Here is a 67,571-nt window from a genome sequence, read left to right as displayed (position 1 = left end):
CTATTCTTATGTCAGGGGCAAATAGTTTTCATTTCTGTCAGCTGAAGACCTCTGGTGAAAAGTGAAATATAATCATGAGAGGAGAGGAGTCTGTACAACCTTGATGCTTCTGTGACAGGGCGAGGTGGTGGGCATTTAAGGAACCCATGGGGAGCCAGGCTTGGGGCAGGGTAGGAGGAAGCTTCCTCTCAGGGCTGTGGATGTGTCAGGCCCCACTATAGGGATTCATGGCAGATAACACTTTGCACCATCACTGTTTTCAGCCTGTCTCCCTGCATGAGTTCACTTCCTTTTCACAGGAATCCTATGACGTTTCTCCCATTGGACACTTGAGGAGACTGACATACAGCAACATGTAGGATTTTGTGCAAGGTCACCCAGTAAGGTGGCAGAGCCTGGATCTTTTTGATTTCCAGATGTTCGTGTTGAGAGCTTTCAAAGAGGAGAGAAGAAAGAATAGTATTGTGGTCCATCACGTATTCACCAAAGTAGGCTCCACAATGATGACTATTTTATTATTGGTATGTGTTTACCTTCTGTTGATATTTTGCTGAACCATGTTCATGTTACCAACTCGGTGACCCTTTATCCCTATGTGGGTAAGACATTCACCTTGAGAAGATTTAACAATAATTCTTACATACCCATTGATACCAGTCCACATTCACTTTCCCCCTTGTCTCAGATAGTCTTATAGATGTGTCTAGAGTGCTCAATCCCATTTCCTATCTCACAATTGTTTTTTTACCCAGTAAGTTTGAAATATGAAGATACAGCAGATATCTCTCCTTCATGGGGTTGCCCATGTCATAGGAGAGGCTGCTAAAGTATACTGGCAAGGGAAATCCAGCTCCAATCATGTGCTTATACATCACCTGTGGTGAGGTTCAGCTACAACAGCAGATTCGAGTAGGTCCAACAGAGACCATTGGCCTGTAAAGGCAAAAAGTACTTATTACCTGTCTCTTTCACTGATGTTTACCAAGCCTTGAGTTTAACTGTCCCTTCTCTTGACCTAGCTCCGAGTTAGAGTTTGGGGATGTTTGGCATAGAGCATCTGCACATGGACATTGACTTAGAATTTTAAAAAAATTTTTATTTATTTATACATGAGAGATGCAGAGAGAGAGGCAGAGACATAGGCAGAGGGAGAGGCAGTTTCCAGGCAGGGAGCCTGATGCGGGACTCTATCCTGGGGCTCTGGGATCATGCCCTGAGCCAAAGGCAGATGCTTAACCACTAAGCCACCCAGGTGTCCCCTAGAATTTTTATTGATATTATTGATATGTAATGTTCACTTATTATTGTCATCAATTCCACTTTTTCTTCTACATTACAGAAGAAATTAAAGAAAACTGCACAGAATTAGTACCAATACAATGTGAATACTCAATAGAGTTAGTAATTCCTTTTTTTTTTTTTGATAAGGATATTGTTGATAGCATAAGAGTTATTTTGGTCAAATCATGGCAGATATCAAATTACGATCCATGGAGGAAACTGAAAGGAGAGTCCCCATTGTTCAACTTTCTTTTCCATAACAAACTCGCCATGAGGCCCCTCAGCATCTGAGGGCAAAAGGGCTAAGTAGACAGGGGTCTCTGCTCCTTCTTCTGGGCTTTTGATGCCTTTTGGTCCACCCATGTCTGTTCTCAGCCACCCAGGGCAGCAGGCATTCAGGAAGATCTTGTCACCTCTTCTCTGCTCACTCAGTTTCCTGGCATGGATTCTGGACAGAATGGTGATACCCATCTTTGATATTCCATAGGTGACTAGTTTCATATCAGGCCAGCCCTCCTTCTTGTGCACTCCATTCTTTACGTCTTCCACAAACTTGTTCATGAGCATCCCCAGCTCCTCCTCTGTGATGGCCTCACTTGTAAACTTCTGTTGCAGTTCTGGGCTGCACTGTTTAAGGGTTACGAAGCCCATTACGCTAGACACATTCACCACTCTGCCTAAAATACAACACAAAGAGTCACAAAGAATGGCATGCGTGAGAATGATGAATACCAATATTGCTAGTATTTTGTCCATTTGGGAGACAATTTCTAGTTTGCTATGAGGGTTAATGAAGACTGCCTCTGTGACTCAAAGACATGCTGCAGTCTTGAACCTTGTTTTACCCATAATGTCTCTGATGATGTGACAGAAATGATCTACAGGGACTGAGTAGTGCCCAGATGTTCCAAAAAGAAGAGAGAGTGCCTTATACAGGAACATGGTAAGTACAGTGTAAGAAGGCACTCCCTGCCATCATGGGTAGAGAGCCAGTTTTCCTCATGGTCCCCTCTGGGACTGCCTGGAGACCTTATAGTCACTTGCGCAATGCTCTATGAACAAGTGTTTAGTAGCTCACAATCAGCTTCTGAGTTTAAAGATGGCCTTTTGAAGGTGAACAGACTACATTGGGGTAAGTCGATTTTTACTGTGCTGTGGCCAGCTAAAAGCAAATCACCTCAGTGGGCTGAGTTGCATGATGTTTTCTCTAGGTTTGGGATATCATTCTCTCAGGAGCAGTGACAAAATGCCTGGCCATATGGTCATGGAAAGGGGCAGTGGAAAAGTGACGTGTTGTAAAGAGATGCTTAAAAAGAAATGAGGTCCATGCTACACCATGGATGAACCTTGATAACATCATTGAAATAAAGAAGCCAGTCACAGGAGACCACTCATTATATGGTTCTCCATATATGGGATGTCCAGGGGAAAAAAAAAGTAGGGACAGAAAGTAGATTGGTGGTTGCTTGGGACAGGGGGGCATGGGGAACAGAGGGCTCATAGATAAGGGTACAGGAACTGTTGGGGTGATGACAATGTGCTAATCTTGACTCAGTGATGGTTCCACAACACTGCCCAATTGCTAAAATCTACGGAGTTGGATTCCTGAAATGGGTGAAGTGTACGATAGGTGAATTGTATCTCAATAAAGCTGTTAGAAGTGTAAAGCACTGACACTTTTCTCACTAACTCTTTTTTGAAAGTATAGTTAGTATTTATAAGAATGAACTTACATTGACATGTATAAGTCATTAATCTCATATTTTTACATTTATTTATTTAAAATTTTATTTATTTTAGGAAGAGTGAGGGTGCATGAGCTGGCGTTAGCAAGTGAGAGATGGGCAGAGGGAGAGGAATAGAGAGAATCCTAAGTAGACTCCCCACAGCATGCAGAGCCTGACTCAGGGCTCCATCACATAATCCTGAGATCGTGACCTGAGTCAGGTGATACCAAGGGTCAGTAGCTTAACGGACTGAGCCACCCAGGCACCCCTATTTTGATATTTAATTGAGTCTTTTCAGCATTATAGAAAGGTCATGAGATCATACCTACAGTCGGAGATCAAGAAAATTAGGAAACTTTCCTTTTTTTAATGTAAATAAAATATCCAGGAATGAAAGTCATTGCCACTTAAATCTGAGTTTCCTCCCACTAAGGAATGGCTGTGCCAAAAAAGTTCAGTGGAAGAGATGATGCATGGATGGTACTCTGACTCTTATAAAGTGGTGTTGAGAGAAAATTAAAACAAATTGTAGAAACTATGTTCTTAATGTATCCGTTTTCTAAGAGGAACACCTTTAAGAAAGGGGTCTTTTACTCCAGTACTTTATTTCATCAATAACATGTTAAGTGTAACGTTAGTGGAACCTATTTGTCAAATGTTTTAGTGAGTACCACTGAAAACTAGACAATACTTACGGAAGAAATTAAAGAAGACAGAAAGAAATGGAAAAACTTTCATGCTCAGGTTTGGAAGAACATATATTGTTAAAATGTCTGCACTACCCAAGCAATCTACATATTCAATGATTTACCTATCAAAATAATACCAGGTTTTTCATAGAGCTAGAAGAAACAATTCTAATATTTGCATAGAACCAGAGAAGAGAATGGTCTGGTTTCATTCTTCTGCATGTGGCTGTCCAAATTTCCCAGCACCATTTATTGAAGAGACTGTCCTGTTCCCAGTGGATAGTCTTTCCTGCTTTGTCCAATATTAGTTGACCATAGAGTTGAGGGCCCACTTCTGGGTTCTCTATTCTGTTCCATTGATCTATGTGTCTGTTTTTGTGCTAGTACCACAGTGTCTTGATGATCACAGCTTTGTAATACAGCTTGAAATCCGGCATTGTGATGCCCCTGCCTCTGGTTTTCTTTTTCAATATTCCCCTGGCTATTCGGGGTCATTTCTGATTTCACACAAATCTTAAGATGATTTGTTCCAACTCTCTGAAGAAAGTCGATGGTATTTTGATAGGGATTGCATTGTATGTGTAAATTGCCTTGGGTAACATAGACATTTTCACAATATTAATTCTTCCAATCCATGAGGATGGAATATTTTTCCATCTCTATGTATCTTCCTCAATTTCCTTCAAGGGTGTTCTGTAGTTTTTAGGGTATAGATCCTTTACCTCTTTGGTTAGGTTTATTCATAGGTATCTTATGCTTTTGGGTGCAATTGTAAATGGGATTGATTCCTTAATTTCTCTTTCTTCAGTCTCATTGTTAGTGTATAGAAATGCCACTGATTTCTGGGCATTGATTTTGTATCCTGCCACATTGCTGTATTGCTGTATGAGTTCCAGAGATCTTGGGGTGGAGTCTTTTGGGTTTTCTATGTACAATATCATGTTGTCTGAGAAGAGGGAGAGTTTGACTTCTTCTTTGCCAATTTGAATGCCTTTTATTTCTTTTTGTTGCCTGATTGCTGAGGCTAGGACTTCTAGTACTATGTTGAATAGCAGTGGTGAGAGTGGACATCCTTGTCTTGTTCCTGATCTTAGGGGAAAGGCTCCCAGTGTTTCCCCATTGAGAATGATATTTGCTGTGGGCTTTTCATAGATAGCTTTTAAGATGCTGAGGAATGTTCCCTCTATCCCTACACTTGGAAGAGTTTTGATCAGGAATGGATGCTGTATTTTGTCAAATGCTTTCTCTGCATCTATGGAGAGGGGCATATGGTTCTTGCTTTTTCTCTTGTTGATATGATCTATCATGTTGATTGTTTTACAAGTGTTGAACCAGCCTTGCATCCTGGGGATAAGTCTCACTTGGTCATGGTGAATAATCTTCTTAATGTATTGTTGGATCCTATTGGCTAGTGTCTTGTTGAGAATTTTTGCATCTGTGCTCATCAGGGATATTGGTCTATAATTGGTGAATTATAGAAACCAGATCTTTGGAATTAAGGTGATGCTGGCCTCATAAAACGAGTTTGGAAGTATTCTGTCCCTTTCTATCTTTTGGAACAGCTTTAGTAGAATAGGTAGTGTTTCTTCTTTAAACATTTGATAGAATTCCCCTGGGAAGTCACCTGGCCCTGGACTTTTGTGCTTGGGAGGTTTTTGATGACTGCTGCAATTTCCTCCCTGGGTATTGGCCTGTTCATAGATATTTTTGTCGTCAAGTGCATTCATAGCTTTCAAGGGTCATTTTAGGGACTCTAAACTGGAATACACATGGCAGGCATATGGGCTAGGAAGTGTATGGGCCATCCCAAAGTCCTTGTGCTAAGGGTGTATGAGTGCATTTGAATGTGTGAGATGTGGGTGAGTGTGTGAGATAGAGACTGTATGTGAATGTGAGTGTGACTGCATGAGTGTGTGACACTGTGACGTAGTGTATAAAACGGTTGCCCTATTTCTTCCTATTCCAGTTTTAGTAGTTTGTGGTTTTCCAGAAGTGCGTCCATTTTTCCTAGATTGCCTAATTTATTGGCATATAGCTGCTCATAATATGGTTTTTTTAAAAAATATTTTATTTATTTATTTATTCATGAGAGCACACACACACACATACACAGAGAGAGAGAGAAAAAAGAGAGAGAAAGAGAGAGGCAGAGACACAGGCAGAGGGAGACACAGGCTCCAGGCAGGAAGCCAGATGCAGGACTCAATCCTGGGTCTCCAGGATCATGCCCTGAGCCGAAAGGGCCACCGGGGCTGCCCTCATAATAAATTTTTAAAAATCGTTTGTTATTTCCTTGGTATTGGTTATAATCTCTCCTTTTTCATTTGTGATTTTATTAATTTGAGTCTTTTTTCATTTTAATAAGGCTGGGTAATGGTTTATCTATCTTATTAATTCTTTCAAAGAACCAACATGCAGAAGAATGAAACTAGACCATTGTCTTACACCATACACAAAGATAAACTCAAAATGGATGAAAGATCTAAATGTGAGACAAGAATCCATCAAAATCAGAGGAGAACCCAGGGAACACCCTTTTTGAACTTGACCACAGCAACTTCTTGCAAGATACATCTATGAAGGCAAGGGAAACAAAAGCAAAGATGAACTATTGGGACTTAATCAAGATAAAAAGCTTCTGCACAGCAAAAGAAAGAGTCAGCAAAACTAAAAGACAACCTACAGAATGGGAGAAGATATTTGCAAATGACTTATCAGATAAAGGGCTAGTATCCAAGATCTATAAAGAACTTATTAAACTCAACAGCAAAGGAACAAACAGTCCAATCATGAAATGGGCAAAAGACATGAACAGAAATTTCACCAAAGAAGACATAGTCCGAGCAATTGCACTACTGGGGATTTACCCCAAAGATACAGATGCAGTGAAATGGCAGGGCACCTGCACTCCAATGTTCATAGCAGCAATGTCCACAATAGCAAAACTGTGGAAGGATCCTTGGTGTCCATTGAAAGATGAATGGATAAAGATGTGGAAAATATATATAATGGAATATTAGCCAATAGAATGGCAAATACCCACCATTGCTTCAATGTGGATAGAACTGGAGGGTATTATGCTGAGTCAAGTAAGTCAATTGGAGAAGGACAATCATTATATGGTTTCACTCATACGGGGAATATAAAAAATAGTGAAAAGGATTATAGTAGAAAGGAGAGAAAATGAGTGGGAAAAATTAGAGAGGGTGACAAACCATGAGAGACTCCTAACTCTGGGAAATAACTTAGGGGAAGGGCAGGTGGGTGAAGGGATGGGGTAACTAGGTGATGGGTACTGAAGGGGGCATTTGGAGGGATGAGCACTGGTTGTTATGCTGTATGTTGGCAAACTGAACTCCAATAAAAAAATACATACATAGACACACAAAAGAACCAGAAAAGACACGAATGGCCAAAGTGATGCTGAAAAAGAAAATCAGAGCAGGAGACATCACCATTCTGGACTTCAAGCTATATTGTAAAGCTGTAGTCGTCAAGCAGTATGGCACTGGCACAAAACCAGACACATAGATCAATGGAATAGAATACAGAACCCAGAAATGGACCCACAAGTGTATCTTGTGGACCCACAACTAATCTTCAACAAAGCAGGAAAGAATATCCAAATGGAAATAAGGGAGTTTTTTCAACAAATGGTGTTGGAAATCTGGACAGCTACATGCAGAAGAATGAAACTGGACCACTTTCCTACACCATACACAAAAATAAAGTAAAAAGGATGAAAGACCTAAATTTGAGATAGGAAATACTCCCAATCCTAGAGAAGAAAGTTGGCAGCAACCTTTTTAGCTTGAGCCATAGCAACTTCTTACTAGATATATCTCCTGAGGCAGGGGAAACAAAAGCAAACATGAACTATTAGGACTTCATTAAGATAAAAAGCTTCTGCACATCAAAGGAAGTAATCAAAAACTAAAAGGCAATGATGGAGCAGGGAAAGATATTTGCAAATGACATATCTGATAAACGGTTAGTATCTAAAATCTAGAGAGACCTTATTAAACTCCACACCCAAAAAATACATATGTTCATACAAATGGGCAGAGATGTGAAAAGATGATTTTCCAGAGAAGATATCCAAATGGCTAATAGATACACGAAAAGATGCTCAACATCACTCATCATCAGTGAAATATAAATCAAAACCACAATGAGATACCACCTCATATCTGTATGAAATTCTAAAATTAACCACTCATGAGACCACAGATGTTATCATTGATGGGGGGCGGAGGGCGAACTCTTTGGCACTGCTGCTGGGAATGCAAACTGGTGGACACTCTAGGAAACAGTATGGAGGTTCATTAAAATGTTAACAGTAGAGCTACCTTATGACCCAGCAATTGCACTAATGGTATTTATCCAAAGGATATAAGCATAGTGATTCAAAGGGGTACATGTATCCCAATGCTTAGAGTAGCACTATTAACAATAGCAAAATTATTGCTAAACAGCCCAAGTGTCAATCAATTGATGAATGGATAAAGAGAATGTGATATATATATATATATACATATATAATGGAATATTACTCAGTTATCAAAAGGAATGGAAACCTGCCATTTGCAACAACATGGATGGAGCTAGCAAATAATAAATAAATACATAAATAAATAAATAATAGCATGTATTATGCTAAGCAAAATGAGTCAGCCAGAGAAATGCAAATATCATATGATTTCACTTATGTGGAATTTAAGACACATATGAACATAGGGGAAGGAAAGGAAAAATAAATTAAGATGAAAAGAGAGAGGGAGGCAAAGCATAAGAGACAGTTTTAGAAACAAACTGAGGGTTGCTGGAGGGCAGGACGGTGGAAGGTGGGCTCAATGAGGGATGGGCATTAAGGAGGGCCACTGTTGGGATGAGCACTGAGTGTTATATGTAACTGATGAAACACTGAATCCTATTCCTGAAACCAATTCTACACTAACGTGAAATAAATTTTTAAAAAGTTTAGTGAGTACTTCTCAAATATATATTACTTACAACTAGTTGAATTTCCTTCAAGGGGCGTCTGGGTGGCTCAGTAGGTGTAGCTTCTGCCTTCAGCTCAGGTCATGATCCTGGGCTCCTGGGCTCAAGCCCTGCATGGGGCTCACTGTTTAGCAGGGAGTCTACTCCTCTCTCTCTATGCCCTTCCCCCTGCTCTTGCTCCTGTTCTCACTAATTCTTTCTTTCTTTCTTTCTTTCTTTCTTTCTTTCTTTCTTTCTTTCTTTCTTTCTTTCTTTCTTTCTTTCTTTTTTCTTTCTTTCTTTCTTCCTTCCTTCCTTCCTTCCTTCCTTCCTTCCTTCCTTCCTTCCTTCCTTCCTTCCTTCCTTTCTTTCTTTCTTTCTTTCTTTCTTTCTTTCTTTCTTTCTCTCTTTAACTCTCACATAGATAAAAGCCTCAAAAAATTTATTTAAAAAAATATTACCTGCCTTTTCCACAATAGAAATAATACATATTAGTGATTCAAAACTGCAAAACACAGAAGTGTGTGAAATAAAGGGCAGGACAAAGGGAAGACAAGGCCCAAGGAAGCCACATGGGGTAACTGGTATACCAAAAAGGCAGCCGTCTTTACTCACAGGGGCTCAGGACCATTTTCTTACATACCTGTAGCATTGACAGCAGAAGGAGAAACTACTAAATTTCCGTAGGCTGTTTGTAATGAAGTGATGACATCTTTTCTATTCTGTGTTGTCTGTCTCAGGGGGTCTAGGATTAGCTATGAAAATACTGATCTATGTAATGAAGGAGGTCTGACGGGCAGTAGAATGTTTTTGAAGGTAAATTGCTAGATGTGGGTGCCTCTGCTAGTCCCTGTTCCCCAGGCCTGTCCACTCACTGACCACATCCCCAAGGTGCAGGGTGGCCACTTGGGGGCTCCTCGTAGGAATGAGTGAGACTGTAGATCCTTGTGGTCTGACAGCTCAGGACAGGAAACACAGGTGCAGGAACTTGTGGAGCTTCCATAGCAAAGACTCTGATGTACACATTTTTGTCGTCAAGTGCATTCATAGCTTTCAAGGGTCATTTTAGGGACTCTAAACTGGAATACACATGGCAGGCATATGGGCTAGGAAGTGTATGGGCCATCCCAAAGTCCTTGTGCTAAGGGTGTATGAGTGCATTTGAATGTGTGAGATGTGGGTGAGTGTGTGAGATAGAGACTGTATGTGAATGTGAGTGTGACTGCATGAGTGTGTGACACTGTGATGTAGTGTGTAAAACGGTTGCCCTTTCATAGTCATTGTGAAAAGCAGTCCCTCAAGTAAGAAAGGACTCTTGCACTGGTGGGGCTGCGGCGTGTGTCAGGCTTCCAGTTCATCCAGACCATTACTCTGCAAGTGGCAAGGGATGTATTTTTAGGAAATCTCTGTCTCCAAATCTCAGTGTTCTTAAGCAGAGCCACAGTGAGCTGGATATTTTAGACATCCTCTCCTCTGAGGTTATAACTTCAAGTGCATTCCTTGATTGTCAAGCCTATTCAAGGGGTGCTAAGTCCACAGCCATTTCTCATGACTTTTTATGATTCAACATTCATCACTTTCTCTCGAAGATTCATCTTTTCTCATATCGAGGTTAATAGTGTTAAGCATCTGGAATGATAAGGGATTTTCACAGAGCACTTCAAGGTTTTAAATGTGCCTCCAGTTGTTTTCCCTGAGGTGCCTGAGGCCCTGCAGTGAGGAAGACATTGGTCCCAATCAGCAGAGTCCTTTGATTTTTCTGTTTATCTTGCTATTTATTGGGTAAGAAGAACAGAAAATTCATGTGAAGATGGGGCTCCAGTGGAAAATACTTGAGGTCCTGGAGTAGTGGGAAGGACCATTATTAGTTAGGATGCCACATGACCTCAGTCTGCAACCAGCTGTGCTTGTGACCTTGAGATCTATTAGTTTTCTGTGTTCTGAATGCGGATAATATCTAAAATGCCTCGCATATCACATCTAGCCACCTATCCATTCTAGAACCACAAGATGTCAATATGTGTTTGTGAGCAACCTTTTCTACTGTACCTTCTCAAATGAAGATTGAGAACATTTTCTTTAAGGTCCTTGGTTAAGTGTAGCCGTACAAGTCTATATTTCCTCCTAGTACTTTAGCTAATATCTGATGAAATTTTCAGATCTGAGTTTTCAGATTTCAAATGTTTGCTTAATTTCTTACCCATGAGTATACTTTAATATCTTTTAAAAATAAGTGCATAAATAATTTAAAAGAAAAAAACCAGCAGTTTATCATTTTATGGAGAGTATCCTTCAAATAAGGGAATATGAATTTGGAGGAATGAGAGGGAAAAGCCATGGAATGTGGGAAGGGATGTTCATGGCCTTGATACAGATTGCCTAGTTAGGGTTGGTGGTGGTTGGGTAGATACTTATCTTTCTGTGGCTAAATTATTTTAGTAGAGCTCTTTGAAGAAAAGATTAAAAAATATGAAGAATCAACATTAACTATTTCTCAATGTTCTTCAGGTCACAATTCTCTTTTGTTTTGCCCTTCCATGCCTAAAAAACAGAGCCAATAGAGCAGACAAAGGCCTTTGGAATGTGTTCTGGACCCTCAGAGATCTCGTGATGTCATTCAAGACTTTTCTTTGTATCCTGGTTTCTGAAGTATGGGAGAGGAGGGACAGTATTGCTTTTGGTTATCCTAGCTAGGATTTCTCCCAAACAGTATCCCCAAAGAAAGTCATGTCCTGGTCACAGGAAATACTGTGGCTGCCATCCCTCCAACTAAGAAAAGAACCCTCCTCTTGCAAAAGACAAGAAAACCCTCTTTCACAAGGAGAATATAGCTTGCATGTCCATGTCCATGCAGTCCAATTTCCCTGAGGCAAGATCAGTAGTTTGATTAGAACCTGCCTTAGCAAATCCAGGAGAGCACTCACTCCTCATTCTGGTCCAAGGCCAACAGGCAGCAAAAACCAACACTGTTGAGGTAAGTGAGATCCAAACTCAGCCAGAAGACATTTTATCTTCTAAGGGGAAAAACTTTAAGATGTATGGGGGTGGCACAAGGAACTCCATCCCACCCTCAAGTGTTGTGGTGAGTAAAGGAGTCAGTGACATCTGAGAGCTGCCCTGTGACATGCCAGTGAAGCCGGTGTTGGGAGGAGTAGGAGAACTTTCCAGGACAGAAGAGGAATTGGGGGGCAGAATGGGGAGTCAAATGTACCTGCATGTAGTCTTTTTGAGGGAGACATAATCTTTCTAAAGTATCAGCTTATCTTAATTAGTGTAGTACATGGGTGGTGGTTCCCCCTTCAAGTTCACATGGGGTAAGGATTACAGTAGTTTACAACTAAGGAATGATGGCAGTCTGTTTTGTGCAGAGCATTGCAGAAGTTAAAGGGTAGTCCATGAGCCCAGACTTTGGCAGGTGTTGACAAAGATCCCTACAAGTTATGCTCAGAACCTAGGCTTTCTTTGCTCCTGAAGGACTTTTTGGAGTAAGTGAGCACTAAGAGAGTACCAAGAATGCCCAGAGAGGAAAAGACTGAGAACCATGGTCTCTTAGGATTGTTGCTGTGATCCAGAAATGGAAGCTGAGTGTCTGTTGTAGAGCTGTCATGGAGGAGAGGCCTGCAGACAAAATCCATAGGACAAGATTCATAGGATCACTCTTAGGACCTGATTCCTGATAATCAGGAGCTGGGCATGGTGACCTCATTAAGCATGGTGGGGTTTTTGAAAATGGTAAGTGTTGTGGAAATGTAGTTGTTTTAGATTAGGGTGTCGCTGAGTGCTGGAGGGGTATGATTTGCACATGGTGAGGAACAAGCAGGAAGGAACTATGTGTGTGTGGAGCTCTAGGAATGTTCTAGGTAGTTAACAGATTTTAGAGAGGGGACCTGAGAAGTTTGGGTAGTGAAGAGTCTACTGGTCTGAATAAAATCACTCAGAGAGGAGAGGGTTAAAAAGGGTCCAGGAAGGAATCCCAGGGCACTCCATCTGTGAGTGGTATGTCAGAGTAAAGGGCCTCACTAAGGAAAATTTTGAAGGAAGACTTAAAAGCTAAGACAGAGCCTCAGATGAAAGCAGGACACAAGGCACTGCTGACTCCCAGACAATTGTGTAAGAGTCGTGAGGCAGAGCAACACAGACCCGGGGGAGGCACAGCAAGGACGCCAGTGTGGCTGAGCAGGGAAAGGGGCCAGGGCACATAGATGAGACTAGAAAGGCAGGGGCCAGATCCTGCTAGAAACCCCACAGCTTGGGTTCCTCATCAGGCTCACCTTGGGGTTTCATTAGAGGCAGCAGTTCTCTGCACACATTTCGGGTGCCAAAGAAGTTTGTTTTCAGTGTCACTTCTGCTTGAATAGGTAGGGGTGTTGGATCACCAGCTGTTAGGAGAGAAGGAAAATAGATTAATAAATAGTAGCATCTGAAAAGATTCCCATACACTTGAGTAACTTTTTTTTTTTGCATGTTTATTCTGTTAAAATCTCAGCAGTGTCTGGGTTAGTGAGCTGTATGGTCTCAAGGTGATTTATCGGTTGTGTTGATGCCGTGTAGCTGTGTAAGTTGGCATTATTTGGGGAGGCTAAGGGAAATGTGCACAATGGGATTTCTGTTTATCTCTGTTTGGAATTTGTTGTTTCTTACAAAATAGGTTAAATATTCACTAAATGGCTCAGATCCAAACTGAGAGAAAAACAAAAAACTAGGTCAGGTCCCAGGCACTGTGGCTGGAAAGATTTACCCTCCCAGAGGCTTCTGTCTCTCTGTGCCTCCAGTCTGACCTCCCCCAGGGAAGGCCTTCTAGGCCAAATAGTAGTGGTTCAGGCATCAACCCCAACCCACTCTGGGTGGTCCCCTAATGGAGGTCTCCTGCCCTAAGTGTTCCCATTTCTTACTATCAAAGTTGATGCCTGCGTTGTTGACCAGCACGTCCAGGCCCCTGTACTCCTTGCACAGGAAGTCACGCAGGGTGCAGATGCTCTGTAGGTCATCAATGTCCAGCAGGTGGAAGCGTGGGCTCAGGCCCTCGGACTGGAGCTGCTGCACAGCTGCCCGGCCCCGTGCTTCATCCCTGGCAGTGAGCACCACATCCCCAGAGAAATTCCGGCACAGGTCCCTCGTGATGGCGAAGCCAAGGCCCTTGTTAGCTCCGGTCACTACTGCCACACGGGGGGCTGATGACATGGTTGTGTGGAGTGCAAGCACCAGCCTGTGTGGTGAATGGTTGATGCTGTGGACGACAGAGAGGGCTGGTGTTCCAGAGCCCTGGCCACAGTCAGAGATGCCAGTAGGACTGTGTTGTATGATCCAGCAGTGTGGCTCCTAGAGCCCAAGGCTCCGCCTCAGTTCCTCCAGTGGAGGAGGGACCAAATGTTCTAGAAGATTTCTTAAGGACATTATAACAGGTCTTTCTCTCCAGTAGCTGTACCCTGAGCCATACTGGGACTAGGCTCCCTTAGGGTCCCTCCTCTCAGACAAACAATGGTTCTCGTTGGACTGAAATGCTATCTAAAGAATGTTGGTTGATGATGGGCTATAGGGCTAGGGATTTTTGGTAGTTGAACCAAAATAATTTTGGGAAAACCTCAACAGAAAGAAAGGAGTACAGATATTGTCTTGGGAATGTGTGCTTCCTCTGGAGAATGGGAATGATTGCTTCCTTTCAAGATGCAGTGAAATTTCTGGCACAGAGGAAGTGCTTCTGAGGACACAGATCACCTTACTTTCTTAGGAGACTCTCAAGAGGGAAATATAGAGAATTTGGTCCTGTGCTGAGACTTGACTGTGGGCAGGGCTCTCCCTCTGTGTGATTCCAGAGGGCTCCTAGAGGGACAGGATGTTTATGAAGCTAACTAGGGGCCAAGTTATTATTGGATGTTTGATTTAGTGGTTAATAATTCCGTTTGCCTAAAAGGGCCTACGTTTTAGTTCTGTTTAAAGTCACAGTAAGTGTTCTATATAATTAGGTTTTGTTTTAAAATATCAAGGAAAAAAGGATCTTTGTGACAGCAAGGTATTTTTGCGAATTTTCAGTAGAGATCTATTGTGTTGTCCCAGACATTGTTATTACTCCAGTGTCAGTTTAGAAACGCAATAAATAAATAAATAAATAAATAAAGGTATGAAATCATTAGTATTTTGAAGTTAATGACTTTTAAAGTGAGAACCCTAGAAGAAGAACCACTTTCAGGATTGGAGTGGGACTGGAACCAGCAAGTGGATATCCTGGTGTGCTTGTATGACATGGCCCTACTGTCCCTGAGGTGAGTGGAAATGGGGCCATGGCAGCAATGCAGAGCTGGGGTTATTGTCGACTTAGACTCTTGCACCCTGTGAGTCAAACACATGTGAAGGACTCTTGTACTTCTCAGCAAAAGAGACAAAGACTGGAGGCGGTTATGGGAGTGATTTCCCAAAGGGGCGGCCAAGCACATGGCTGTCAAGTTGCATGGAAGGTAGTAGCCCTGGAGGTTCCAAATGGGTCCAGACACGTAAAGACCCTATTTCTGGACCAAACTTTGAGTAAACCTAGAGGAAGATGCCAATGTTCAAGCAGTATAGGAGGATGAGAACAGAAGATAGTGCGACAATTTAGCCTAACGAGTTACATTTCTGCAGGCCAAGCAACACATTTTCCTCTGCATGGAGTGGTTCCACAGAGAACTGGAACAGGCATCTCAATCCTTGCTTGTCTCAAACACCAGATGAAAAGTATGTAGGGCTTACACACATTCATGAGCATGTATTCACACTCAACATGGGCGGGGGGCAAGGGACTTTCCCCACTGGGCAGATTCTTCTGCTTCACTGGGGAATGTGGGGAAGAGGGGGTTTGGGAGGATGCTGCCTTGACCTTACAATTCTTCCCCACACCATCTCAACTTCCTTTGCTTCCTGCTCACACCATGGTCCTGGGACCAGGGCTGCAACTGTGGAAATAAGAAGCAAGGATAATGTCTAAGCAAGAAACTGTGTAGCTATAGCTTTAAATCTTGATGTCAGAATTCCTAAGGACATAATGGAGTGGACGGTGCCTTCCCCTGTGTGGCAAAACAGGACTGACAGTCAACATAGCTGTATTGCAGAGTGGTTGTGCCAGCCCACTCGTCTAGACCTATGCAGCCCTGACCTATAGGAATGGGAGTGGGCAGGAGGGAAGGCACTAGATTGAGTAGTATCATTGCAGGTCATCGGGACCAGCACAGATGTTGACCTTTATGTCTCCTTCAAGGTGAATGGGGATAACAAGGAGGAGGAGGAATGAGGGTAAAGGCACGAATAATGGGTCTTGCAATAAGAGGCATCCAACAATACACAGGTGCCTCGAGAAACTCACTGCTCTGAGGAGAGGATAACATCTCTTAGCTCAATTCTACCAGATGCCCCAAAGGGTGAAGCCTACATGTTGCCAAGCCCACTTGTGTTTTTGGGAGCTGACTAGGCTGAACATAAGCCTGAGCAATTGAGTGGCACCACTATGGGAGATATGGCCATGTGATATGGTGACGAACAGAACATACTGTTAGTCACTGAGTGGGACTCTAGATATGTGCCAGCATCTCTTGATTCTTGTTTTCAGGTTAGGTGTGCCACGGTAGTGTGATGAGGTGTCACACCAGGCTAATGAGCCCTACTCAACCAGCATTTATCCATGAATCTCATGTTGATAGTGATATTGATGGAAGACTGAGTCAAGCCTCCTCAGGATGTAGTCCTGATGGAAAATGACTAGCCTGATGAAGAAGTGGATTTAGCTGGCCCTCAGTGTATTTCTATAGTGTTAAATGAATGAAACAAGGAGGCCATCTGACTGACGTGGCTCTAATAACAAGGTGGGCTGTGTAGCAAACCAAAATCTAAGCTTGTAAATGATCACAGTTACAAAACTGAAGCTACAGGACCACTGATCCCAAACAGGCAAGCAGGCTTGGTGTTATAGCCAATCAATAATTTTGTTACTTTAATTCTGTTTTTGCTCCCTAATAGCTTTTTCCTGAGCACATGCCCTTTAAGCACTCCTAACTACCACTGTATTCCTGCTTCCTGATCCAAAAGCAGGTGAACCTTGAATAACACGGGGGTTAGGTGCACTGACCCCATGCAGTAGAAAATCCACATGTATCTTTTGATTCCCCCAACACTTTACCAATAGCTTGATTTTTACCAGAAGGCTTAAATGCTGACAGAAAGAGTTGATGAACTCATATGTTGTCTATGTACTACTGTATGCTGTATTCTTAGAAAAAGGAAGCTAGAGAAAAGAAAATGTCACTAAGAAAATCACAAGGTAGAGAAAATATATGTACAGTTGTCCATATGGTCATGGAAAAGAATCCAAACATAGGCAGGAAGGCCGGACAGGGGTACCTGGGGTGGAATTGGCGAGCTCCAGGATGGCACGTCTCACATCCTGGTGGCCTTGGCTTTACCATGGCAGCTCCCAGGCTGGCCTGCAGAGGGTGGCAACAGCCTGGCGGGGCAGTACACCTGCCCCATCTGCTGGAGACACACCACCGGCCATCAGCAGCTATGGCCACATGTGAGTGTGCAGGTCTCCTGGAGGCCATGGGGAGGGGTCTGTACCCAGCCGGACAGGCCATGGGAGGGCATGGTGAGGAGGAGAGACAGGAAGAGAACGATGTGTGTCTGGAGCTCTGGAAATGTTCGAGGCAGGTGATAAGATTTTCGAGGGGCCAGAAAAGTTTGTGTAGTGGAGTCCACTGGTCTGAATAAACTCATTCAGAGGAGAGGGAAAAGAAAGGGTCCAGGGCGGAATCCCAGGGAAGTACATTGTGAGGGGCATGGAGGGAGCAAAGGGCTCTCTGGGGAGAGTTTTGAATGAAGACTTGAAGGATAAGACAGTGCCTCTGGTGAAAGAGCAGAGGGATAGAGGACATTGCTGACTGCAGGACAAGTGTGTCAGAGCCCTGAGGCAGAGGGACACTTCTTCTGGGGGAGGCACAGCAAGGAGGCCGGTGTGGCTGAGCAGGGCCAGGGGCCAGCGGTCTACAGATGAGAACAGAGAGTCAGGGACCAGATCATGCCAGACACACCACAGCTTGGCCCCCTCATCAGGCTCACCTTGGGCTTTCACTAGAGGCAGCAGCTCTGTGCCCACATCTTGGGTGCCAAAGAAGTTTGTTTTCATGGTCACTTCTGCCTGAATATAGAAAAGTTGGATCATCAGCCATTAAGGGTGGAGGAGAATAGATTAGTAAGGAGTAGTCATTTGAGAAAGTCCATGAAGGGATAGTAACTTTTTTTTTTCTTTTGCATGTGCAATCTGGTCAATTCTCAGTAATGTCTGGGTTAGTGGACAATATTGTCCCAATTATTTTTCTGGTGAGTTGCAATTGTGTGGCTTTGTAAGTTAGTGTTATTTGGGGGAGGCTTTGAGAAGAGTGCACATGAGATTTTTGTGTGTCTTTGCCATTTTTTTTGTTTATTGCAAAATAAGTTAACATTTACCAAATGGCCCAGATCCAAACAAGAGAGAAGCAAAAATTTTGGTCAGGTCCCTGAGAGTCTGATCCATGGCGATGCTAAGGCCTTGTGGCTGGAAAGGGTTACCCTCCCAGAGGCTTCTGTCTCTCTGTGCCTCCTGGCTGACCTCCTTCCCCAGGGAAGCCCTTCTAGGCCCCATAGGAGCTGTGGGGCCCACAGTAGTGGTTTAGGCATTTTCCCCAACCCACCCTGGGTGGTCCCTTAAGTGAGGTCTCCGGCCCTTAAGCATTCCTGTGTTCTTACACTTGAAGGCGATGCCTGCGTTGTTGACCAGCACGTCCAGGCCCCCGTACTCCTTGTGCAGGAAGTCATCCAGGGCAGGGATGCTCTGTATTTCGTCGATGTCCAGCAGGTGAAAGCGGGTGCTCAGGCCCTCAGCCTGGAGCTGCTGCACGGCTGCCCGACTCTAAGCCTCATCCCATGCCATGAGCACCACATCTCCAGAGAACTTCCATACAGGTCGGGCTCAAAAGTGAAGCTGAGGCCCTTTTTGGCCCTCAACACCAGAGCCTCTCAGATGGCTGATGACTAGGCTGCATGCATGTCAAGCATGGTCCTCTGTGAGGCCATCTTTGTGGGCCACACTTAGGACTCATGGTATAGAAGACTGGCCACAGTCAGAGATGCCAGTAGAACTGTGTTCTAGGATCCAGCATTATAGATCCTAGAGTTCAAGGCCCTATCACAATCCTTCCATCAAAGGAGAGGCCAAATGTTCCAGAAAGTTCCTTATGGCACTGTACAGATCCATCCTTTCTGGGGCTGTACTCTGAGACCAACTAGTCCTTTTCCCTCTTTGGATCTCGATTCTGAGCCAAGCAATGGTTTGGGGAGTACTAATGTGTTTCCCCCCCAAAAAGGTGGTGGGTGATGGCTTAATAGAGCACTAGAGATTCTTGGGTTCAAGTGAAATATTTTAAGAGAATCTCAGAGGGAGAAAAAGAGAATGCAGTAGTTGTCTTGGGATGTGGCCTTCATCTACAAAATGGGAATGTTTGCTTTCCTCTAAAATACAGTGAAATTGTCTGTACGGAGAAATGGCTTCTGAGGATACAGATCCTCTTGCTTTCTTAAGGGAAAGAAACTTGCAAAAATCTTGGTCAGGTCCCTGAGAATCTGATCCATGGCAATGCCAAAGTGCTGTGGCTGGAAAGACATACCCTCCCAGAGGCTCCTGTTCCCTCTGTGCCTCCAGTCTGACCTCCTTCCCCAGGGAAGCCCTTCTAGGTCCCATAGGAGTTGTGGGCCCCACAGTAGTGGTCAGGCATCATCTCCAATCCACCCTGGGTGATCCCCTAATGGAGGTCTCCGGCCGTAAGTGTTCCCATATTGTTACTCTTGAAGGTGATGCCTGCATTGTTGACCAACACGTTGAGGCTCCAGTACTTTTGCAGGAAGTTGCGTAGGGCACAGATGTTCTGCACGTCGTCGATCTCCAGCAGGTGGAAGAATGGGCTCAGTCCTGGAGCTGCTGCCTGGCTGCCTGGCCCCATACCTTGTCCTGTGCCATAAGACCATGTCCCCAGAGTACTGCCTGGACAGGTTGTTCTCAAAGGTAAAGCTGAGGTCTTTTCTGGCTCTCGTCACCAGAGCCTCTCAGGTGGCTGATGACAAGGCTGCATGCATGTCAAGTGTGGCCCTGTGTGATGAATAAATCCTTTGTGGGCCACACCTAGGGCTCGTGGTGCAGAGGCCTGGCCACAGCCAGAGATGCCAGTAGAACTGTGTTCTAGGATCCAGCACCAGTGTGGCTCCTGGAGCCCAAGGCCCCGGCTCAGTCCCTTCATCAAGGGAGGGGCCAAATGTTCCAGAAGATTTTCTTTCTTTCTTTTTCTTTTTTTTTTTTTTTTCAGAAGATTTTCTAATGTCCAGTACAAGGTCTGTCCCTAGTGGGGCTGCACCCTGAGCCCAACCAGGACCCTGCCCTCTTAAGGTCACTCCTCTGTACACAGGGTAGCAAGGTGGGGGCGTCCTTCATTCCCTCTCGGGCAGGCGGAACTGGGGACTGCTCAAGACAGCAAGGTCCTCCTGTGGCTGGCACCCTTCCATTTGTACAGATCATTTCCTCCTAGGATGCCCCCAGGAACATCTAGGCCAGTGTACACTGGGAGACTGTGGTTTGGTACATATGAGGAGCTCTTGGCTCTGGGGCTGGAGATCTGGCCGCTGCCAGTTTTCCCCCTCCTTTCACCTGGGAGAAGTGAGGCCTCCAGGGAACAAAGGCGTCTCAGAGCAAACAGCTTTACATGGATTCTGGCCACTTGGCAAGGGGTGGGGTATCTCCGCTCAGACACAAACACCTGGTTATCAGTGCAGCAGGACCCTCCCCCAGAAGACCAGCTGGAAGAACAGGGGGAGAGCCAGTTTACTGATGGAGCACCACTACTAAGCTCCAGGGCTGGGGGGAAATAGTACATAGAACTTAAGGCTTTTTTTCTTTATGATTGATTTAACTTTCAGGTTAAAAATTGCCAATATTTTTCTCTTTTTCTGCCTTAACTACAATATTTTATCAACTCTTCTTTTTTAAGATTTTTCCTTTATGACTTTCATAGTTTTACAAGTACATGTCTTAGATATATTGTTCATTTTTGGAATCCTTTCCCCATATTCAATTAATTTTTGTAAATGTATAAGTTATGCAGTATTTATTTCTCTTGTTTTGTTTTATAATTGTGCGAGTTAGTATCTTCTAACATATGGACCAAAAAAGACTCTGAACCAAGTGGAGCACTGTGTTGGCCCATTCTGTGAGGTTATGGTCTTTCTCCTTCCCAATCCACCCCCCTCTTGTTTCTGTTTTCGGGGTTGCTATTGTGTCTTTATATAAGTTTTGCTGCTTTATATAAATTTGGAATCAAGAGAATCACCCTTTTGGTCCACTCTGTGAGTCTATATTCTCCAATCACATCCTCCCCACCATTTTTAAATTTTTGCTTTTTAAAAAAATTTGTTTTTCACCGTTATGGTCTTTTTTTTTTCCTTTTTCTTCTCTTTCTTTTACTTTCTCATCCCTGATTTCTTTGGAATTGTCTAGGGTGTATTTTACTTAGGTCATGGTTGATATATTTTTTTTAATTTTTTAATTTATTTATGATAGTCACAGAGAGAGAGAGAGAGAGAGAGAGAGAGGCAGAGACACAGGCAGAGGGAGAAGCAGGCTCCATGCACCGGGAGCCCGACGTGGGATTCGATCCCGGGTCTCCAGGATCGTGCCCTGGGCCAAAGGCAGGCGCTAAACCGCTGCGCCACCCAGGGATCCCCATGGTTGATATTTTTGACTCTGCTTGCTCCTTTAGCCCTTCTGCACTGGACAAAATGACTAACAGAAGAATTCACCACAAATGAAAGAACCAGAAGTAATTATCTCTGCCACAGACCTAATGGATATGTATTTATGTACCATGTCAGAGATACAATCCAGGAGTAGGATTATAGAAGTATTGTTGGCTCTTGAAAAAAGCATACTGACCAGATTGGCTTCATGGATATTTACACACCTCCCATCCTAATGCAACAGAATACACATTCTTCTCAAGTGCCCATGGAACTTTCTCCAGAATAGACCACACACTGCGTCACAAATCAGGTCTCAACATATAGCAAAAATTGGAATTATCTCTTGCATATTTTCAGACCACAATACTTTGAAACTAGAGCTCAATAACAGGAAGAAATTCGGAAGGAACTCAGACACTTGTAGTTAAAGAGAATCCTACTAAAAAAAGGAATGAGTCAGTCAGGAAATTAGAGAAGAATTAAAAAGATTCAGGGAAATTAACAAAAATGAAAGCACAGCTGTTCAAAATCTTTGGGATCCAGCAAAGGCCGTCCTAAGAGGGAAATACATTGCAATAAAGGCCTCCCTGAAAAATTGGAAAAATCTGAAATACACAAGCTAACCTTGCAACTAAAGGAACTGGAGATAGAACAGCAAATAAAGCCTATCCAAGCAGAAGAAGAGAGATAATAAAGATTAGAGCAGAACTCAATGAAATAGAGACCATAAGAACTGTAGAACAGATCATCAAAAGCAGGAGCTGGTTCTTCAAGCATTAATAAGTTAGATTAATTCCTAACCAGACTTATTGAAAGGATAAGAGAAGACTCTAATAAAATCATGATCAAAAGAGGAGAGATCATAACCAATACCAAGGAAATATAAATTATTTTAAAAAATGTATTACGAGCAAGTCTATGCCAAGAAGTTAGGCAAACTGGGGAAATGGATGCATTCCTGGAAACCTATGCATAACCAAAGCCGAACCAGGAAGAAATAGAAAACCTGAACATGCCAATCACCAGCAAGGAAATTGAATCAGTCATCAAATACCTCCCAAGAAACAAAAGTCCGGGGCCAGATGGCTTCCCAGGGAATTCTACCAAACATTTCAAGAAGAAATAATATCTATTCTACTAAAGCTGTTTTGAAGGATAGAAATGGAGGGAATACTTCCAAAGTCATTCTATGAGGCCAGCATTACCTTGATCCCAAAACCAAAGACCCCACCAAAAAGGAGAATTACAGACTAATATCCCTGATGAACATGGATTCTCACCAAGATACTAGCCAATAGGATCCAACAGTACATTAAGAAGACTATTCACCACGACCAAGTGGGATTTATTTCTAGGATACAAGGGCATTTCAACATTCATAACACAATCAAGGTGATAGACCATGTCAATAAAAGAAAAGCCAAGAACCATAAGATCCTCTAGATGCAGAGAAAGCATTTGAGAAAATAGAGCATCCCTTCCTGATTAAAACTCTTCAAAGAGTAGGGATAGAGGGAGTATTTCTCAATACCATAAAGGCCATGCATGAAAAGCCCCCAGCGAATATCATTGTCAATGGGGAAAAACTAGATCCTTTCCCCTAAGATCAGGAACGAGAAAGGGATGTCCACAATCACACTGCTGCTCAAATAATACTAGAAGTCCTAGCCTCAGCAATCAGACAACAAAAGGAAATAAAAGGCATTCAAATTATCAAAGAAGAAGTCAAACTCCTCCTCTTCACGGATGACATGGTCCTCTATGCAGAAAACCCAGAGGACTCCACCCCAAGATTGCTACAACTCATACAGCAGCAATTCAGCAATGTGGCAGGATACAAAATCAACATGCAGAAATCAGTGGCATTTCTATACACTAACAATGAGACTGAAGGAAGAGAAAAGAAGGGATCTGTCACCTTTAAAATTGACCCAAAACCATAAGATAGGAATAAACCTAACAAAAGAAGTAAAGGATCTATACTCTACAAACTACAGAAGACTTCTGAAAGAAATTGAGGAAGATATAAAGAGATGGAAAAACATCCCATGCTCTTAGAGCAGAAGAATAAATATTGTGAAAATGTCTATGCCTCCCAGAGCAATTTACACATTCAATGCATTCCTATATATAAATAAAAATTTTAAAAATAATAAAAAATTGGTGGCACAGGAGAAGCGCTTCTGAGGACACAGAACCTCTTAATTTCTTTGAAGAAACTCAAGAGGGAGAAGTAGAGATTCGGTCCTTGCTGAGACTTGGCTGTGGGCAGGGCTCTCCCTCTGTGTGATTCCAGGGGTCCCTGAGTGCAGCAGATGTTTATGAAGCTCACTTTTGGGTGAAGGTGTTGGTTGGATGTTTTATTTGATGGTTACATTATCCAGTGTATGATAAAGTGCGTAGTCTTTTGTTTCATTTAAAGACATATTTAACAAGTGTTATGTATAATAAGTGCTTTTAAAATTTTATTTATCTACTTAACAAATTATGTTATTTATTTATTTGAAAGTGAAAGAGAGAGAGAGAGCAAGCAGAAGCAGGACAATGGACAGAGGTAGAGGGAGAAGCAGGCTCCCGACTGAGAAGGGAAACCAATGTGGGGCTCCATACCAGGACTCTGAGATCATGTCCTGAGCTGAATGCAGAAGCTTAACTGATGAGCCACCCAGCGGCTCCAGAGTGCTATTTTTAATAACTGATCTTATTTATTCATTTATTTATTTAGAAAGAGACACAGGAGTGTGGGCTGGGGAGGGGCATTCAGATTGGGTGAGAGATAATCTCAAGCAGATTCTCCACTGAGCTGGAGCCATCTCAGCTTGATTTTAGAATCCCCATACCATGAAATTAGCTGAAATGGAGGTCTGACACTTAACCAACTGAGACCCCCAGGTGCTTCTAATTAGGTGTTATTATTAAAGTATCAAGGAAAAAAGATCTTTCCAATACTGACTTTATGTTCAAGCTAGAAGGAGAGATGGTAATTCTTTGTCCTAGACATTGAAACTCTTCATAGGTTAGTTGAGAAAAGCCAAATAACAGAGAGAAAATTAATAGCCCCTTCAAAGGGAGAAGCTTCTAAAGCATGGACCCTACCCTTTCTTGCATGGGCCTTCAGGTTTCATTTCTGACAGTAGAAGACCCCTGGTGAAGAGTGAAAATGGTCATGAGAGGAGAGGAGTCTGTACAACCTGGATGCTTCTGTGTGGAGGTGGAGGGGCCGGGGGTGTGGAGGTGGTGGGCATTCATGGAGCCTATGGGGAGCCAGGTTTGGGGCAGGGCAGAAGAAGTTTCCCTTTGGGGCTGCGGGTATCTCGGGTCCCACTACAGGAACTCATGGTGGAGGACACTTAGCACCATCACTGTTTTCAGCCTGTCTCCCTGCATGAGTTCACTTCCTCGTCACAGGAATCCTATGACGGTTCCCCCATTGGACACTAGAGGAGACTGACATACAGCAACATGCAGGATTTTGCTTAAGGTCATCCAGTAAGGTGGCAGAGCCAGGGCCTTTTGTTTCCCAGGTGTTTGTGTTGAGAGCTTTCAAAGAGGAAAGAGGAAAGAAAAGTATTGTGGACACTCATGTATTCACCAAGGTAGGCTCCACAATGATGACAACTTTACTATTAGTATGTGTTTACCTTCTGTCAGTATTTTGCTGAACCATGTTCATGTTACCGCTCGGTGACCCTTTGTCTGTACATGAGTAACACATTCACCTTGAGGAGATCTGACAATAATTCTTTCATATCCATTGATACCAATCCATATTCACTTTTCCTCTTTGTCTCAAGTAGTCTTGTGTTGGTTTTTTTAAAGTTGATTTTTATTTATTTATTCATGAGTTACACACACACACACACACAGAGAGAGAGAGAGAGAGAGAGAGAGAGAGAGAGAGGTGGAGACATAGGCAGAGGGAGAAGCAGGCTCTCTGATGCAAGACCACATCCCAGGACCCAGGGATCACGACCTGAGCCAAAGGCAACCACTGACCACCCAGGTGCCCCTGTCTCAGATAGTCTTATGGATGTGTCATAAGCACCCACTCCCATTTCACACTGGACAATTGCTTTTTTACCCAATGAATTTGATATTTATAGAGTCCAGAGGAGATATCTAACATTCATGGGGTTGTCCATGTCAAAGTAGAAAGTGTTAAAGTATGCTGGCAAGGAAATCCAGCCCAGTTCATGGTGGGTTCAGCTATAACAGCAGATTTGTCTCCAACAGAGACCAATGGCCTGCAAATAAGCAAATACTTATCACTTGGCTCTTTCACTGATGTTTACCAAGGTTGAGTTTAACTGTCCTTTCTCTTGACCTAGTTCAGTGTTTGTTAGAGTTTCAGGCTGGTTTCATGAAACAATCTGCACAAATGCACATTGACTTAGAATTGTTTATTCGCATGTAATGTTCATTTATTTTTGTCATCAATTCCATTTTTTCCCTCTATATCACAGAAGAAATCACAGAAAATTAACAGAATTAGTGGGCAATTCAGTGTGGGTCCTCAATAGGAATAGTGATTCCCTCAACACTCTTTTATTTTTTTATAAGAATACTGCTGACAGGACAGCAGTCTTTTTGGTCAGTCATGAGGAGATTATAGTAAGGAACCATGAAGGGAACTGAAAGGGGAGTCCCCATTGTTCAACTTTCTTTTCCATAACAAACTCGCCATGAGGCCCCTCAGCATCTGAGGGCAAAAGGGCTAAGTAGACAGGCGTCTCTGCTCCTTCCTCTGGGCTTTTGATGCCTTTTGGTCCACCCATGTCTGTTCTCACCCACCCAGGGCAGCAGGCATTCAGGAGGATCTTGTCATCTCTCCTCTGCTCACTCAGTTTCCTGGCATGGATTCTGGACAGAACGGTGACACCCATTTTTGACACTGAATAGGCTGCTATTTTGATATCAGGCCAGCCCTCCTTCTTGTGCACTCCATTCTTTACGTCTTCCAGAAACTTGTTCATGAGCATCCCCAGCTCCTCCTCTGTGATGGTCTCACTTGTAAACTTCTGTTGCAGTTCTGGGCTGCACTGTTTAAGTGCTAGAAAGCTCATTATGCTAGACACATTCACCACTCTGCCTAAAATACAACACAAAGAGTCACAAAGAATGGCATGCGTGAGAATGGTGAATACCAATATTGCTAGTATTTTGTCCATTTGGGAGACAATTTCTAGATTGCTATGAGGGTTGATGAAGACTGCCTCTGTAACTCGAGGACATGCTGCAGTCTTGAACCTTGTTTTACCCATAATGTCTCTGGTGATGTGACAGAAATGATCTAAAGGGATGAGTAGTGCCCAGATGTTCCACAAAGAAGAGTGCCCTATACAGGAACATGGCAAGTACAGTGTAAGAAGGCACACCCTGCCATCACGGGTAGAGAGCCACTTTTCCTCATAGGTCCCCTCTGAGACTGCCTGGAGACCTTATTATAGTCACCTGAGCAGTGCTCTATGAACAAGTGTTTAGTAGCTCATAATCAGCTTCTGAGTTTAAAGATGGCCTTTTGAAGGTGAACAGACTACGTTGGGATAAGTTGCTTTTCACTGTGCTGTGGCCAGCTAAAAGCAAATCACCTCAGTGGGCTGAGTTGCATGATGTTTTCTCTAGGTTTGGGATATCATTCTCTCAGGAGCAGTAACAAAATGCCTGGCTGTATGGTCATGGAAAAGGGCAGTGGAAAAGTGACATGTTGTAAAGAGATGCTCTAAAAAGAAATGAAGTCCATGCTACACCATGGATGAACCTTGATAACATCATTGAAGTAAAGAAGCCAGTCACAGGAGACCACTCATTATATGATTCTCCATATATGGGATGTCCAGGGGAAAAAAAAGTAGGGACAGAAAGTAGATTGGTGGTTGCTTGGGGCAGGGGTGCATGGGGAAACAGAGGGCTCATAGATAAGGGTCCAGAAACTGTTGGGTGATGACAATGTGCTAATCTTGACTCAGTGATGGTTCCACAACACTGCCCATTTGCTAAATCTACTGAGTTGGATTCCTGAAATGGGTGAAGTGTACGATAGGTGAATCTCAATAAAGCTATTAGAAGTGTAATGCACTGACACATTTCTCACTAACTATTTTCTGAAAATGTAGTTAGTATTTAAACAATGAACTTAATAGACATCTATAAGTAATTAATTTCATATTTTTACATTTATTTATTTAAAATTTATTTATTTAGGGAGAGTGAGAGTGCATGAGCTGGTGTTAGCAAGTGGGAGAAGGGCAGAGGGAGAGGAATAGAGAGAATCACAAATAGACTCCCCGCAGAATGCAGAGCCTAACTCAGGGCTCCATCACATAAGCCTGAGATCATGACCTGAGTCAGGTGATACCAAGGGTCAGCAACTTCATAGATGGAGCCATTAGGCACCTATATTTTTATATTTCAATTAGTCTTTTTAGTATTATTGAAAGGTCATGAGATCATACCTACAGTCAAGGATTCAATAAAATTAGGAAATTTTCTCTTTTTAGTGTATATATTCATGAATGAAAGTTATGGTCACTTAACTCGAAGCTTTCTCCCAATAGGAGTGGCAGTGTCAAAAAAGTTCAGTGAGGACATGATGCATGGATGGTACTCTGACTCTCATGATGCAGTGTTTAGAGAGAATGAAAATGAGCTGTAGAAACTATATTCTTCATGTATCAGTCTTCTATGACAAACACCTTTTAGAGAGGGGTCTTTTACTCCGGTACTTTATTTCATCAAGAACATGTTAAGTGTAACATTAATGGGACCTATTTGTCAAAAGTTTTCGTGAGTACTGCTGAAAACTAGAGAATACTTATGGAGGAAACCAAAGAAGACAGAAAGAAATGGGAAAACTTTCATGCTCAGGTTTGGAAGAACATATATTGTTAAAATGTCTGCACTACCCAAGGAATCGACATATTCAATGATTTCCCTATCAAAATAATACCAGCTTTTTCATAGAGCTAGAAGAAACAATCCTAAAATTTGCATGGAACCAGAAAAGATCACGAATAGCCAAAGTAATGCTGAAAAAAGGAAATCAAAGCAGGAGCCATCAGCATTCTGGACTTCAAACTATATTGTAAAGCTGTAGTCATCGAGCAGTATGGCACAGGCACAACACTGGACACACAGATCAATGGAACAGAATAGAGGACCCAGAAATGAACCCATGAGTTTATGTCAACTAATCTTCAACAAAGCAGAAAAGAAAATCCAATGGAAATAAGGGAGTTTTTCAACAAATGGTGTTGGGAAACCTGGACAGCCACATGCAGAAGAATGAAACTGGATCACTTTTTTATAACATACACAAAAATAAAGTAAAAAAGGATGAAAGACGTACATTTGAGATACGAATCGTCCAATCCTAGAAGAGAAAGATGGCAGCAACCTTTTTGACCTGGGTCATAGCAACTTCTTACTAGATATATTTCCTGAGGCAAGGGAAACAAAAGAAAACATGAACTTTGGAAACTCATCAAGATAAAACTTCTCCATATCAAAGGAAATAAGCAAAAAACTAAATGCAATGAGAGGGCAGGGAAAGATATTTGCAAATGACATATCTGATAAAGGGTTAGTATCCAAAATCTAGAGAGACCCTATTAAACTCCACACCCAAAAAATACATATGTTTATTAAATGGGCAGAGATGTGAAAAGATGACTTTCCAGAGAAGATATCCAGATGGCTAATAGATACACGAAAAGATGCTCAACATCACTCATCATCAGTGAAATATAAATCAAAACCACAATGAGATACCACCTCATATCTGTATGGAATTCCAAAATTAACCACTCATAAGACCACAGATGTTGTCATTGATGGGGAAGGGGCGTGACCTCTTTTGCACTGCTGCTGGGAATGCAAACTGGTGCAGACACTCTAGGAAACAGTATGGAGGTTCATTAAAATGTTAACAATAGAGCCACCTTATGACCCAGCAATTGCACTACTAGGTATTTATCCAAAGGATACAAACATAGTGATTCAAAGGGGCACATGTATCCCTCAATGCTTAGAGTAGCACTATTAACAATAGCAAAATTATTGACACAGCCCAAGTGTCTATCGATTGATGAATGGATAAAGAGAATGTGATATATATACATATATAATGGAATATTACTCAGTTATCAAAAGGAATGGAAACTTGCCATTTGCGACAACATGGATGGAGCTAGAGTGTATTATGCTAAACCAAATGAGTCAGCCAGAGAAATAGAAATATCGTATGATTTCACTATGTGGAATTTAAGACACATATGAACATAGGGGAAGGAAAGGAAAAATAAAATAAGATGAAAAAAGAGAGGGAGGCAGAGCATAAGAGACCGTTAATTGTAGAAACAAACTGAGGGTTGCTGGAGGGCAGGACGGTGGAAGGTGGGCTCAATGAGGGATGGGCATTAAGGAGGGCAATTGTTGGGAAGAGCCCTGATTGTTATATGTAACTGATGAAACATGGAATCCTATTCCTGAAACTAATTCTACACTAACGTGAAATAAATTTTTAAAAAGTTTAGTGAGTACTTCTCAAATATATATTACTTACAACTAGTTCAATTTCCTTCAAGGGGTGTCTGGGTGGCTCAGTAGGTGTAGCTTCTGCCTTCAGCTCAGGTCATGATCCTGGGCTTCTGGGCTCAAGCTCTGCATGGGGCTCACTGCTCAGCAGGGAGTCTACTCCTCTCTCTCCCTATGCCCTTCCCCCTGCACCTGCTCTTGTTCTCACTCATGCTTTCAATCTTTTTCTTTCTTTCTTTCTTTCTTTCTTTCTTTCTTTCTTTCTTTCTTTCTTTCTTTCTTTCTTTCTTTCTTTCTTTCTTTCTTTCTTTCTTTCTTTCTTCTCTCTCTCTCTCTCTCTCTCTCTCTCTCTCTCTCTCTCTCTCACTTTCTGCCTCTCAAGTAGATAAAATCCTCAAAAAAATTTATTTTAAAAATATTACCTGCCTTTTTCACAATTGAAATAATACCTATTCGTGATTCAAAATTGCAAAAACACAGAAGTGTGTGCAATTAAGGGGAGGACATAAAGGGAAGACAAGGCCTGAGGAAGCCACACAGGGTAACTGGTATACCAGAAAGGCAGCCGTCTTTACTCACAGGGGCTCAGGACCATTTTCTTACATACCTGTAGCATTGACAGCAGAAGGAGAAACTCTACTAAATTTCCGTAGGCTGTTTGTAATGAAGTGATGACATCTTTTCTATTCTGTGTTGTCTGTCTCAGGGGGTCTAGGATTAGCTGTGAAAATACTGACCTGTGTAATGAAGGAGGTCTGACGGGCAGTAGAATGGTTTTGTAGGTAAATTGCTAGATGTGGGTGCCTCTGCTAGTCCCTGTTCCCCAGGTCTGTCCACCCACTGACCACATCCCCAAGGGGGCAGGGTGGCCACCAGATCCTTGTGGTTTGACAGCTCAGGACAGGAAACACAGGTGCAGGAGCTTGTGGAGCTTCCATAGCAAGGACGCTGATGTACACATTTTTGTCTTCAAGTGTATCCATGGATTTTGAGGGTCATTTTAGAGACTCTGAACTGGAATACACATGGCAGGCATATGGGCTAGGAAGTGTATGGGCCATCCGAATGTCCTTGTGCAAAGGGTGTGTGACTGCATTTGAGTGTGTGAGATGTGGGTGAGTGTGTGAGAGACAGGGACTGTATGTGAATGTGAGTGTGACTGCATGAGTGTGTGACACTGTGTGTGACATAGTGTGTAAAACGGTATGTTTCTATAGGTGTGTAAGAAAATGGTCCTGAGCCCCTGTGAGTAAAGATGGCTGCCTTTCTGGTATACCAGTTACCCCATGTGGCTTCCTTGGGCCTTGTCTTCCCTTTGTCCTGCCCTTTATTGCACACACTTCTGTTTTGCAGTTTTAAATCATGAATATGTATTATTTCAATTGTGAAAAAGACAGGTAATATTTTTAAAAATAATTTTTTTGAGGATTTTATCTATTTGAGAGAGAGTTTAAAAGAGAGATAGAGAGAAAGAAAGAAAGCAAGCATGGGTGAGAACAGGAGCAGGAGCAGGGGGAAGGGCATAGAGAGAGAGGAGTAGACTCCCTGCTGAGCAGCGAGCCCCATGCAGGGATGGGGCCCAGAAGCCCAGGATCATGACCTGAGCTGAAGGCAGAAGCTTCACTTACTAAGCCACCCAGACACCCCTGAAGAATATTTAACTAGTTGTAAGTAATATATATTTGAGAAGTACTCACTAAACTTTTAAAAAACTTATTTCAAGTTACTGTAGAATTGGTTTCAGGAATAGGATTCAGTGTTTCAGAGTCACTGTGAAAAGTAGTCCCTCAGGTAAGAAAGGACTCTTGCACTGGTGGGGCTGGGGCAGTTCATCCAGACCATTACTCTGCAAGTGGCAAGGGATGTATTTTTAGGAAATCTCTGTCTCCAAATCTCACTTTCTTAAGCAGAGCCATAGTGAGATGGATAGTTTAGACATCCTCTCCTCTGGGGTCACCACTTCAAGTGCATTCCTTGATTCTCAAGCCTATTCAACGGGCACTAAGTCCACAGCCATTTCTCATGACTTTTTATGGTTTAACATTCATCCCTTTTCCTTGAAGGTTCACCTTTTCTCATATCAAGGTTAGCAATGTTAAGTGTCTGGAGTGATAATGGATTTTTTTTCACAACACTTCAGGGTTTTAAATGTGCCTTTTTTCAGTGATTTTCAGTGGTTTTCCTAGAGGTGCCTGAGGCCCTGCAGCGAGGAAGACCTTGGTCCCAATCAGCAGAGTCCTTTGATTTTCTGTTTGTCTTGCCTTTTTGGATAAGGCTTCATTTGGAGAGGTGCTCCAGTGGCAAATACTTGAGGACCTTGAGTAGTGGGAAACACGATTAGTTTAGATGCCACATGACCTCAGTCTGCAACCAGCTGTGCTTGTGATATTGAGAGTCATTATTCTTCCATTTCTGAATGGGGCTAATATATAAATATTCCATCTAGCCACCTATCCTTTTGAGGACAACAGTATGTCAGTGTGTGTGTGTGTGTGTGTGTGAGAGAGAGAGAGAGAGAGAGAGAGAGAGAGTAAGAGAGAGACAGAGAGAGACAGAGGGAGTTACCTTTTATACTGTACTTTCTTAAATGAAGATTTAGGACCCCTTCTATAACATTTCCTTGGTAAGTGTAGCCTTACAAGTCTGTATTTTCTGCTAATACTTTAGCTAATATCTGATGAACAAGAGTTTTCAAATTTCAAACTTTTGCTCAAATCCTTCAACTTGGATATGCCGTAATTTTTAAAAAAATAAGTACGTATCGATTTAGAGAGAAAAAAGAATAATAGACGTTTAACACTTTAAAGAGAGGATCATTCAAATAAAGGAATATGAATTCAAGGGAATGGGAGGGAAAAGCAATGGATGTGGGAAGGGATGTTCATGGCCTAGATATGGATTGCCTGGTTAAGATTGGTGGTGGCCACCTGGTTGGGTAGATTCTTATCTTTTTTTCGTGTGTGTGGCTAAATTATTTCTGTAAAACTCTTTTTGAAGAAAGCATTACAAATATGAAAACTCAGCATCTTCTATTCCTCAATGTATTTCTTTTAAAGATTTTATTTGTTTATTCGAGACAGAGAGAGAGAGAGACAGAGAGATACAGGCAGAGGGAGAAGCAGGCTCCATGCAGGGAGCCCAACATGGGACTGGATCCCGGGGTTCCAGGATCACGCCCTGGGCTGAAGGCATTGCTAAACCACTGAGCCACGCGGACTGCCCTCCTCAATGTCTTTAATGTCACAATTCTCTTTTGTTCTTTCACGCCAACAAAACAGAGCCAATGAGCAGAAATGGGCCCTTGGACTTTGTTCTTTAACCACAGATATCTGGTGAAATCATTCAAGACTGTTCTTTGTATCCTAGTTTCTGCATTATGGGAGAGGAGGGACAATATTTGCTTTTGGTTATCCTAGCTAAGATTTCTCTCAAATAGGATCTTCAAAGAGGGTAAAGTCTTGGTCACAGGAAACACTGTGGCTGCCATCCCCCCACCTAAGGGAAGAACTCTCCTCTTGCAATAGGCAAGAAAACCCTACTTTCACAAGGAGAATAGAGCTTGCCTGTCCATGTCCATGCAGTCCAGGTTCCCTGAGGCAAGATCAATAGTTTGATTAGAACCTGCTTTAGCAAATCCAGGAGAGCACTCACTCCTCATTCTGGTCCAAGGCCAACAAGGCAGCAATAACCAACACTGTTGAGGTAAGTGAGATCCAACCTCAGCCAGAAGTCATTTTGCCTTCTAAGGGGAGCACCTGTATGATGTGTGGGGGTGGCACAAGTAAATTCATCCCATCTTCAAGGTTTGTGGTGAGTAAAGGAGACAGGTGACATCTGAGAGCTGCCCTGCCACATGCCAGTGAAGGGAGTGTTGCAAAAATTACGAGAACTTTCCAGGACAGAAGAGGAAATGGGGGCAGAACGGGGAGTCAAATGTACCTGCATGTACTCTTTTCAAGGGAGACATCCTAATCATTCTAAAAGTATCAGCTTATCTTAATTAGTGTAGTACATGGGTGGTGGCTCCCCCATCACATTCACATGGGGTAAGGATTACAGTAGTTTACAACCAAGGAATGATGGCAGTCTGTCTTGTGCAGAGCATTGAAGAAAGTGAAGGGGAATCCATGGGCCTGGTCTTTGGCAGGTCTGATGACAGAGATCCCTACAAATGATGCTCAGAGCTTGGGCTTTGCTCCTGAAGGAATTTTGGGAGACAGTGAGCACCCAGAAGGTACAGAGAATGACCTCAGAGTAAAAGACTCAGAAGTAGGGTCTCTTAGGAAAGTTGGAATGATCCAGAAATGATAGCTGAGTATCTGTTGTAGAGCTGGGATGGAGGAGAGGCCTGCAGAAAAATGCAGAGGACAAAACCCATAGGACCACTCTTAAGACCTGGTCCCTGATAATCAGGAGCTGGGCACAGTGACCACATTATTCATGATTGGGGGATTGTGGGCTATGTGAGCAAGATTTTTTTTTTTTTTGAAAATGATTAAGTGCTGTGATAATGTAGATATTTAAATGAGGGAGAGTTGAGGGCTGGAGGAGCAGGATTTGGGTGTGGAAGTATGTGTGTGTGGAGCTCTGGGAATGTTCTAGGCAGGTGACAGATGTTGGCGGGGAGCAGAGACATTTGGATAGCAGAGTCCATTGGTCTGAATAAAATCTGTCAGACCATAAAGTTCAGGGTCCACTTCTGGATTCTCTATTCTGTTCCATTGATCTATGTGTCTGTTTTTGTGCCAGTACCACACTGTCTTGATGACCACAGCTTTGTAGTACAACCTGAAATCTGGCATTGTGATGCCCCCAGATATGGTTTTCTTTTTTAAAATTCCCCTGGCTATTCGGGGTCTTTTCTGATTCCACACAAATCTTAAAATAATTTGTTCTAACTCTCTGAAGAAAGTCCATGGTATTTTGATAGGGATTGCATTAAACGTGTATATTGCCCTGGGTAACATTGACATTTTCACAATATTAATTCTGCCAATCCATGAGCATGGAATATTTTTCCATCTCTTTGTGTCTTCCTCAATTTCTTTCAGAAGTGTTCTATAGTTTTGAGGGTATAGATCCTTTACCTCTTTGGTAAGGTTTATTCCTAGGTATCTTATGCTTTTGGGTGCAACTGTAAATGGGATTGACTCCTTAATTTCTCTTTCTTCAGTCTCATTGTTAGTGTATAGAAATGCCACTGATTTCTGGGCATTGATTTTGTATCCTGCCACGCTACCGAATTGCTGTATGAGTTCTAGCAATCTTGGGGTGGAGACTTTTGAGTTTTCTATGTAGAGTATCATGTCATCGGCGAAGAGGGAGAGTTTGACTTCTTCTTTGCCAATTTGAATGCCTTTAATGTCTTTTTGTTGCCTGATTGCTGAGGCTAGGACTTCCAGTACTATGTTGAACAGCAGTGGTGAGAGTGGACATCCCTGTCTTGTTCCTGATCTTAGGGGAAAGGCTCCCAGTGCTTCCCCATTGAGAATGATATTTGCTGTGGGCTTTTCATAGATGGCTTTTAAGATGTCGAGGAATGTTCCCTCTATCCCTACACTCTGAAGAGTTTTGATCAGGAATGGATGCTGTATTTTGTCAAATGCTTTCTCTGCATCTAATGAGAGGATCATATGGTTCTTGGTTTTTCTCTTGCTGATATGATGAATCACATTGATTGACGGGTGTGGAACCAGCCTTGTGTCCCAGGGATAAATCCTACTTGGTCATGGTGAATAATTTTCTTAATGTACTGTTGGATCCTATCGGCCAGTATCTTGTTGAGAATTTTTGCATCCATGTTCATCAGGGATATTGGTCTGTAATTCTCCTTTTTGGTGGGGTCTTTGTCTGGTTTTGGAATTAAGGTGATGCTGGCCTCATAGAACGAATTTGGAAGTACTCCATCTCTTTCTATCTTTCCAAACAGCTTTAGGAGAATAGGTATGGTTTCTTCGATAAAGGAGGAAAGACTATCCATTGGAAGAAAGACAGTCTCTTCAATAAGTGGTGCTGGGAAAATTGGACATCCACATGCAGAAGAATGAAACTAGACCACTCTCTTTCACCATACACAAAGATAAACTTAAAATGGATGAAAGATCTAAATGTGAGAAAAGATTCCATCAAAATCCTAGAGAAGAACACAGGCAACACCCTTTTTGAACTCGGCCATAGTAACTTCTTGCAAGATACATCCACGAAGGCAAAAGAAACAAAAGCAAAAATGAACTATTGGGACTTCATCAAGATAAGAAGCTTTTGCACAGCAAAGGATACAGTCAACAAAACTAAAAGACAACCTACAGAATGGGAGAAGATATTTGCAAATGATACATCAGATAAAGGGCTAGTTTCCAAGATCTATAAAGAACTTCTTAAACTCAACACCAAAGAAACAAACAATCCAATCATGAAATGGGCAAAAGACATGAACAGAAATCTCACAGAGGAAGACATAGACATGGCCAACATGCACATGAGAAAATGCTCTGCATCACTTGCCATCAGGGAAATACAAATCAAAACCACAATGAGATACCACCTCACACCAGTGAGAATGGGGCAAATTAACAAGGCAGGAAACAACAAATGTTGGAGAGGATGCGGAGAAAAGGGAACCCTCTTACACTGTTGGTGGGAATGTGAACTGGTGCAGCCACTCTGGAAAACTGTGTGGAGGTTCCTCAAACAGTTAAAAATATACCTGCCCTACGACCCAGCAATTGCACTGTTGGGGATTTACCCCAAAGATACAAATGCAATGAAACGCCGGGACACCTGCACCCCGATGTTTATAGCAGCAATGGCCACGATAGCCAAACTGTGGAAGGAGCCTCGGTGTCCAACGAAAGATGAATGGATAAAGAAGATGTGGTTTATGTATACAATGGAATATTACTCAGCTATTAGAAATGACAAATACCCACCATTTGCTTCAACGTGGATGGAACTGGAGGGTATTATGCTGAGTGAAGTAAGTCAGTCGGAGAAGGACAAACATTATATGTTCTCATTCCTTTGGGGAATATAAATAATAGTGAAAGGGAATATAAGGGAAGGAAGAAGAAATGTGTGGGAAATATCAGAAAGGGAGACAGAACGTAAAGACTGCTAACTCTGGGAAACGAACTAGGGGTGGTAGAAGGGGAGGAGGGCGGGGGGTGGGAGTGAATGGGTGATGGGCACTGGGGGTTATTCTGTATGTTAGTAAATTGAACACCAATAAAAAATAAATAAAAAAAAATAAAATAAAATCTGTCAGAGAGAGGGAGAGGGAGAAGAAAGGGTCCAGAGAGGAATCCCAGGGAAGTGCATTGTGAGGGGCATGGAGGAAGCAAAGGGCTTCTCTGAGGAGAGTTCTGAATGAAGACTTGAAGGATAGGACAGTCAGTGCCTCTAGTGGAAGAGTAGAGGGATAGAGGACATTGCTGACTGCAGGGCAAGTGTGTCAGAGTCCTGAGGACACCTCTCCCGGGGGAGGTACCGCAAGGAGGCCAGGCCCTGGCTGAGCAGGGCCAGGGTCTTCTGGATGAGGCCAGAGTTCAGGGGCCGGATCATGCCAGAAGCAGCACAGCTTGGGCCCTTCATCAGGCTCACCTTGGGGTTTCACTAGAGGCAGCAGTTCTGTGCATATATCTCGGGTGCCAAAGAAGTTTGTCTTCAGGGTCACTTCTGCTTGAATATGTAGGGGTGTGGGATCATCAGCTATTAGGGGAGAAGCAGAGAAGATTAATAAATAGTAGCCATCTGAGAGGATTCCAGGATATGACAAATACATTCTTTTAGTTTTCATGTTCATTCTATTGAAATCTCAGCAACATCTGGGTTAGTGGACTGTATGGTCTCAAGGTGGTTTATCGGTTTCCTGATGCCGTGTAGCTGTGTAAGCTGGCATCATTTGGGGAGGCTAGGGAAGTGTGCACAATGGGATTTCTGTTTACCTCCGTTTGTAATTTGTTGTTTCTTACAAAATAGGTAAAGTATTCACTAAATGGCTCAGATCCAAACTGAGAGAAAAACAAAAAACTAGGTCAGGTCCCTGAGATTTTTCCATGGCAATACCAAGGCACTGTGGCTATAAGACTTACCCCCCAGAGGCTTCTGTCTCTCTGTGCCTGCAGTCTGACCTCCTTCCCCAGGGAAACCCTTCTAGACCCCATAGTAGTGGTTCAGGCATCATCCCCAACCCACTCTGTGTGGTTCCCTAACGGAGATCCCCTGCTCTAAGTGTTCCCGTGTTCTTACGTGTGAAGACGATGCCTGCATTGTTGACCAGTACGTCCAGGCCCCCATACTCCTCCCACAGGAAGTCACGCAGGGCGCGGATGCTCTGCAGGTTGTCAATGTCCAGCAGGTGGAAGCGTGGGCTCAGGCCCTCAGCCTTGAGATGCTGCACAGCTGCCCGGCCCCGCGCCTCATCCCTCGAGGTGAGTATCACGTCCCCAGGGAAATTCCGGCACAGGTCCCTCGTGATGGCGAAGCCAAGGCCCTTGTTAGCTCCAGTCACTACCGCTACACGGAGGGCCAATGACATGGTTGCATGGAGTGCAAGCACCAGCCTGTGTGGTGAATGGGTGATGCTTTGGCCACAGGGAGGGCTGGTGTTGCAGAGCCCTGGCCACAGTCAGAGATGCCAGTAGAAATGAGTCTGTTATCAAGCAGTGTGGCTACTAGAGCCAAAGGCCCCGCCTCAGTCCCTCCATCAAAGGAGGGGCCAAATGTTCTGGAAAATTTCCTAATGACTTGTACGAGGTGTGTCCCCTGTGGGGCTACACCCTGAACACAAACAGGACTCTGGCCTCTTAGGGTCACTCTTGTGAACCCAGATATGGTTCAGGTTGGACTGACATGTTCCTCAAAAGAGAGGTGGTTGGTGATACAGTATAGGGAGCTAGAGAATCATGGTAGTTGAACTAAAATAATTTTGGGAAAATCTCAACAGGAACAAAGTAGTGAGATTGTGTTGGGAAGGAGTCCTTCCTCTAGGAAATGAGAATGGTTGGGCTCTTCCAAGATGCACTGAGATTGCTGGCACAGGGATTTAGAGGCATGATAGTGGAAGAGTAGGGGTTCCTGTTTCATCTGGTCCCCCAAACCTACCTACATAACTTTCAAACCACCCTGAACAGCTATGAATTCAGTCTGAGATATAAAGAGAGAACAGCTGCAATGCCACAAGGACAAAAGCGATTGCTTCTGACAGGGTAAGAGGGGGGACAAGAGGATCAGAGGGGATATATGGAATGATAAGAGGCGGAGGAGCGAGTCCTGGTAAACTGCTTCAGGAAAGCAGGTCAGTGGACTACTGGGAACTTTAAAATCTGCCCCTGAAAGTGTCTTCCCTGACTGAAAGTGCTCATTGGGGACATAGGACAGCATCACAGGAGGGGCAGTGAAGTCTCAATATTCCCGGAGGCCCAGTAAGAATAGGGGTGCCTGTGGGGAAGCTCACCTCAAACCACGGTCAGATTGGGGTACAGGGCTGGAGGTCCGCAACCCTCCGGGTTACAAAGGCTGGCACCAGAACTCTCTTTACCCAGGAGCCCAGCAGAAGCCGAAGTGGGCTGTCCTCCATTCACCCTGGACAGGCGGAACTGGGGCCTGCTCGAGACAGCACCGCCCTCCTGCAGCTTGGCGCCCTGCCCTTTGTGCAGCTCACTTCCCCCTAGGATGCCCATGGGAGCATCTAGGCCAGTGTGCAGACTGGGGTTTGGTGCACGTGGGGAGCTCTTGGCTCTGGGGCTGGAGATCTGGCCGCTGCCATTCTTTGTTTCTCCTTTCACCTGGGAGAGGTGAGGCCTCCAGGGAACAAGGGCCTCTCAGGGCAAACAGCTTTATGGATTCTGGCCACTTGGCAAGGGGTGGGGTATCTCCTCCCAGACACAAATACCTGGTCATCAGTGCAGCAGGCCCCTCCCCCAGAAGACCAGCTGGAAGAACAGGGGGAGAGCCAGTTTACTGATGGAGCACCACTACTAAGCTCCAGGGCTGGGAGAAAGAGTATATAGAACTTGAGGGTTTTCTTTCCCCCCCAAGGTTTTTTCCTTTATGATTCATTTAACTTTCAGGTTAAAAATTGCCAATATTTTTCTCTTTTTCTGCTATAACTACAATATTTTATCGACTCTTCATTTTTAAGAGTTTTCCTTTTTGACTTTCATATTTTTACAATTCCATGTTTAGATATATTGTTCGTTTTTGGATTGCTTTCCACATATTCCATTTAATTTTTTAAACATATAAGTTACGGGGATTTTATCACTCTTGTTTTGTTTTATAATTGTGCAAGTTAGTACCTCATATATAGACCTAGTGGTACACCATGTTGGTCCATTCTGTGAGGTCATATTCTTTCTTCCACTCCAATCGCCCCAGTCGCCCCACTGTTTCAACGTGTTTCTGTTTTCGGGGTTGCTTGTGTGTCTCTATATAAGTTTTGCTGCTTTATATAAGTTTGGAACCAAGAGAATCACCACTCCGTGAGCCTATATTTTGTCTCCCAACCACATCCTTCCCACCATTTTTAAATTTTTTAAATTTTTACTTTTTTTATGTTTGTTTTTCAGTGTCATGGTCTTTTTTTTTTTTTCTTTTTCTTCTCTTTCTTTTATTTTCTCGTCCCTGATTTCCTTGGAATTGTCTAGGGTGTATTTTACTTAGGTCATGGTTGATATTTTTGACTCTGCTTGCTCCTTTAACCCTTCTTCACTGGACAAAATGACTAACAGAGGAATTCAGCACAATGAGAACCAGAATATTCTCTGCCACAGACCTAATGGATATGTATTTATGTAACATGTCAGAGATACAATCCAGGAGTAGGATTATAGAAGTATTGTTGGCTCTTGAAAAAAGCATACTGACCAGATGGGCTTCATGGATAGATATAGAACCTTCCATCCTAATGCAACAGAAAACACATGCTTCTCAAGTGCACATGGAACTTCCTCCAGAATAGACCACATACTGGGTCACAAATCAGGTCTCAACTGATAGCTAAAATTGGGACTATCTTTTGCATATTTTCAGACCATAATGCTTTGAAATGAGAACTCAATCACCATAGGATGTTTGGAAGGAACTCAGACACTTGGAGATTAAAGAGCATCCTACTAAAAGATGAATGGGACAACCAGGAAATTAGAGAAGAATTAAAAAGAATCAGGGAAACTAATGAAACTGAAAGCACAACTCTCAAAATCCTTGGGATACAGCAAGACATTCTGAAGACAGAAATACATTGCAATAAAAGTGTCGCTCAAAATATTGGAAGAATCTAGGGTACACAAGCTGCCTTCCACTTACAGGAAGTGGAGAAAGAACAGCAAGTAAAGCCTATACCAAGCAGAAGAAGAGAGATAATAAGAATTTGAACAGAACTCAATGAAATATAGATGATAAGGACTGCAGAATGGATGATGGAAAGCAGGACCTTGATCTTTGAAAGAAATAGTTAGATTGATAAATTCCTACACAGACTTATTCAAGGGAAAAGAGAAGATTCTTTTTTTTAAAGATTTTATTTATTTATTTATTTATTCATGAGAGACAAAGAGACAGAGAGAGAGAGACAGAGAGAGAGAGAGGCAGAGACACAGGCAGAGACACAGGCAGAGGGAGAAGCAGGCTCCATGCAGGGAACCGGATGCAGATCTCGATCCTATGACTCCAGGATCATGCCCTGGACCAAAGGCAGGCGCCAAACTGCTGAGCCACCCAGACATCCCAAAAGAGAAGATTCAACTGAGTAAAATCAACATCAAAAGATGAGAGATCATAACTAATACCAAGGAAATAGAAATGATTTAAAAATTGTATTACAAAGAACTCTATGCCAAGAAGTTAGGCAACCTGGGGAAATGGATGCATTCCTGGAAACCTACGCATAACCAAACCAGGGCCAGATGGCTTCCCAGGGAATTCTACCAAACATTTCAAGAAGAAATAATACCTATTTTACTAAAGCTGTTTCAAAGATAGAAATGGAGGGAATACTTTCAAAGTTGTTCTTTGAGGCCAGCATTACCTTGATCCCAAAACCAGACAAAGACCCCACCAAAAAGGAGAATTACAGACCAATATCCCTGATGAAAATGGATGCAAAAATTCTCACCGAGATACTAGCCAATAGGATCCAACAGTACATTAAGAGGACTATTCACCACGACCAAGTGGGATTTATTTCTGGGATGCAAGGGAAGTTCAACATTCATAAGACAATCGACGTGATAGACCACGTCAATAAAAGAAAAGCCAAGAACGATATGACCTCTGGATGCAGAGAAAGCATTTGAGAAAATAGAGCATCCCTTCCTGATTAAAACTCTTCAAAGTGTAGGGATGAGGGAATATTTCACAATATAATAAAAGCCATGAATGAAAAGCCCCCAGCAAATATCATTGTCAATGGGGAAAAACTAGATCCTTTACCCTAAGATGAGGAACAAGACAGAGAAGTCCATGCTCACCATTGCTGTTCAACATACTAGTAGTCCAGAAGATATAGTCTATGTATACAATGGAATATTACTCAGCCATCAGAAATGACAAATATCTATCATTTGCTTCAACTTGGGTGGAACTGGACGGTATTATGCTGAGTGAAATAAACCAATTGAAGGAAGACCATCTTCATATGGTGTCACTCATGTGGAATATGAAAAATAGTGAAAGGGAGTGCAAGGGAAAGGAGGGAAACTGAATGGGGAACCATTGGAGAGGAAGATGATCCATGAAAGACTCCTAACTTTGAAAAACAAAGAAAAGGTTGGAGAAGGGCAGTTTATGGGATGAGTACTCGGTGTTATATGTTGGCAAATGAAATTTAACTCATGTATTTAAATAAAAATTAAAAAATAGTAAAAAATTGCTGGCACAGGGGAAGTGCTTCTGAGGACACAAATCCTCTTACCTCCTTTGAAGAAACTCAAGAGGGAGAAGTAGAGATTCAGTCCTTGCTGAGACTTGGCTGTGGGCAGGGCTCTCCCTCTGTGTGATTCCAGGGATCCCGGAGTGCAACAGATGTTTATGAAGCTCACTGTGGGTGAAGGTATTGGATGTTTCATTTGATGGTTACATTATCCAGTGTATGTTAAAATGCTTAGTTTTTCGTTTCATTTAAGGACACATTTAAAGTGTTATATACAATAGGTGCTTTTTAAACTTTTATCTATTTATTTAACAAGCTTTTATTTATCTGAAAGTGAGAGAAAGAGAGAGAGAGGGGGAGAGAGAGAGAGAGCGAGCAGGATGATGGAAAGAGGTAGAGGGAGAAGCAGGCTCTCCAAGTAGCAGGGAAACCAACACTGGGCTTGGTACCAGGACCCTGAGATCATGACCTGAGCTGAATGCAGAGGCTTAACTTATGAGCCACCCAGGGGCTCCAGGGTGCTATTTTTTAAAAATGATTTTATCTATTCATTTATTTACTTAGAAAAGACAGAGACAAAAGGAATGTGACCTGGGAAGGGACATTCGGATTGGGTGAGAGATAATCTCAAGCGGATTCTCCACTGAGCTGGAGCCATCTCAGCTTGATTTTAGAATCCCCATATCATGAAATTAGCTGAAATGAAGGTCTGACACTTAACCAACTGAGACCCCCAGGTGCTCCTAATGACGTGTTATTTTTAAAGTATCAAGGAAAAAAGATCTTTCCAATACTGACTTTATGTTCAAGCTAGAAGGAGAGATGGTATTTCTTTGTCCTAGACATTGAAAGTCTTCATAGGTTAGTTGAGAAAAGCCAAATAACAGAGAGAAAATTAATAGCCCCTTCAAAGGGAGAAGCTTCTAAAGCATGGACCCTACCCTTTCTTGCATGGGCCTTCAGGTTTCATTTCTGACAGTAGAAGACCCCTGGTGAAGAGTGAAAATGGTCATGAGAGGAGAAGAGTCTGTACAACCTGGATGCTTCTGTGTGGAGGTGGAGGGGGGCGGGGGTGTGGAGGTGGTGGGCATTCATGGAGCCTATGGGGAGCCAGGTTTGGGGCAGGGCAGAAGAAGTTTCCCTTTGGGGCTGCGGGTATCTCGGGTCCCACTACAGGAACTCATGGTGGAGGACACTTAGCACCATCACTGTTTTCAGCCTGTCTCCCTGCATGAGTTCACTTCCTCGTCACAGGAATCCTATGACGGTTCCCCCATTGGACGCTTGAGGAGACTGACATACAGCAACATGCAGGATTTTGCTTAAGGTCATCCAGTAAGGCGGCAGAGCCAGGGCCTTTTGTTTCCCAGGTGTTTGTGTTGAGAGCTTTCAAAGAGGAAAGAGGAAATAGGAAAGAAAAGTATTGTGGACACTCATGTATTCACCAAGGTAGGCTCCACAATGATGACAACTTTACTATTAGTATGTGTTTACCTTTTGTCGGTATTTTGCTGAACCATGTTCATGTTACCGCTCGGTGACCCTTTGTCTGTACATGAGTAACACATTCACCTTGAGGAGATCTGACAATAATTCTTTCATATCCATTGATGCCAATCCATACTCACTTTTCCTCTTTGTCTCAAGTAGTCTTGTGTTGGTTTTTTTAAGGTAGATTTTTATTTATTTATTCATGAGTTACACACACACACAGAGAGAGAGAGAGAGAGAGAGAGAGAGAGAGAGAGAGAGAGGTGGAGACATAGGCAGAGGGAGAAGCAGGCTCTCTGATGCAAGACCATATCCCAGGATCCAGGGATCACGACCTGAGCCAAAGGCAACCACTGACCACCCAGGTGCCCCTGTCTCAGATAGTCTTATGGATGTGTCATAAGCACCCACTCCCATTTCGCACTGGACAATTGCTTTTTTACCCAGTGAATTTGATATTTTTATTTTTTATTTTTTTAAACATTTTTTTTATTATTACTTATTTATGATAGTCATACAGAGAGAAAGAGAGAGAGGCAGAGACACAGGCAGAGGGAGAAGCAGGCTCCATGCACCGGGAGCCTGACGTGGGATTCGATCCCGGGTCTCCAGGATCGCGCCCTGGGCCAAAGGCAGGCGCTAAACCGCTGCGCCACCCAGGGATCCCGAATTTGATATTTTTAGAGTCCAGAGAAGATATCTAACATTCATGGGGTTGTCCATGTCAAAGTAGGGGCTGCTAAAGTATGCTGGCAAGGGAAACCCAGCCCAATTCAGGGATTTATATATGACCCATGGTAAGGTTCAGCTATAACGGCAGATTTGAGTAGGTCCAACAGAGACCACTGGCATGCAAATAAGCAAATACTAATTTTCTGGCTCTTTCACTAATGTTTACCAAGCCTTGAGTTTAACTGTCCTTTCTCTTGACCTAGTTCAGAGTCTGTTAGAGTTTTGGGCTGGTTGGCATGAAACAATCTGCACACATAGACATTGACTTAGAATTGTTTATTCGCATGTAATGTTCATTTATTATTGTCATCCACTCCATTTTTTCTTCCATATCACAGAAGAAATCACAGAAACTTCACAGAATTAGTAGGCAATTCAGTGTGAGTCCTCAATAGCAATAGTGATTCCCTCAACCCTCTTTTATTTATTTTTTATTTTTATTGTTTTTAAGATTTTTATTTATTTATTCATAGACACACACACAGAAGAGAGAGGCAGAGACACAGGCAGAGGGAGAAGCAGGCTCCATGCAGAGAGCCCCATGTGGGACTCGATCCCGGTCCCCAGGATCACACCCCAGGCTGCAGGCAGCGCCAAACCGCTGCACCACCAGGGCTGCCCCTCTTTCATTTTTTTATAAGAATACTGCTGACAGGATAGCAGTCTTTTTGGTCAGTCATGAGGAGATTATAGTAAGGAACCACAAAGGGCACCGAAAGGGGAGTCCCTATTGTTCAACTTGCTTTTCCATGACAAACTCGCCATGAGGCCCCTCAGCATCTGAGGGCAAAAGGGCTAAGTAGACAGGCGTCTCTGCTCCATCTTCTGGGCTTTTGATGGCATCTGCTCCACCCATGTCTGTTCTCACTCACCCAGGGCAGCAGGCATTCAGGAGGATCTTGTCATCTCTCCTCTGCTCACTCAGTTTCCTGGCATGGATTCTGGACAGAATGGTGATACCCATCTTTGATATTCCATAGGTGACTAGTTTCATATCAGGCCAGCCCTCCTTCTTGTGCACTCCATTCTTTACGTCTTCCACAAACTTGTCCATGAGCATCCCCAGCTCCTCCTCTGTGATGGCCTCACTTGTAAACTTCTGTTGCAGTTCTGGGCTGCACTGTTTAAGGGTTACGAAGCCCATTACGCTAGACACATTCACCACTCTGCCTAAAATACAACACAAAGAGTCACAAAGAATGGCATGCGTGAGAATGGTGAATACCAATATTGCTAGTATTTTGTCCATTTGGGAGACAATTTCTAGTTTGCTATGAGGGTTAATGAAGACTGCCTCTGTAACTCGAGGACATGCTGCAGTCTTGAACCTTGTTTTACCCATAATGTCTCTGGTGATGTGACAGAAATGATCTAAAGGGACTGAGTAGTGCCCAGATGTTCCACAAAGAAGAGAGAGTGCCCTATACAGGAACATGGCAAGTACAGTGTAAGAAGGCACTCCCTGCCATCATGGGTAGAGAGCCACTTTTCCTCATAGGTCCCCTCTGGGACTGCCTGGAGACCTTATTATAGTCACCTGAGCAGTGCTCTATGAACAAGTGTTTAGTAGCTCACAATCAGTTTCTGAGTTTAAAGATGGCCTTTTGAAGGTGAACAGACTACGTTGGGATAAGTTACTTTTCACTGTGCTGTGGCCAGCTAAAAGCAAATCACCTCAGTGGGCTGAGTTGTATGATGTTTTCTCTAGGTTTGGGATATCATCCTCTCAGGAGCAGTGACAAAATGCCTGGCCGTATGGTCATGGAAAGGGGCAGTGGAAAAGTGACATGTTATAAAGAGATGCTCTAAAAAGAAATGAGGTCCATGCTACACCATGGATGAACCTTGATAACATCATTGAAATAAAGAAGCCAGTCACAGGAGACCACTCATTATATGATTCTCCATATATGGGATGTCCAGGGGAAAAAAAAGTAGGGACAGAAAGTAGATTGGTGGTTGCTTGGGGCAGGTGGGGAACAGAGGGCTCATAGATAAGGGTCCAGAAACTGTTGGGGTGATGACAATGTGCTAATCTTGACTCAGTGATGGTTCCACAACACTGCCCATTTGCTAAAATCTACGGAGTTGGATTCCTGAAATGGGTGAAGTGTACGATAGGTGAATTGTATCTCAATAAAGCTGTTAGAAGTATAAAGCACTGACATATTTCTCACTAACTCTTTTCTGAAAAAGTAGTTAGTATTTAAACAATGAACTTAATAGACATCTATAAGTAATTAATCTCATATTTTTATATTTATTTAAAATTTTATTTATTTTAGGGAAGAGTGAGAGTTCATGAGCTGGCGTTAGCAAGTGGGAGATATGAAAAGATGAGCGTCCAAAGAAGAGGGAGAGGAATAGAGAGAATCCCAAATAGACTCCCCTCAGATTGCAGAGCCTGACCCAGGGCTCCATCACATAACCCTGAGATCATGACCTGAGTCAGGTGATACCAAGAGTCAGTAATGTACTGACTTAATGGACTGACTAGCTTAATGGACTGAGCCACCCAGGAACCCCTATTTTTATATTTAAATGAGTCTTTTTATCATTATAGAAAGGTCATGAGATCATACCTACAGTGGGAGATCAAGAAAATTAGGAAACTTTTCTTTTCTTAATATAAATATCCTGGAATGAAAGTCATTGCCACTTAAATCTGAGTTTCCTCCCACTGAGGAATGGCAGGGCCAAAAAAGTTCAGTGGAAGAGATGATGCATGGATGGCACTCTGACTCTTATAGAGAGAAATTGAGAGAAAATTAAGTTGAGAGAAAATTAAAATGAATTGTAAAAACTATGTTCTTCATGTGTCAGTCTTCTAAGAGGAATACCTTTTAGAAAGGGCTCTTTTACTCAAGTACTTTATTTCATCAATAACATGTTAAGTGTAATGTTAGTGGAAACTATTTGTCAAATGTTTTAGTGAGTACCGCTGAAAACTGGAGAATACTTATGGAAGAAACCAAAGAAGACAGAAAGAAATGGGAAAACTTTCATGCTCAGGTTTGGAAGAACATATATTGTTAAAATGTCTGCACTACCCAAGGAATCGACATATTCAATGATTTCCCTATCAAAATAATACCAGCTTTTTCATAGAGCTAGAAGAAACAATCCTAAAATTTGCATGGAACCAGAAAAGATCACGAATAGCCAAAGTAATGCTGAAAAAAGGAAATCAAAGCAGGAGCCAACAGCATTCTGGACTTCAAACTATATTGTAAAGCTGTAGTCATCGAGCAGTAAGGCACAGGCACAAAACCGGACACACAGATCAATGGAACAGAATAGAGGACCCAGAGATGGACCCACAAGTGTATGTCAACTAATCTTCAACCAAACAGGAAAGAATATCCAATGGAAATAAGGGACTTTCTTCAATAAATGGTATTGGGACACCTGGACAGCCACATGCAGAAGAATGAAACTGGACCACTTTCCTACACCATACACAAAAATAAAGTAAAAAAGGATGAAAGACCCTCATTTGATATGGGAAATCCTCCAAATCCTAGAGGAGAAAGTTGGCAGCAAACTTTTTGACCAGAGCCATAGCAACTTCTTACTGGATATATCTCCTGAGGCAGGGGAAACAAAAGCAAACATGACCTTTTGGAACCTCATCAAGATAAAACTTTCACACATCAAAGGAAACAATAAAAAAACTAAAAGGAGGTATCCCTGGGTGGCTCAACGGGTTAGCCCCTGCCTCCCGCCCAGGGCGTGATCCTGGGGTCCTGGGATCAAGTCCCACATCGTGCTCCTTACATGGAGCCTGCTTCTTCCTCTGCCTGTGTCTTTGCCTCTCTCTGTGTCTCTCATGAATAAATAAATAAAATCTTAAAAAAAAAAACCTAAAAGGCAATGATGGGGCAGGGAAAGATATTTGCAAACGACATATCTGATAAACGGTTAGTATCTAAAATCTAGAGAGACCGTATTAAACTCCACACCCAAAAAATACATATGTTCATACAAATGGGCAGAGATGTGAAAAGATGATTTTCCATAGAAGATATCCAGATGGCTAATAGATACACGAAAAGATGCTCAACATCACTCATCATCAGTGAAATATAAATCAAAACCACAATGAGATACCACCTCATATCTGTATGGAATTCTAAAATTAACCACTCATGAGACCACAGATGTTGTCATTGATGGGGAGGGGGCGTGACCTCTTTTGCACTGCTGCTGGGAATGCAAACTGGTGCAGACACTCTAGGAAACAGTATGGAGGTTCATTAAAATGTTAACAATAGAGCCACCTTATGACCCAGCAATTGCACTACTAGGTATTTATCCAAAGGATACAAACATAGTGATTCAAAGGGGCACATGTATCCCTCAATGCTTAGAGTAGCACTATTAACAATAGCAAAATTATTGACACAGCCCAAGTGTCTATCGATTGATGAATGGATAAAGAGAATGTGATATATATACATATATAATGGAATATTACTCAGTTATCAAAAGGAATGGAAACTTGCCATTTGCGACAACATGGATGGAGCTAGAGTGTATTATGCTAAACCAAATGAGTCAGCCAGAGAAATAGAAATATCGTATGATTTCACTATGTGGAATTTAAGACACATATGAACATAGGGGAAGGAAAGGAAAAATAAAATAAGATGAAAAAAGAGAGGGAGGCAGAGCATAAGAGACCGTTAATTGTAGAAACAAACTGAGGGTTGCTGGAGGGCAGGACGGTGGAAGGTGGGCTCAATGAGGGATGGGCATTAAGGAGGGCAATTGTTGGGAAGAGCCCTGATTGTTATATGTAACTGATGAAACATGGAATCCTATTCCTGAAACTAATTCTACACTAACGTGAAATAAATTTTTAAAAAGTTTAGTGAGTACTTCTCAAATATATATTACTTATAACTAGTTAAATTTCCTTCAGGGGCATCTGGGTGGCTTAGTAAGTGAAGCTTCTACCTTCAGCGCAGGTCATGATCCTGGGCTTAAGCCCTGCCTGGGGCTCGCTGCTCAGCAGGGAGTCTACTCCTGTCTCTCCCTATGCCCTTCCCCCTGCTCCTCCTCATGTTCTCATTCATGCTTGCTTTCTTTCTCTATCTCTCTCTCTCACTTTCCAACTCTCTCTCAAATCGATAAAATCCTCAAAGAATTTATTTTTAAAAATATTACCTGCCTTTTTCACAATTGAAATAATACATATTCATGATTCAAAATTGCAAAAACACACAAGTGTGTGCAATAAAGGGCAGGACAAAGGGAAGACAAAGCCTGAGGAAGCCACACGGGGTAACTGGTATACCAGAAAGGCAGCTGTCTTTACTCACAGGGGCTCAGGACCATTTTCTTACATACCTGTAGCATTAACAGCAGGAGGAGAAACTACTAAATTTCCGTAGGCTGTTTGTAATGAAGTGATGACATCTTTTCTATTCTGTGTTGTCCATCTCAGGGGGTCTAGGATTAGCTATGAAAATACTGACCTGTGTAATGAAGGAGGTCTGACGGGCAGTAGAATGGTTTTGTAGGTAAATTGCTAGATGTGGGTGCCTCTGCTAGTCACTGTTCCCCAGGCCTGTCCACCCACTGACCACATCCCCAAGGGAACAGGGTGGCCACTTGGGGGCTTCTCGTAGGAACTGAGTGAGACTGTAGATCCTTGTGGTCTGACAGCTCAGGACAGGAAACACAGGTGCAGGAACTTGTGGAGCTTCCATAGCAAGGACTCTGATGTAAACGTTTTTGTCTTCAAGTGTATTCATGGATTTTGAGGGTCATTTTAGAGACTCTGAACTTGAATACACATGGCAGGTATATGGGCTAGGAAGTATATGGGCCATCCGATAGTCCTTGTGCAAAGGGTGTGTGAGTGCATTTGAGTGTGTGAGATGTGGGTGAGTGTGTGAGAGACAGGGACTGTATGTGAATGTGAGTGTGACTGCATGAGTGTGTGACAGTGTGTGTGACGTAGTGTGTAACACGGTTTAGACATCCTCTCCTCTGCGGTCACCACTTCAAGTGTATTCCTTGATATTCAAGCCTATTCAAGGGGCATTAAGTCCACAGCCAATTCCCATGACCTTTTATGATTCAACATTCATCATTTTCCCTCGAGGATTCATCTTTTTTTCATAACAAGGTTAGCAGTATTAAGTGTCTGGAGTGATAAGGGATTTTTCACAGAATACTTCAGGGTTTTAAATGTGCCTCCAGTTGTTTTCCATGAGGTGCCTGAAGGCCTGCAGTGAGGAAGACCTTGGTCCCAATCAGCAGAGTCCTTTGATTTTCTGTTTGTTTTGCCTTATTGGATAAGGCGTCGTTTGGAGAGGTGCTCCAGTGGCAAATATTTGAGGTGCTTGTGTAGTTTGAAAAATCATTAGTTAGGATGCCACATGACCTCAGTCTGCAATCAGCTGTGATTGTGTCCTTGAGAGCCATTATTCTTCCATTTCTGAATGGGGATAATATATAAATATTCCATCTAGCCACCAATCCTTTCAAGGACAACAGTATGTCAGTGTGTGTGTGTGTATGTAAGATTGAGGGAGAGTTACCTTTTATACTAGATCTTCTCAAATGAAGATTATGAATCCTTTTGATAAGGTTTCCTTCGTAAGGGTAGCCTTACAAGTCTGTATTTTCTCCTAGTACTTTAGCTAATATCTGATGAACAGGAGTTTTCAAATTTCAAACTTTTGCTCACTTCCTTCAACATGGGTATAACTTAATATTTTTTTAAATAAGTACATATAGATTAAAAGAGAAAAAAAAGAAGAATAGAAGTTTAGCACTTTAAAGAGTGGATCATTCAAATGATTCAAAGGAATACAAATTCAAGGGAATGGGAGGGAAAAGCAATGGATGTGGGAAGGGATGTTCATGGCCTAGATACCGATTGCCTGGTTAAGATCGGTGGTGGCCACCTGGTTGGGTAGATTCTTATCTTTTTTTAATGGCTAAATTATTTCCGTAAAACTCTTTTTGAAGAAAGGATTAAAAATATGAAATAGCAGCACCTCCTATTCCTCAATGTCTTTAATGTCACAATTCTCTTTAGTTTTGCTCTTTCACGCCAAAAAAACAGAGCCAATAGAGCAGAAACCAGTCTTTGGAATTTGTTCTGTAACCACAGAGATCTGGTGAAGTCATTCAAGACTGTTCTTTGTATCCTAGTTTCTGCAGTATGGGAGAGGAGGGACAATATTTGCTTTTGGTTATCCTAGCTAAGATTTATCTCAAATAGAATCTCCAAAGAAAGTGCTGGTCACAGGAAACACTGTGGCTGCCATCCCCCCAAATAAGGGAAGAAGTCTCCTCTTGCAATAGGCAAGAAAATCCTACTTTCACAAGGAGAATAGAGCTTGCCTGTCCATGTCCATGCAGTCCAGGTTCCCCAAGTTAAGATCAGTAGAGTTTGATTAGAACCTGCTTTAGCAAATCCAGGAGAGCACTCACTCCTCATTCTGGTCCAAGGCCAACAAGGCAGCAATAAGCAACACTGTTGAGGTAAGTGAGATCCAACCTCAGCCAGAAGTCATTTTGCCTTCTAAGGGGAGCACCTGTATGATGTGTGGGGGTGGCACAAGTAAATTCATCCCATCTTCAAGGTTTGTGGTGAGTAAAGGAGACAGGTGACATCTGAGAGCTGCCCTGCCACATGCCAGTGAAGGAAGTGTCGCAAAAAGTACGAGAACTTTCCAGGACAGAAGAGGAAATGGGGGCAGAACGGGGAGTCAAATGTACCTGCATGTACTCTTTTCAAGGGAGACATCCTAATCATTCTAAAAGTATCAGCTTATCTTAATTAGTGTAGTACATGGGTGGTGGCTCCCCCATCACATTCACATGGGGTAAGGATTACAGTAGTTTACAACCAAGGAATGATGGCAGTCTGTCTTGTGCAGAGCATTGCAGAAAGTGAAGGGGAATCCATGGGCCTGGTCTTTGGCAGGTCTGATGACAGAGATCCCTACAAATGATGCTCAGAGCTTGGGCTTTGCTCCTGAAGGAATTTTGGGAGACAGTGAGCACCCAGAAGGTACAGAGAATGACCTCAGAGTAAAAGACTCAGAAGTAGGGTCTCTTAGGAAAGTTGGAATGATCCAGAAATGATAGCTGAGTATCTGTTGTAGAGCTGGGATGGAGGAGAGGCCTGCAGAAAAATGCAGAGGACAAAACCCATAGGACCACTCTTAAGACCTGGTCCCTGATAATCAGGAGCTGGGCACAGTGACCACATTATTCATGATTGGGGGATTGTGGGCTATGTGAGCAGGATTTTTTTTTTTTTGAAAATGGTAAGTGCTGTGATAATGTAGATGTTTAAATGAGGGAGAGTTGAGGGCTGGAGGGGCAGGATTTGGGTGTGGAAGTATGTGTGTGTGGAGCTCTGGGAATGTTCTAGGGGGCGACAGATGTTGGCGGGGAGCAGAGACATTTGGATAGCAGAGTCCATTGGTCTGAATAAAATCTGTCAGAGAGAGGGAGAGGGAGAAGAAAGGGTCCAGAGAGGAATCCCAGGGAAGTGCATTGTGAGGGGCATGGAGGAAGCAAAGGGCTTCTCTGAGGAGAGTTCTGAATGAAGACTTGAAGGATAGGACAGTCAGTGCCTCTAGTGGAAGAGTAGAGGGATAGAGGACATTGCTGACTGCAGGGCAAGTGTGTCAGAGTCCTGAGGACACCTCTCCCGGGGGAGGTACCGCAAGGAGGCCAGGCCCTGGCTGAGCAGGGCCAGGGTCTTCTGGATGAGGCCAGAGTTCAGGGGCCGGATCATGCCAGAAGCAGCACAGCTTGGGCCCTTCATGAGGCTCACCTTGGGGTTCACTAGAGGCAGCAGTTCTGTGCATATATCTCGGGTGCCAAAGAAGTTTGTCTTCAGGGTCACTTCTGCTTGAATATGTAGGGGTGTGGGATCATCAGCTATTAGGGGAGAAGCAGAGAAGATTAATAAATAGTAGCCATCTTAGAGGATTCCAGGATATGACAAATACATTTTTTAAAAGTTTTTATTTATTTATGATAGTCACACAGAGAGAGAGAGAGAGAGGCAGAGACATAGGCAGAGGGAAAAGCAGGCTCCATGCACCAGTAGCCTGACGTGGGATTCGATCCCGGGTCTCCAGGATTCTTCCCTGGGCCAAAGGCAGGTGCTAAACTGCTGCGCCACCCAGGGATCCCCAACAAATACATTCTTTTAGTTTTCATGTTCATTCTATTGAAATCTCAGCAACGTCTAGGTTAGTGGACTGTATGGTCTCAAGGTGGTTTATCGGTTGTGCTGATGCCGTGTAGCTGTGTAAGCTGGCATCATTTGGGGAGGCTAGGGAAGTGTGCACAATGGGATTTCTGTTTACCTCTGTTTGCAATTTGTTGTTTCTTACAAAATGGGGTAAGTATTCACCAAATGGCTCAGATCCAAATTGAGGAAAAAAAAAAAAAACACCCAAATAACTAGGTCAGGTCCCTTATTTTTCCATGGGGATACCAAGGCACTGTGACTCTAAGACTTACCCCCCAGAGGCTTCTGTCTCTCTGTGCCTGCAGTCTGACCTCCTTCCCCAGGGAAGCCCTTCTAGACCCCATAGTAGTGGCTCAGGCATCATCCCCAACCCACTCTGTGTGGTTCCCTAACGGAGATCCCCTGTTCTAAGTGTTCCCATGTTCTTACACTTGAAGGTGATGCCTGCATTGTTGACCAGTACATCCAGGCCTCCAAACTCCTCCCACAGGAAGTCACGCAGGGTGCGGATGCTCTTCAGGTTGTCAATGGCCAGCAGGTGGAAGTGCAGGCTCAGGCCCTCAGCTTTGAGATGCTGCCTGGCTGCCCGTCCCCGTCCCCGTGTCTGGTCTCTCACAGTGAGCACCATGTCCCCAGGGAAATTCCGGCACAGGTCCCTTGAGGTGGCGAAGTCAAGGCTCTTGTTAGCTCCAGTCACTACCGCCTCATGGGGTATGACGACATGGTTGCATGGAGTGCAAGCACCAGCCTGTGTGGTGAATGATTGATGCTTTGGCCACGGGGGGGGGGGAGGTGGTGTTCCAGAGCCTTGGCCACAGTCAAGAGATGCCAGTAGAAATGTGTCTGTTATCGAGCAGTAGGCTCCTAGAGGAGCTTCAGTCCCTCCATCAAAGGAGGAGCCAAATGTTCCAGATTTCCTAATGACCTGTACAAGGTATGTCTCCTGTGAACCCTGAACACAAACAGGACTCTGCCCTCTTAGGGTCACTTTTCTGAACCCAGATATGGTTCAGGTTGGACTGACATGTTCCCCAAAAGAAAGGTGGTTCGTGATGGAGTATAAGGAGCTAGAGAATCATGGTAGTTGAACTAAATTTTGGGAAAACCTCAACAGAAAAAAAAAAGGAGTATTGGATATTTTCTTGGGAAGAGTCCTCCCTCTGTAGAATGGGAATCTTTGGGTTCTTCTAAGATGCAGTGAAATTGCTGGCACAGGGAAAGTGCTTCTGAGGACCCGGAACCCTTACTTTCTTAGGAGAAACTTAAGAGGGCGAAAGAGGGTTGGGTCCCGTGCTCAGACTTGGGTGTGGGCAGGGTTCCCCCTTTGGGTGATTCCAGGGATCCTCACGTGGGACAGGAGGTCTATGAATCTATGGGCCAAGGTATATTGATTAGATGTTTAATGGTTACATAACTCCGTTTCCCTAAAGTGCCTATTTTTTGTTTAAGGTCACAATTAAAAAATGTTCTATATAATTCAATGTTAAGGTATAAAGAAGGAAAGACCTTTGTGGCACCAGTTATTTTTGGAAATTGGTAGTAGGATACTATGGTTTTTTCCTATACATTAATATTCCTCATATGTCCATTTACAAATGAAAAATAATGGTAATTTTTCAGCTCTTTTGATGTGAAAAAGTGAAATACTTTTAACATAAGGACCCTAACCTTGCTTTCAGGGTGTATCACCTATGGTTTGGGTAAGCCTGAAAATCCCTGTGAAGAGTAAAGAGTAATCAGTAGAGTACAGGCATCTTTGCAACATTCATGCTCCTGTGAAGGGAAGCATGTGGGGGATGTTCAGTCAGCCCCACAGGGATACCAAGGGCTTAGATGGGACAGTAAGAATCTTTGGTCACACCAGTGTCTTGGGCCCCACTCCCGGGGACTTGTTATCGGAACCCAATCTCTACTCAATCTTCCCCATTGTCTCAAATTGTCCAATAGATGTATCTTACATGGCCACTGCCATTTCACACTTGGCAATTGTTATTTTCCCAAGGAGTCTGATATTCAGAGACCACAGGGGGTGTCTTCCCCTCATGGTGTTGTCCATGCTCTTCTAGAGGCTGGTAAAATAGGCTGCATGCCACACCCAGCCATGCTCATTGGTTTGCATACTGTCTGTGGTTACTTTCATGCTACGGCAGCAGATCTGAGTAAATGCAACAGGGAGGAGTGTGTGGCCTGCAAAGATAAACATATTACTCCCTGCCCCTTTGCATAATGTTTGCTCACCCTTGAGTGAAATTCTAACTTCTCTTGATCTCATGATCAAGATCTCTTGATATCTTAGGTGTAGCAGATTTCTCAGCCGGTTCACCATATAGAGGCTGCAAAGAGGCATTTATAAATGAATATTTATTCATCTCTAGGTTCATGATTTCATGTTTTCTGTCCCTGTATTACAGAAGAAATCAAAAATACCTTCACACAATTAGTAGCCTATTACAACTCCATGCTTAATAGGGATATGTTATACATTTTCTTTTTCTTTCTTTCTTTTCTGTTTTTGTTTTTGTTTTTTTTTTTTTTGCTGTGGAAAGGCTTATTATTGAAAATGGAAGAATCCTTTTGGTCAAAGGAGGGGGGTTATCCTAAAGGGTTCCGTGGATGAAGGCCTAAATTAAGCTCACCATTGTTCAACTTTTTTCTCCATAAGAAACTCTCCATGAGGCCCCTCAGCATCTGAGGGCAACAGGGCCAAGTAGACAGGGGTCTCTGCTCCTTCTTCTGGGCTCTTAGGGGCTCTAGGTCCTGCCATGTCTGTTCTCACCCACCCAGGGCAGCAGGCATTCAGGAGGATCTTGTCATCTCTCCTCTGCTCACTCAGCTTCCTGGCATGGATTCTGGACAGGACAGTGACACCGATTTTTGTCACTCCATAGGCATTATCAGGCCAGCCCTCATTTCTGTGCACGCCTTTCTTTGTGTCTTCCACGAACTTGTTCATGAGCCCCACCAACTCCTCCTCTGTGATGGCCTCACTTCTAAACTTCTGCTGTAGTTCTGGGCTGCAGCTTTTAAGGGCTCGGACACTCACCACGCTAGACACATTCACCACTCTGCCTAAAATACAAGGCAAAATGTTACATAGAAAGGCACAAGATTGATGGATACCAATTTTACTCAGATTTTGTTCTAGAAAATTTCCTCTTGAGATCTTTTTAGTTTACAAGGAGCATAATAAAGACTGCTTGTATGAGTGAAGGGTATGATAAGGTCTTGAAACTTGTTACACCCTTAAGGTATCTGATGATGTCTACCAACATTCTACAAGGTGGGCCCTGAGATGTTCCATAGGAAAATGGAAATGGTTTATACAAGAACCTGCTAAGGAGAGAGTTAGACACTCATTGTATTCAAGAGTGGATTACCTCCTTCTCCCTAAGGCTGCTTTTGGGACCTACTGAGGATCTTATGGTCACTGGGGGAGTACTCTACAAACAGGCCTCTACTGACCATCAGAGAGCTGATTGGTTTAAGGTGGGCAGTTCCATCTGGTTTGGAAGGCTGCTTTACTGTTCAAGGATGGTAGAAACAAATTAATAGGGTTGCATGGCTTGCATGGTGATTTGTCTATGATAGGGATTTTATGAACTTGGGAGTATGTTATGGCCTGAGAATACAGACATGAAGAGAGGCACTGGAAAGCCGGAGGACTGAAGGACTTCCATATAGGGCATAGTGGCCCTGTGGAGTCCACTATGGCAATTTAAGGGATAAAGTAGGATATGTCAATGCCCAGCAGAAGAACCACTTTCAGGATTGGAGTGGGACTGGAACCAGCAAGTGGATATCCTGGTGTGCTTGTATGACATGGCCCTACTGTCCCTGAGATGAGTGGAAATGGGGCCATGGCAGCAATGCAGAGCTGGGGTTATTGTCGACTTAGACTCTTGCACCCTGTGAGTCAAACACATGTGAAGGACTCTTGTACTTCTCAGCAAAAGAGACAAAGACTGGAGGCGGTTATGGGAGTGATTTCCCAAAGGGGCGGCCAAGCACATGGCTGTCAAGTTCCATGGAAGGTAGTAGCCCTGGAGGTTCCAAATGGGTCCAGACACGTAAAGACCCTATTTCTGGACCAAACTTTGAGTAAACCTAGAGGAAGATGCCAATGTTCAAGCAGTATAGGAGGATGAGAACAGAAGATAGTGCGACAATTTAGCCTAACGAGTTACATTTCTGCAGGCCAAGCAACACATTTTCCTCTGCATGGAGTGGTTCCACAGAGAACTGGAACAGGCATCTCAATCCTTGCTTGTCTCAAACACCAGATGAAAAGTATGTAGGGCTTACACACATTCATGAGCATGTATTCACACTCAACATGGGCGGGGGGCAAGGGACTTTCCCCACTGGGCAGATTCTTCTGCTTCACTGGGGAATGTGGGGAAGAGGGGGTTTGGGAGGATGCTGCCTTGACCTTACAATTCTTCCCCACACCATCTCAACTTCCTTTGCTTCCTGCTCACACCATGGTCCTGGGACCAGGGCTGCAACGGTGGAAATAAGAAGCAAGGATAATGTCTAAGCAAGAAACTGTGTAGCTATAGCTTTAAATCTTGATGTCAGAATTCCTAAGGACATAATGGAGTGGACGGTGCCTTCCCCTGTCTGGCAAAACAGGACTGACAGTCAACATAGCTGTCAGTGCCAGCCCACTCGTCTAGACCTATGCAGCCCTGACCTATAGGAATGGGAGTGGGCAGGAGGGAAGGCACTAGATTGAGTAGTATCATTGCAGGTCATCGGGACCAGCACAGATGTTGACCTTTATGTCTCCTTCAAGGTGAATGGGGATAACAAGGAGGAGGAGGAATGAGGGTAAAGGCACGAATAATGGGTCTTGCAATAAGAGGCATCCAACAATACACAGGTGCCTCAAGAAACTCACTGCTCTGAGGAGAGGATAACATCTCTTAGCTCAATTCTACCAGATGCCCCAAAGGGTGAAGCCTACATGTTGCCAAGCCCACTTGTGTTTTTGGGAGCTGACTAGGCTGAACATAAGCCTGAGCAATTGAGTGGCACCACTATGGGAGATATGGCCATGTGATATGGTGACGAACAGAACATACTGTTAGTCACTGAGTGGGACTCTAGATATGTGCCAGCATCTCTTGATTCTTGTTTTCAGGTTAGGTGTGCCACGGTAGTGTGATGAGGTGTCACACCAGGCTAATGAGCCCTACTCAACCAGCATTTATCCATGAATCTCATGTTGATAGTGATATTGATGGAAGACTGAGTCAAGCCTCCTCAGGATGTAGTCCTGATGGAAAATGACTAGCCTGATGAAGAAGTGGATTTAGCTGGCCCTCAGTGTATGTCACTAAGAAAATCACAAGGTAGAGAAAATATATGTACAGTTGTCCATATGGTCATGGAAAAGAATCCAAACATAGGCAGGAAGGCCGGACAGGGATACCTGGGGTGGAATTGGCGAGCTCCAGGATGGCACGTCTCACATCCTGGTGGCCTTGGCTTTACCATGGCAGCTCCCAGGCTGGCCTGCAGAGGGTGGCAACAGCCTGGCGGGGCAGTACACCTGCCCCATCTGCTGGAGACACACCACTGGTCATCAGCAGCTATGGCCACATGTGAGTGTGCAGGTCTCCCGGAGGCCATGGGGAGGGGTCTGTACCCAGCTGGACAGGCCGTGGGAGGGCATGGTGAGGAGGAGAGACAGGAAGAGAACCATGTGTGTCTGGAGCTCTGGAAATGTTCTAGGCAGGTGATAAGATTTTCGAGGAGCCAGAAAAGTTTGTGTCGTGGAGTCCACTGGTCTGAATAAAATCGCTCAGAGAGAGGAGAGGGTGAAGAAAGGGTCCAGAAAGGAATTCTCAGTCAACTGCATCTGTGAGTGGCATGGAGCCAATAAATGGCCTCTCTGAAGAGAGTTCTGAAGGAAGACACGAAGGTTAAGACAGAGCCTCAGATGAAAGCATAACACAGGGCACTGCTGACTCACAGGTAATTTTAAGAGTCGTGGGGCAGAGCAACAGAGTCCCGGGGGAGGCACAGCAAGGAGGCCAGTGTGGCTGAGCAGGGAAAGGGGCCAGGGCACGTAGATGAGACCAGAGAGGCAGGGGTCAGATCCTGCTAGAAACACGACAGCTTGGGTTCCTCATCAGGCTCACCTTGGGGTTTCATTAGAGGCAGCAGTTCTGTGCACACATCTCGGGTTCCAAAGAAGTTTGTTTTCATGGTCACCTCTGCTTGAATGTGAAACGGCGTGGGATCATTAGCTTGGGGGGGGGGAGGGGTTGGTGGGGGGAGGAGAGAAAGAGAATAGCATTACTAGCGTCCATTTGGTAAAATTCCAGAGAACCATACATAGCACAAAGGTGCATGTGAAATCTAGTGAATGTTGTGTAAAACCGGCATCAGTCACGATTCTCTTATGATACTATGTGGTGTTACAGGACGGCAGGTTGGCGGAGGCTGGGTGAAGGGTGGTGCTCACAGGGGAGGTCTGGTCAACCAACGTGTGCGATTGTCTTGCTTATTACGAAACCAATAAAAATCCACCCAACTGCCCTGAAGTCCAATGCCAGAGAAACTCTGATAATCTGGAAAAAGTGTCCCAAGGAATCAGAGGAATCACAACGGTCTCTCTGGTTGGAAAGCACTGCAACCGCTGCCGGGCTCTGCTCCAGCGCCTCCCCGGGCCTCCACCCCTCGTCCTACATTAGGGAGCCATTCTGGATGTCGGGGCGCTGCGGGCCTGACCCCAGGGGTCCCTCGACGGATGCAGCCCACGCTGGCTTAGGAGCCCGGGGGCACCTCCCCTCCTAGCTCCCATCCCCTTACTCTTGAAGGCGATGCCCGCGTTGTTGACCAGCACGTCGAGGCCCCCGTACTCCTTGCGCAGGAAGTCGCGCAGGGCGCGGATGCTCTGCAGGTCGTCGATGTCCAGCAGGTGGAAGCGCGGGCTCAGGCCCTCGGCCTGCAGCTGCTGCACGGCCGCCCGGCCCCGCGCCTCGTCCCGCGCCGTGAGCACCACGTCCCCCGAGAACTGCCGGCACAGCTCGCGCGCGATGGCGAAGCCGATGCCCTTGTTGGCCCCGGTCACCAGCGCCACGCGGGAGGCTGCAGACATGGCTGCGGCCGGGGCGCACCTGCAAGGGCGGGTTTGCTCCGCGCCGCGCCCTTTCTACGCAGGCGCAGGGCGGGCGTGGCTAGGGGCGTGGCTAGGGGCGTGGCTAGGGGCGTGGCTTCCCGAGGAGGTCGTCCCGGGCCCTGGGCGGGTCCGCGGCACCCGCGGGGGTGTGGCCTGGCCTGACCTCGCGGCTGCCCCGTCCTCCAATGCCCTTGTCGCTCAGTGTGTCCAAACGGAGCTTTTATCCTTGGTTCTCCGTGATTTTTTTCCCTCGTATTTACGCAACTATTAAACTGTTGGCGTGTGCAGACGAAGAATGGGGTGTTTGCACAGGTTTTGCTTTCCGGTGTTTTTTTTTTTTTTTTTTAAACTCCCTATTAAAACAGATTTTATTTGAAAAAAAAATAAAACAGATTTTATTTATTTGACAGTGATAGTGAGAGTGCAGAAGCAGGGGGAGCAACGGAAGGAGAGCGGGAAGCAGGCTCCCTCCCTGCAGAGCAGGGAGCCTAACGTGGGGCTTGATCCTAGGACCTTTGAGATCATGACCTGAGTGGAAGGCAGACGCAGAACCAACTCAGCCACCCAGGTGCGCCGAAAAATAAAGAAATAAATAAAAATTAAAAAAATCTCTTGAACTAAAGTCTTGGGAACTCTAGTTGTGGAATAAGCTGGCAGTAACATGGCAAGGGATTGAGTGTGTGTTGTTTTCTTCCCTAAGTATGTGAAAGCAAACCTAGTGGCTAATCCTTGGTTGGTTTTTACATAATGGGGAGAGTTCACTGAAATGTCACAGGGTGGCCTCTTGCAGGGGCATCAGGTTACTTGTATCCAGGTACTGCAGTGTACAGGTGGGAGGGAGGTTTTTGAAGCCCTTGCTCACACTCTAACTCGTCAGGATGCATCTTATTTTCCACATTTTATTATTTTTTATTATTTTTAAAAGATTTTATTTATTTATTCATGAGAGACACGGGCAGAGGGAGAAGCAGGCTCCATACAGGGATGGGGGACTGGATCCCGGGACCCCAGGATCATGCCCTGGGCGGAAGGCAGGCGCTAAATCTCTGAGCCACGCAGGGATCCCCCTATTTTCCACACTTTAAAGTGAGGGAATGGGTCCTCACACAAAGTTTGTAAATTAGTTCATTTTTGGGAAATTGATTTTTCTTCTTATTTCCAACTTACAACAGAGGAATAGGGGATTATAAAAGCGAATCTCATTTGTGTACTGTCCCCATATGGGAGCCACACCACAAGTAGCTATTTAAATGTAAATTTAATTGAAATAACACAATTTAAAATTCAGTGTTTAGTTGCATTAGCCATATTTCAAGTGCTCAGGAGTCACGTGTTAGTGGCCACTGTATTGGACAGTGCAGATCTACAGTATTTCCATCATAACAGAAAGTTACAAGCAATGCTTTAGAGAGATTCCAATGATGTTGCAATTTCAAGGTGCCTTTCCAAGCAGTTACAAAAAAACAAAACAAAACAATCTGGGAAGGCCTTAGCATTCTTTGACCTAAATTTTTATTGAGATAATTGCAGATTTACATGCAGTAGTAAAAGAAGAGCAGAGAGATTCCTTATACTTTACTCAGTTATCCTCTGTGGTAATATTTTGCTACATTACAATATCAATAATGAAGATATTGACATCAAAACAATCCACCAATCATATTCAGATTTCCTCAGTTTTACTTATTTATATATTTGGATCTATACAATCTTATCAAGTGAAGGTTTTCTGTCCACCACTGCAGTCAAGATGTAAAACATTTCCATCAGCACAAGGACCTGCAGTGTTGCTTTTTTATAGCTAAACATTTCTCTCTTGCCCACCACCTCTCCATTTCCTTGGAACCAGTAATCTGTTCCTCATTTTAAAAATTTTATTGTTTTAAAAATGCTAGGTAGATAGAGTTGTGTAGTGTAACCACTGGGGATTTTTCTATTTTTCACTAGAGATGACCAAGATCTTTGTTTTGATTTTTCTCTTTTATCCAAGTGTATACCTGGTCTGTCATTTGCTGAACTCTCTCCACACCACTCACTACTTTCTTCTTCTTTTTTTTTTTTTTCACTACTTTCTTCTATAGATGTGGTGAACCAGCGTTATATGGAAGTAGGATGAATTAAGTTCATTAAGAGGGCCATTCACAGATAGCACATGGTATGCAGGAAACTTTGGACATGGGAAGGGCTATTTCAAAGAGCACATTCCAGGAGGGCCATGAACGTGTTTTCTGCGTGATTTCTTTATCCTTTTAGAACTGGTCCCAGAGCAAGACTGGACAGGTCAATAAGGCAGGAGGCTCAAGAAAATACAATACATAAAATATCACATGGAAATAAGAATTTAGCATATGATGAAAGTGGCATGAACAATTATGGGAGTAAGAATTATTCCAAAAATGGTATTGGAGAAAGGGAGTGATAATTGCATAATGCACATCAATTAATTTCTAAAAAGAGAAAAAAGTGCTTTCTCACTTATACAGTTTTATATATGCAACCATAAAAGAAGTATAAGAAAATGTAACTAAAATTTGTGGGAAAAAGACTTTGTAAGCAGATCAGGGGAAGAATCACAAAGGAAAGGGCAGATTTGAGTATGGGAAATGTTTTTTGAAAAGCATGCTGATTTAAAGTCAGTGAATTAAGCTCTTTGGGATGATTTTTTTTAAAATTTCTGTCATTGTTTTATAGTTTTTTTTAATAAATTTATTTTTTATTGGTGTTCAATTTGCCAACATATAGAATAACACCCAGTGCTCATCCCATCAAGTGCCCCTCTTAGTGCCCGTCACCCAGTCACCCCCACCCCTGCCCACCTCCCCTTCCACCACCCCTAGTTCGTTTCCCAGAGTTAGGAGTCTCTCATGTTCTGTCTCCCTTTCTAATATTTCCATAAAGGGGAAAGGAGAATGAGTGGGAAGTATCAGGGAGGGAGACAGAACATGAAAGACTCTAACTCTGGGATGATTTTTAATATATTATTTCCCCTGTCAAATTTGGGTCTTGACCTTGGCTGGGTGTTTGTGAGGTCCCTATCATTTTCCATACATAGCACTTTGTCTGACTTCCGAACAACTTGAGAAATGAAACAAAAGAGTAAAGATGGAGTCCCCAGATCTCTGTTAGTACCGGCTAGCTTGGAAGATATTCCTTAGTCATTAGTGAACTCTGAGATCATCCTGGCTGCTAAATGGAGAAAGAATTTTATCACATCTTTTCACTTGTGGAATAAACTCACATCTTTACTATCCACTGGTTCAAAGCAGTTATTTTACTTGCCCAAATGTACCCAGTTCTATGGTGTTGGTTAACATAAAAGATGTAGGAAAGCTGTACTGTGGAATGACAAATTATTAAGTTCTCAGGGTCTTCTCTTGCCCATGATTATTTACACTCATCTGATTCTACTTGGCACTGGCTTTTCTTCCGACATATTATGCTTGTTTGGAACGGTCAACAAGGTGGAGCATGGATTTAGAGTCCCAGAATCAAATTGTGGCTGAGCTGTTTAGTAGTTATGTAACTCTAGGCTATATCTATTTAAGTTTGTCAAAGATAAGCAATGCTGGATACATTTTAAGGTGCTAAGAACAGATTTTAATCGGTAATATATTATTGAATTAGGGAAGGGGTCCAGCCTGAACCAAATTCAGCTTGAATTTGTACAGAGGTGGCTGAGTGTTTTAAAGGGAGAAGGAGGGAGTAGGGAGGGAGAATGAAAAGACAGAAATATGAGTCAGGGAAATGATAAATGACAAAATGACAGGTCGGTATAATTATTAGGCCAGCTGTGTGGGCTACACAGAGATGGGGAGACAGACTCCTATTTTTTTCTGATGATTACATTTCAAAGGGATGGCTTTCAAGTCCTTGAGACTCTACTGATTTATAGGAGATACACACCTCAATTGCAGAGAGGAGGGACTTACAAATTGTAAATCCCTTTTAGCAAATGCTCTAACAAATGGTGGTGAAGGGCCTATTATCAGTTGTTGGCTAGAACAAATTTTAAATTCTTTTTGGCAGCCTTGAGTATTTTAAAGATAGCTAGGGTCATCTTAGGGATGCAGCTTTGAGCTATCAGAACTATGTTAGTTGCCTTTCTCTCTCTTTTCTTCCTTTCTTTCTGATCTTATTTGTGTGTGTGTGTGTGTGTGTGTGTGTGAGAGAGAGAGAGAGAGAGAGAGAGAAAGAGAGAGAGAAAGAGAGAGAACAAATAGAGGGAGTGGCAGAGGGAGAGGGACAAGAGTCCCCACTGAGTGAGGAGCCTAGGTGAGACTTGATCCCAGGATCCTGGGATCATGACCTGAGCTGAAGACAGATGCTTAACTGACTGAGCCACCCAGATGTCCCTAGTGTTTGCTTTTTAAAAGTATAATTTGTGTGTGTGTGTGTGTGTGTGTAGGGGGGAGAGGATGAAATCAGTCATGCTGAGTTTGTATATTTTACAGGCCAAGACTGAGGTCTAGTTGAGAGGAAAGGTCAGAAGAGCCTGATTAGAGTTTGCTTAAGGAGAGAATCCTTGTCAATTCCCATCTAGAAAATGGGAGTATGCTTTATTTTCCTCCCTCATAAAAGGAAAATACTTGTTTCATCCTATCCTTTTCTTCTTGTCTTGAATGCATTTGTGTGAGAATGTGATGCTTGGAGCCGCAGCAACACCATAAGGAAATAAACTAACAGGTGAGTAGCTAACTCCCTAAGAATGACATTGTGGAAAATTAGAGTCTTGATCCTCAATAACAGCATTGAATCATAGGTCTAAATCTGGAACCAACTATTTCCAGCCCCCTCTTTACTTTTCGTTCTTCCCTTGTTATTTTTCTTTTAGAGAGCAAAGTGTGCCGGAGTGGTGCAGGTGGGCAGAGAGAGAGAGAGAGAGAATCTCAAGCAGGCTCCATGCTCAGTGCAGAGCCCAACGCAGGGCTTAATCTCACCACTCTGAGATCATGACCCGAGTGGAAATCAAGAGTCAGACGCTTAATGGAGTTCCCTCCTGGGGGGCCCCTACCCCCCTTTACTTTTCAATAAACTTAATTTTAGGATATAGTTACTGAAAAGTTGCAATAGAGAATTCCCATATACTCCTTATCAAATTCCATTATTTTTTAAAAGATTTTATTTATTCATGAGAGACAAATACAGAGAGAAGCAGAGACACAGGTAGAGGGAGAAGCAGGCTCCATGCAAGGAGCCGGACGTGGGACTCTATCTGGGCACTCCAGGATCCAGCCCCGGGCCAAAGGTGGTGCTAAACCACTGAGCCATCCAGGGATCCCCTCAAATTCCATTATTAACAACTTACTATTATCTGTTACAAGTAAAAAAAAAAAAAAAAAAAAAAAAAAGCAACATGGAACATTAGTATTAACTAAGCTCCATGCTTTATTTGGATTTTACTAGCTTTCCCCCTAATATCTCTCTTCTACTCCAGGATGCCTTCCAGAGTACCACATTACACGTAACTGTCACATCTCCTTCGTTTTCTATGGTTTATGAGAGATTCTAAGTTTGCTTTTTTTCCCCCATGAATTAGGGACAGATTTTGTCAAAGTACATGGTCGACGTGTTTTTCGGTTTGTCTTGATGTTTTTCAATAAGAACCGGAGTTACAGGTTTTGGGGAAGAAGACCATAGAGGTGGCGAACCCTTCTTGTATCTGGGTAACAGGCTATGGACTTCATCGATCACCGTTAACCCTCATCACCTGACCAAGGCAGTATCCGCCAGGTTTCTCCGCTGGAGGTGACTTTCTCCCCCTTCCATCTTGTACACTTTGGAAGCGAGTCACTAAGTGGAGTGGGGAGGTGGGGGCAGAAGCTGAGCTTTAGATCCAGGGAGGATTTGGAATTCTGGGGATCTGGGATAGCCAGGCTCCAGCAGGAGAAGTGGGGTGGGGGTTATGCGGCAAAGGGGTGGAGGCCGGCCTGCGGAAGAAGAGAGGGGTGGGGAGAGGCGAGGTGGGGCAAGGAACAGGTGAGAGAAGATGGGAGGAGATGGGGTGGAGGCAAAGGTGGGGGGAGGTGGGGCAGAGGTGGGACGAGGTGGGACGAGGTGGGGAGACGTGGGACGAGGTGGAGGAAGGTGGGGAGACGTGCGATGGGGTGGAGGAAGGTGGGGGAGG

The 67,571-nt window shown here is 43.5% G+C and overlaps 3 protein-coding genes across 4 annotated transcripts; all 3 read right to left on the bottom strand.

The window, feature by feature from the left end:
- Window positions 1-1,075: 1,075 nt before the first annotated feature.
- Window positions 1,076-13,971, bottom strand: LOC112661740 (carbonyl reductase [NADPH] 1-like). Its single transcript, XM_025449843.3, has 3 exons — window positions 13,570-13,971; window positions 12,949-13,056; window positions 1,076-1,958 (listed from the first exon to the last, which is right to left on the bottom strand). Exons 1-3 carry the CDS (start codon window positions 13,856-13,858, stop codon window positions 1,477-1,479), a joined length of 879 nt encoding a protein of 292 aa, XP_025305628.1. The 5' UTR covers window positions 13,859-13,971; the 3' UTR covers window positions 1,076-1,476.
- An 11,871-nt stretch (window positions 13,972-25,842) lies between these two features.
- On the bottom strand, window positions 25,843-39,596 carry LOC112661739 (carbonyl reductase [NADPH] 1-like). 2 transcript variants are annotated; one of them, XM_049104546.1, is made up of 4 exons: window positions 39,444-39,596; window positions 38,237-38,550; window positions 37,589-37,696; window positions 25,843-26,546 (listed from the first exon to the last, which is right to left on the bottom strand). In XM_049104546.1, the coding sequence occupies exons 2-4, from the start codon at window positions 38,523-38,525 to the stop codon at window positions 26,053-26,055; spliced, it is 891 nt and encodes a 296-aa protein (XP_048960503.1). In that variant the 5' UTR covers window positions 38,526-38,550; window positions 39,444-39,596; the 3' UTR covers window positions 25,843-26,052. The 2 variants fall into 2 exon arrangements, with proteins under 2 accessions (XP_048960503.1, XP_025305627.1); XM_025449842.3 differs by lacking the exon at window positions 39,444-39,596 and having other exon boundaries at window positions 38,237-38,745.
- A 17,064-nt stretch (window positions 39,597-56,660) lies between these two features.
- On the bottom strand, window positions 56,661-61,542 carry LOC112661582 (carbonyl reductase [NADPH] 1). The gene is made up of 3 exons (XM_025449644.3): window positions 61,138-61,542; window positions 60,465-60,572; window positions 56,661-57,387 (listed from the first exon to the last, which is right to left on the bottom strand). Exons 1-3 carry the CDS (start codon window positions 61,424-61,426, stop codon window positions 56,951-56,953), a joined length of 834 nt encoding a protein of 277 aa, XP_025305429.1. The 5' UTR covers window positions 61,427-61,542; the 3' UTR covers window positions 56,661-56,950.
- Between the last annotated feature and the right edge of the window lie 6,029 nt (window positions 61,543-67,571).

This window comes from Canis lupus, chromosome 31 (assembly GCF_003254725.2).
Source record: "Canis lupus dingo isolate Sandy chromosome 31, ASM325472v2, whole genome shotgun sequence".
NCBI classification, from domain to species: Eukaryota; Metazoa; Chordata; class Mammalia; order Carnivora; family Canidae; genus Canis; species Canis lupus.
The sequence above is the reverse complement of the archived record's forward strand: the minus strand, read 5'-3'. Positions and strand labels throughout refer to the sequence as shown.

Excerpts from the sequence above, each read along its gene's own strand:
- LOC112661740 (XM_025449843.3), bottom strand. The coding sequence starts at position 13,858 with ATGTCATCAGCCCCCCGTGTGGCAGTAGTGACCGGAGCTAACAAGGGC. Across the intron at positions 13,057-13,569 it reads CGCAGGCATCAACTTTGATA|CTGGTGATCCAACACCCCTA; the intron begins GTAAGAAATGGG and ends CTCTCCTAACAG. Across the intron at positions 1,959-12,948 it reads GCCTCTAATGAAACCCCAAG|GCAGAGTGGTGAATGTGTCT; the intron begins GTGAGCCTGATG and ends GTTGTATTTTAG.
- LOC112661739 (XM_049104546.1), bottom strand. The coding sequence starts at position 38,525 with ATGTCATTGGCCCTCCGTGTAGCGGTAGTGACTGGAGCTAACAAGGGC. Across the intron at positions 37,697-38,236 it reads TGCAGGCATCGTCTTCACAC|CTGATGATCCCACACCCCTA; the intron begins GTAAGAACACGG and ends CTCCCCTAATAG. Across the intron at positions 26,547-37,588 it reads GCCTCTAGTGAAACCCCAAG|GCAGAGTGGTGAATGTGTCT; the intron begins GTGAGCCTGATG and ends GTTGTATTTTAG.
- LOC112661582 (XM_025449644.3), bottom strand. The coding sequence starts at position 61,426 with ATGTCTGCAGCCTCCCGCGTGGCGCTGGTGACCGGGGCCAACAAGGGC. Across the intron at positions 60,573-61,137 it reads CGCGGGCATCGCCTTCAAGA|CTAATGATCCCACGCCGTTT; the intron begins GTAAGGGGATGG and ends CCCCCCCCCAAG. Across the intron at positions 57,388-60,464 it reads GCCTCTAATGAAACCCCAAG|GCAGAGTGGTGAATGTGTCT; the intron begins GTGAGCCTGATG and ends CTTGTATTTTAG.